The following is a 72,089-nucleotide window of genomic DNA, read 5'->3' on the forward strand; positions in this document are numbered from 1 at the left end:
ATCGGTGGCTGACTAAATACTTTTTTGCCCCACTGTATTTATTTTTATGAACACTAATACAAAACCTCACAATAATGTCTGATTGAATGCTAAAAACATTATGACCTAACGCCTTAAAAAACACTATGGAATTTTTACATTTTTCTACGAAGGATAAAACAGTGAATATTGACAAAGTATGAAAACTGAACAGCAGGGTTCGTTCTCCCGGGATGCAGACGGACCACTCCGGACAAGGCGTGCAGGTAGGAACATGATTTAATCATCAAACAATAACGCATAGTACCAAAAACAGAAAACAAGACAAGCAAAAGGGATGCGTTCCGATCCCACGAGAAGCTAATGAAATAACTTAGAACAGGAATCATGATCTAGGAACACGAGGACCAAACCTAAAATGTTGAGTAGAGCAAACAATGAAGCCAGGCCGACTGACCGGCAAAGGCAGGATCAAATAGTCCCTCTGATTATTGCTCAGGAAACAGGTGAGCGTCCAATCAGAGACAGGTAAAACAAATAAGCACACATGGTAACTAAAAACAAACAAGGGTGCACAAAAACAGGAACTAAGGGAGTCCAAAACTAACAGAATATAACAACACATGATCCAGACCACGGATCATGACAATTATCTGGCGTTTTGTTTCGCTTTATTAAGCAAGAGCAACTTTTCTTGCCTTCTGGTACCTGCTGATCTGTATTTGGGATCTGGATACATCGACGACACTGTAGTCAATAAGCTTCTTCTTTTTCTCTATCTTCGCTAAAACATACTGGTGTCGTGAGTTTACATTATTCACCCAAGGAACTTTAGTTATTAGAGAGTTCCAGTCGTACGTTTTTTCACAGGACACATTTCCGGCGTTGTTGAGAAAATGATGCTTTGTTATTGATTTAAGTCAAGTCTGAACGTCATTAAAAGAGTTAGCTCCATCTTTTGACACTCTTTCCACTCCCGTCCTTGCACGCTACACCGCTACAACAAAGACGACAACAAAGGTGAGCCATGTAAATACTGTAAGACGGCCCATAACACAGTGCATCGGTGTCATGATCCATGGTCTGGATCATGTTTTCGTTATGTTCTGTTAGTTAAACTCCATTAGTTCCTGTTTTTTGTGCACTCTTGTTTGTTTTTGTTGCCATGGTTGCATATGATTTTCACCTGCCGCTGGGGTGTTCCGGACGCTCACCTGGCTATAATCAAGAGACACTATTTAAACCTGCATTTTCAGTCAGTCGGCCCGGCGTCATTGTCTGGTTCATGTCTGATTCCAAGTTTACACTAAATGTTCGCTTCATGCCTTGTATACGCAAGTTTTGGTTTGTTCATGCCACAGCGAGTAACTTTTCCTTGTCATAGTTTATTCACGAGTGAGGGAAGAGTGGATTGTGAGATCGACAGGCGGATCGGTGCGGCGTCTTCAGTAATGCGGACGTTGTACCAATCCGTTGTGGTGAAGAAGGAGCTGAGCCGGAAGGCAAAGCTCTCAATTTACTGGTTGATCTACGTTCCCATCCTCACCTATGGTCATGAGCTTTGGGTCATGACCGAAAGGATAAGATCACGGGTACAAGCGGCCGAAATGAGTTTCCAGGTCTCTCCCTTAGAGATAGGGTGAGAAGCTCTGCCATCCGGGAGGAACTCAAAGTAAAGCCGCTGCTCCTCCACATCGAGAGGAGCCAGATGAGGTGGTTCGGGCATCTGGTCAGGATGCCACCCGAACGCCTCCCGAGGGAGGTGTTTAGGGCACGTCCAACCAGTAGGAGGCCACGGGGAAGACCCAGGACACGTTGGGAAGACTATGTCTCCCGGCTGGCCTGGGAACGCCTCGGGATCCCCCGGGAAGAGCTAGACGAAGTGGCTGGGGAGAGGGAAGTCTGGGTTCCCCTGCTTAGGCTGTTGCCCCCGCGACCCGACCTCGGATAAGCGGAAGATAATGGATGGATCGATGGATAGTTTATGCTAAGTTTTAGTTTAGCTTCAAGTGCATTCAGCGCATTGTGCCTTCGCCTTGTTTTCCATTTTTTGTAGCACTTTGAGTTTTGAGGAAGATTAATGAATATGTTTCTACCTGCACGCCTTGTCCGGAATAGTCTGTTTGCATACCGGGGGAACAAACCTTGCAGTAAACTGCAAAAACCCAGCCAGAAAGTGACTTGAAGATGATCTGTAAAACATCTATGCAATTGTGACGGTTTTCCAACCATCCGTGCGTGGGTTGCTGTGACACTCATAACATGTTTGACTCTCATTTATTGTTTCAATAATCATGTCATTCTCTTGCCTGTCGGTCGCGCCACTTTCCAGTGCGCGGGGTCTTCCTGCTGGTCGTGGCGGCCCACCTTCCGGTGGTCAGTATGTGCGTCTCTTCCGGGGCCTCGTTCGTCTCGCTCGTGGTCGGTCGTCTCAGGTGGTTCCTTCTCCTACTTCTGCCACGAGTGTTCCTCCTTCGCCCTTTTTATGCTGCAGCAGCAGATCATGGGATTGAGCGCAGGTGTGTGGTGTACGCACCTTGCTCTGATTGCTGCTGCGTGAGAGTGCGTCACGCCTCTCCTCTCTGCCGCATGCCCCGCCTCCTGGCCTCCATCCTGGTCAGGACCGCTGCTCCTCTCTGCCCGCTGTCGGCTCGTCGGGTGCGTCTCTCCACACACCTCCACTGCCAGTTCGAAGCTGGGCTTCAGTCCGGCTGAGCTCACTCCCCCCCCACCTTTTTTCTTAGGAGCGGGGAAAAAATTGCTGCGGCCATCTGACTTCTTTGCCTTTGTCTTTATCTTTGTTTTCTTTGTCTTTGTGTTTTTCTTGGACTTCTCGAACTTCAATTCCTCTTCGGGGTTTTCCTTGTACTCTTCGTCCTCTTCTTCTTTGTCATTAGAATCAACTTCTTCATTCTCAATTTCTTGAGTTATTTCTTCTTGCTTGACTTTTTGTTTCCTCTTTGACTTCTCCATCCTTTTCTTGCATTTCTCCGAGTATTTCTTTCTCAATTTCTTAAGCTTTTCCAACCTTTTCTTCATCCTCAATATCTTCACCTTCTTGTTTGTCTTCATCATTTTCCAGAAATTCTTCAATTATTTCTTCTATCTCAATTTCTTCAGTTCCTTCTTCTTGTTTGACTTTTTCTTTGTCCTCTTTGCCTTTTCGGTTCTCTTCTTGAATTTCTCCAAGTAATTCTTCTTCCTTTTCTTGCATTCCTCCAAGTATTTCTTTCTCAATTTCTTGAGATTTTTCAACTTCCTCTTCATCTTCAACTTCTTCTTCATCTTCATCATTCTCTTGAATTTCTTCAAGTATTTCTTCTTTTTTCTCAATTTCTCGAGTTTGAACTCATTATCTAACTTCATCTTTATCTTTACCTTCTTCATCTTCAACTTCTTCCTCCTCTTCAACTTCTTCTTCATCTTCATTTTCCTGAATTTCTTCAAGTATTTCTTCTTCTCTCTCAATTTCTTGAGTTTCAACTTCTTCTTCATCTTCAACTTCTTCTTCATCTTCTTCTTCCTCTTCAACTTCTTCTTCAGCTTAATTTTTCTGAATTACTTCAAGTATTTCTTCAACTTCTTTTCCATCTTCAACTTATTCTTTATCTTGATCATTTGATTCCTCTTCTTCATCATTTTCTTGAATTTCTTCAAGTATTTCTTCAACTTCTTTTCCATCTTCAACTTCTTCTTTGTCTTGATCATTTGACTCCTCTTCTTCATCCTTATGCACTGGTACCATGCTCCTCTCAACCCGCTGTCGGCTCGTCGGGTGCGTCTCTTCACAGCAATATTTTGACCAAAGAACTACCATTACATATTCTGTAGACCACAATGAAGTGTTTATCAATTTAGAAAAAAATAATAATGACATGACTCCTATAATGCGCCCTATAATCCGGTGCGCCTTATATATGAAAACAGATCAAAAATAGCCCTATGGCCCGGACAATACGGTACATGAAACTTTGGCTCCAAAAGTCAATTTAGTATATCCATATTTTGGCTTTTTGAATTTTAATCATAATAAGTTTGAAGAAATATTTCACAAATAGAAGCTAAAAAGAAACATTTATTTAAAATGGATTGATTATTCTTTACAATAAAACAAATAAATGTACTTGAACATTGATTTAAATTGTCAGGAAAGAAGAGAAAGGAATTTAAAAGGTAAAAAGGTATATGTGTTTAAAAATCCTAAAATCATTTTTAAGGTTGTATTTTTTCTCTAAAAATGTCTTTCTGAAAGTTATAAGAAGCGAAGTAAAAAAATTAATGAATTTATTTAAACAAGTGAAGACCCAGTCTTTAAAATATTTTCTTGGATTTTCAAATTCTATTTGAGTTTTGTCTCTCTTAGAATTAAAAATGTCGAGCAAAGCGAGACCAGCTTGCTAGAAAATAAAAAATAAAAAAAAAAATAGAGGCAGCTCACTGGTAAGTGCTCCTCTGGTCCTTACGGGCTACCTGCTGCCCGTGTGCAATAATCACTAAAAGAAGCCAACCTTGACATGTTGCACCTGTAAAAGGTAAATGTGTTACACTTGTATAGCACTTTCCTACCTTCAAGGTACTCAAAACCCTTTGACACTATTTCCACATTCACCCATTCACACACTGATGGAGGGAGCTGCCATGCAAGGCCCTAACCAGGACCCATCAGGAGCAAGGGTGAAGTGTCTTGCTCAAGGACACAACGGACGTGACGAGGTTGGTGAAGGTGGGGATCGAACCGGGAACCTTCAGGTTGCTGGCAGAGAAAGCTGTGTTCAAAGAACTCCGGCTTATTAGTGATTCTCAGAGCTCCAAAAGAAGTCTGCGGGCTATAGAGCGTTTTCTATTGGGGCTCCAGTACTCTGGAATGTCCTCCTGGTAACAGTTCTACCTCAGTAGAAGCATTTAAGTCCCATCTTAAAACTTATTTGTATACTCTAGCCTTTAAATAGACCCCCCCCACACCCCAGTTGATCTGCCGTTTGTTTTCTTTTCTGCTCAGGTTCGGTGGCCACGGATGAAGTGCTTGCCTGTCCATCGGTTGGGGAAATCTCTGCGCGGCTGACCCGTCTCCGCTCGGCATGGTCTACTGCTGGCCCCACTATGGACTGGACTCTCACTATTATGTCAGATCCACCATGGAATGGACTCTCAATATTATGTCAGATCCACCATGGACTGGACTCTCACTATTATGTCGGATCTACCATGGACTGGACTCTCACAATATTATGTCAGATCCACCATGGACTGGATTCTCACAATATTATGTCAGATCCACTATGGACTGGACTCTCACTATTATGTCAGATCCACCATGGACTGGACTCTCAGTATTATGTCAGATCCACCATGGACTGGACTCTCACAATATTATGTCAGATCCACCATGGACTGGACTCTCAGTATTATGTCAGATCCACCATGGACTGGACTCTCTCAATATTATGCTAGATCCACTATGGACTGGACTCTCACTATTATGTCAGATCCACCATGGACTGGACTCTCACATTATTATGTTAGATCCACTATGGACTGGACTCTCACACTATTATGCTAGATCCACTATGGACTGAACTCTCACAATATTATGCTAGATCCACTATGGACTGGACTCTCACATTATTATGTTAGATCCACTATGGACTGGACTCTCCCACTATTATGTTAGATCCACTATGGACTGGACTCTCACACTATTATGCTAGATCCACTATGGACTGGACTCTCACAATATTATGCTAGATCCAACATGGACTGGACTCTCACTATTATGTTAGATCCTCTATAAACAGGACTGTCATTATTATGTCAGATCTACGATGGACTGGACTCTCACACTATTATGTCAGATCCACCATGGACTGGACTCTCACACTATTATGTTAGATCCACCATGGACTGGACTCTCACTATTATGTCAGATCCACTATGGACTGGACTCTCACAATATTATGTCAGATCCACCAGGGACTGGACTCACACAATATTATGCTAAATCCACTATGGACTGAACTCTCACACTATTATGTTAGATCCACTATGAACAGGACTGTCATTATTATGTCGGATCCACCATGGACTGGACTCTCACAATATTATGCTAGATCCACTATGGACTGGACTCTTACTATTATGTCAGATCCACCATGGACTGGACTCTCACACTATTATGCTAGATCCACTATGGACTGGACTCTCACAATATTATGTTAGATCCACAATGGACTGGACTCTCACTATTATGTCAGATCCACCATGGACTGGACTCTCACACTATTATGTTAGATCCACTATGGACTGGACTCTCCCACTATTATGTTAGATCCACTATGGACTGGACTCTCACACTATTATGCTAGATCCACTATGGACTGGACTCTCACATTATAATGTTAGATCCTCTATAAACAGGACTGTCATTATTATGTCAGATCTACGATGGACTGGACTCTCACACTATTATGTCAGATCCACCATGGACTGGACTCTCCCACTATTATGTTAGATCCACTATGGACTGGACTCTCACAATATTATGTCAGATCCACCATGGACTGGACTCTCACAATATTATGCTAGATCCACTATGGACTGGACTCTCACTATTATGTTAGATCCACTATGAACAGGACTGTCATTATTATGTCGGATCCACCATGGACTGGACTCTTACTATTATGTCAGATCCACCATGGACTGGACTCTCACTATTATGCTAGATCCACTATGGAATGGACTCTCACAATATTATGTTAGATCCACTATGGACTGGACTCTTACTATTATGTCAGATCCACCATGGACTGGACTCTCACACTATTATGTTAGATCCACTATGGACTGGACTCTCACACTATTATGTTAGATCCACTATGGACTGGACTCTCACACTATTATGTTAGATCCACTATGGACAGGACTCTCACACTATTATGCTAGATCCACTATGGACTGGACTCTCACACTATTATGTTGGATCCACTATGGACTGGACTCTCACACTATTATGTTAGATCCACTATGGACTGGACTCTCACACTATTATGTTAGATCCACTATGGACTGGACTCTCACACTATTATGTCAGATCCACCATGGACTGGACTCTCATACTATTATGTTAGATCCACTATGGACTGGACTCTCACACTATTATGCTAGATCCACTATGGACTGGACTCTCACACTATTATGCTAGATCCACTATGGACTGGACTCTCACACTATTATGTTAGATCTACTATGGACTGGACTCTCACACTATTATGTTAGATCCACTATGGACTGGACTCTCACACTATTATGTTAGATCCACTATGGACTGGACTCTCACACTATTATGCTAGATCCACTATGGACTGGACTCTCACACTATTATGTTAGATCTACTATGGACTGGACTCTCACACTATTATGTTAGATCCACTATGGACTGGACTCTCACACTATTATGTTAGATCCACTATGGACTGGACTCTCACACTATTATGTTAGATCCACTATGGACTGGACTCTCACACTATTATGCTAGATCCACTATGGACTGGACTCACACAATATTATGTTAGATCCACTATGGACTGGACTCTCACACTATTATGTTAGATCCACTATGGACTGGACTCTCACACTATTATGTTAGATCCACTATGGACTGGACTCTCACACTATTATGCTAGATCCACTATGGACTGGACTCTCACAATATTATGTTAGATCCACAATGGACTGGACTCTCACTATTATGTCAGATCCACCATGGACTGGACTCTCACACTATTATGTTAGATCCACTATGGACTGGACTCTCCCACTATTATGTTAGATCCACTATGGACTGGACTCTCACACTATTATGCTAGATCCACTATGGACTGGACTCTCACATTATAATGTTAGATCCTCTATAAACAGGACTGTCATTATTATGTCAGATCTACGATGGACTGGACTCTCACACTATTATGTCAGATCCACCATGGACTGGACTCTCCCACTATTATGTTAGATCCACTATGGACTGGACTCTCACAATATTATGTCAGATCCACCATGGACTGGACTCTCACAATATTATGCTAGATCCACTATGGACTGGACTCTCACTATTATGTTAGATCCACTATGAACAGGACTGTCATTATTATGTCGGATCCACCATGGACTGGACTCTTACTATTATGTCAGATCCACCATGGACTGGACTCTCACTATTATGCTAGATCCACTATGGAATGGACTCTCACAATATTATGTTAGATCCACTATGGACTGGACTCTTACTATTATGTCAGATCCACCATGGACTGGACTCTCACACTATTATGTTAGATCCACTATGGACTGGACTCTCACACTATTATGTTAGATCCACTATGGACTGGACTCTCACACTATTATGTTAGATCCACTATGGACAGGACTCTCACACTATTATGCTAGATCCACTATGGACTGGACTCTCACACTATTATGTTGGATCCACTATGGACTGGACTCTCACACTATTATGTTAGATCCACTATGGACTGGACTCTCACACTATTATGTTAGATCCACTATGGACTGGACTCTCACACTATTATGTCAGATCCACCATGGACTGGACTCTCATACTATTATGTTAGATCCACTATGGACTGGACTCTCACACTATTATGCTAGATCCACTATGGACTGGACTCTCACACTATTATGCTAGATCCACTATGGACTGGACTCTCACACTATTATGTTAGATCTACTATGGACTGGACTCTCACACTATTATGTTAGATCCACTATGGACTGGACTCTCACACTATTATGTTAGATCCACTATGGACTGGACTCTCACACTATTATGCTAGATCCACTATGGACTGGACTCTCACACTATTATGTTAGATCTACTATGGACTGGACTCTCACACTATTATGTTAGATCCACTATGGACTGGACTCTCACACTATTATGTTAGATCCACTATGGACTGGACTCTCACACTATTATGTTAGATCCACTATGGACTGGACTCTCACACTATTATGCTAGATCCACTATGGACTGGACTCACACAATATTATGTTAGATCCACTATGGACTGGACTCTCACACTATTATGTTAGATCCACTATGGACTGGACTCTCACACTATTATGTTAGATCCACTATGGACTGGACTCTCACACTATTATGCTAGATCCACTATGGACTGGACTCACACAATATTATGTTAGATCCACTATGGACTGGACTCTCACACTATTATGTCAGATCCACTATGGACTGGACTCTCACACTATTATGTTAGATCCACTCGACGTCCATTGCACCGGTCACCCCCACATCTGCGGTCCCCTCCAAGGTTTCTCATTGTCATCCCACTGGGTTGAGTTTTTCCTTGCCCTGATGTGGGATCTGAACCGAGGATGTCTTTGTGGCTTGTGCAGCCCTTTGAGACCCTCATGATTTAGGGCTATATAAATAAACATTGATTGATTGACAGCCACTCTCCCAACCGCGCCACGCTGTCCCTGAGTCCAGGTTTAGGTCTTCAGGAGCAGCACATAAACATATACAAATACTTGGTCAGTTTTGGACACGTTTCAACTTATAGAAAATCTTTGGAAGGCCATGTGTTTTCTATCAGCACAAAAACGGTTTTCGTCTTTAATCTTAAGCAAACATTTGAGCCGCCTCAAAGTCCAAAGTAAAAATCGATACCTCTTTTTGAAATACCGTGTTGCAATGAACACTGGGTACACTTACATAACGTGACCGCTCCTCCTAAAAATGTATCCCCCCGTTCACTTTCTGTTACGCTGTTCTACGTTGGCGCTGTTGCTAAAATGGAGAGAATTTCAGATGAAACAGGTTTTATGTTGTGTGTACAGGGGGAGACGACGGCACAGACAACAGGGCGCAGTATTTAGCTCTGTTTTATTTATATACGTATATAGACTATAAATAAATAACAAATATACATAAACAAGGGAAATGGAGTGTGACGATTCAAAAGTGTGTGTGTGAGACTATGTGTGGTGATTAGCTGGTGAGTGTTACTGGTAGTGTTGAGAGAGAGGCGGAAGAACAAGCGGGACAAGGCAGAGGTCCGTGAGCAGGCAGGAAGTCGGGGCTATAGCTGGGGCGTCAAAGGTCCGTGTCCAGATGGGAGGTCTAGATTCAAGTGGCAGTCAGGGAAGCAGAGGGGACGCGGGGAGACGAGACGCACCCCTAGTAACGCGGGAACGGAGGGAGGCTGTGTACAGGACGGTCACTCGAAACATGTATGACGATCGTCCTTTATGGAGGATGCCTGTGCGTGACTTTGTTTAACGTGGGGAGACTGGTGCACAGACAGTCACCACACGATCCTTGACAGATCCGGGTCAGGGTCCAGTGGCATAGAGTCCAAGACGACTGGGGACCCTTTTCTGCTGCAGCCTTCTTCCGCCATCCCAGCCGTTGTGACGCTCCATAGGGGTTAGCAATCATCCTCCGCTTGTTCCACCGTTGAAGTCTTGGGTTGTTATTTCTTCTGCCATCACAGCCGTTGTGGTAGTTCTTACGTCTGCCTGCTCCGCTGTTGAGGTCTTCAACGTATCCCTGGCTAGGGGGCAGTCAGGTACTAGGCCTTTGCCAAGGCCACCTGGGGTATTAATCCCCTTGTACCCCAAAACCCCATAGAGGAGCCTCCACCGCCGGATGAACTTTAACGTCAGGCCCAGGACAGGTAGCTACGTTCTGGCACGGGATAGCAGGCTTACAGTAGTAAGAATCAGAAGGGCTTTATTATTAATCCCCAGGGGGGGTAAATAAATACTCTTCAGCATTAGAGAAACATCAAAATATGACACTGAAGCGTACACCTGTTAAATTAGCAACAAAAAAAGCCAGAATGCTGATGTTATCAAGCTAAAATGCTAACCCTACTATGTGTCAATTAGCAAAATATATTACTTTAAGTTGTCCACCTAAATGGATGAGGTGGCGACCTGTCCAGGGGGCATCCCGCCTTCTGCCCAATTGCAGCTGAGATAGGCTTCAGCACCCCCGCCACCCTGAAAGGGACAAGCGGTAGAAAAAAATGGATGGATGGCTGAATGGATGTGTACCTAAAAATTGCGTTTAAAATATTATCATGCTAACATTAGCGTGTAACAAAAAAAACAGTGTTAAAAAAGCTAGCATGCTTGTAGCACTATGCAAACATGCTAACAATAACATGCCCTCAGTTACCCATCAATCCATCCATTTTTAGTGAAACATCAAAATACGACACTGAAGTGTACACTTGTTAAATTAGCAAAAAAGCTAGCATGTTAATGATGCATCAAATAAAGTATGAGCGAGGTTTATACCTACAAATTTAGCTAAAATTAGCAAAAAAAGCTAGCATGCTAATGTTATCATGCTAAAATGCTAACCCTACTATGTGTCAATTAGCAAAATATATTACTTTAAGTTGTCCACCTAAATGGATGAGGTGGCGACTTGTCCAGGGGGTATCCCGCCTTCTGCCCAATTGCAGCTGAGATAGGCTTCAGCACCCCCGCCACCCCGAAAGGGACAAGCGGTAGAAAAAAATGGATGGATGGCTGAATGGATGTGTACCTAAAAATTGCGTTTAAAATATTATCATGCTAACATTAGCGTGTAACAAAAAAAAACAGTGTTAAAAAAGCTAGCATGCTTGTAGCACTATGCAAACATGCTAACAATAACCTGCCCTCAGTTACCCATCAATCCATCCATTTTTAGTGAAACACCAAAATATGACACTGAAGTGTACACTTGTTAAATTAGCAAAAAAGCTAGCATGCTAATGATGCATCAAATAAAGTATGAGCTAGGTTTATACCTACAAATTTAGCTAAAATTAGCAAAAAAAGCTAGCATGCTAATGTTATCATGCTAAAATGCTAACCCTACTATGTGTCAATTAGAAAAAATATATTACTTTAAGTTGTCCACCTAAATGGATGAGGTGGCGACTTGTCCAGGGGGTATCCCGCCTTCTGCCCAATTGCAGCTGAGATAGGCTTCAGCACCCCCGCCACCCCGAAAGGGACAAGCGGTAGAAAAAAATGGATGGATGGCTGGATGGATGTGTACCTAAAAATTGCGTTTAAAATATTATCATGCTAACATTAGCGTGTAACAAAAAAACAAGTGTTAAAAAAAGCTAGCATGCTTGTAGCACTATGCAAACATGCTAACAATAACATGCCCTCAGTTACCCATCAATCCATCCATTTTTAGTGAAACATCAAAATACGACACTGAAGTGTACACTTGTTAAATTAGCAAAAAAGCTAGCATGCTAATGATGCATCAAATAAAGTATGAGCGAGGTTTATACCTACAAATTTAGCTAAAATTAGCAAAAAAAGCTAGCATGCTAATGTTATCATGCTAAAATGCTAACCCTACTATGTGTCAATTAGCAAAATATATTACTTTAAGTTGTCCACCTAAATGGATGAGGTGGAGACTTGTCCAGGGGGTATCCCGCCTTCTGCCCAATTGCAGCTGAGATAGGCTTCAGCACCCCCGCCGCCCCGAAAGGGACAAGCGGTTGCAAAAAATGGATGGATGGCTGAATGGATGTGTACCTAAAAATCGCGTTTAAAATATGATCATGCTAACATTAGCGTGTAACAAAAAAACAGTGTTAAAAAAGCTAGCATGCTTGTAGCACTATGCAAACATGCTAACAATAACATGCCCTCAGTTACCCATCAATCCATCCATTTTTAGTGAAACATCAAAATACGACACTGAAGTGTACACTTGTTAAATTAGCAAAAAAGCTAGCATGCTAATGATGCATCAAATAAAGTATGAGCGAGGTTTATACCTACAAATTTAGCTAAAATTAGCAAAAAAAGCTAGCATGCTAATGTTATCATGCTAAAATGCTAAAACTACTATGTGTCAATTACCAAAATATATTCCTTTAAGTTGTCTATTAAAAAAGTGTGTTTAAAATTTTACCATGCTAACGTTAGCATGCATCAAATAAAGTATGACTGAGGTAAACACCTACAAATTGGCAAAAATTGTCAAAAAAGCTATCATGCTAATGTTATCATGCTAAAATGCTAAAACTACTATGTGTCAATTACCAAAATATAGTCCTTTAAGTTGTCTAATAAAAAAGTGTGTTTAAAATTTTACCATGCTAACATTAGCATGCATCAAATAAAGTATGACTGAGGTGTACACCTACAAATTGGCAAAAATTGTCAAAAAAGCTATCATGCTAATGTTATCATGCTAAAATGCTAACTCTACTATGTGTCAATACAGTGTAAAACCAAATATATATTATTTAATATATATTATTGTTTTAGTTCCTTAAGAGATATTCCTGGCTCTGAATTTGTTCATTGGTATTTTTATGTTTTTGTGCATTACTTGTTGCCGTCATCATTAAACAAACAGATTACTCATCAGTTACTCAGTACTTGAGTAGTTTTTTCACAACATACTTTTTACTTTTACTCAAGTAAATATTTGGGTGACTACTCCTTACTTTTACTTGAGTAATACATCTCTAAAGTAACAGTACTCTTACTTGAGTACTCCATCCACCTCTGCTGAAAGGTAAATAAAAAATAAAATACTTCAATTTATGATCATGATATATGTTAGGCCTTGCTGGCCCTGACGGCACATCACTGATAGTTTGTAAAAAAATAACAATAAATACTTAACTATCTGCTTGTCACCTTGACTCATGATTTTAAAGCAAGTTATCAATCAATTTGTATGTACAAAAATCAAATAACCAAATTCATAGGCAATAATTTGATTAGGCGATCATACTTTTATATTCTGACATTCGCTATTACAATCGGCCCTTTTGACTGCAATGTGGCCCTCCATGAAAACAAGTTCAACACCCCCGCCCTTTACCCTCTCTCTGTTTTCCTGCGACATATATTTATTTAATTGTTTGGCACTGTTCCTTTTTGCTTACAAACCCCGTTTCCATATGAATTGGGAAATTGTGTTGGATGTAAATATAAACGGAATACAATGATTTGCAAATCATTTTCAACCCATATTCAGTTGAATATGCTACAAAGACAACATATTTGATGTTCAAACTGATAAACATTTTTTTGTTTGCAAATAATCATTAACTTTAGAATTTGATGCCAGCAACACGTGACAAAGAAGTTGGGAAAGGTGGCAGTAAATACTGATAAAGTTGAGGAATGCTCATCAAGCACTTATTTGGAACATCCCACAGGTGTGCAGGCTAATTGGGAACAGGTGGGTGCCATGATTGGGTATAAAAACAGCTTCCAGAAAAAATGCTCAGTCTTTCACAAGAAAGGATGGGGCGAGGTACACCCCTTTGTCCACAACTGCGTGAGCAAATAGTCAAACAGTTTAAGAACAACGTTTCTCAAAGTGCAATTGCAAGAAATTTAGGGATTTCAACATCTACGGTCCATAATATCATCAAAAGGTTGAGAGAATCTGGAGAAATCACTCCACGTAAGCGGCATGGCCGGAAACCGACATTGAATGACCGTGACCTTCAATCCCTCAGAATGCACTGTATCAAAAATCGACATCAATCTCTAAAGGATATCACCACATGGGCTCAGGGACACTTCAGAAAACCACTGTCATTAAATATAGTTTGTCGCTACATCTGTAAGTGCAAGTTAAAGCTCTACTATGCAAAGCGAAAGCCATTTTATCAACAACATCCAGAAACGCCGCCCGAGATCATCCAAGATGGACTGATGCAAAGTGGAAAAGTGTTCTGTGGTCTGACGAGTCCACATTTTGAATTGTTTTTGGAAATATTCAACATCGTGTCATCTGGACCAAAGGGGAAACGAACCATCCAGACTGTTATCAACGCAAAGTTCAAAAGCCAGCATCTGTGATGGTATGGGGGTGTATTAGTGCCCAAGGCATGGGTAACTTACACATGAAGGCACCATTAATGCTGAAAGGTACATACAGGTTTTGGGAACAACATATGCTGCCATCTAAGCGCCGTCTTTTTCAAGGACGCCCCTGCTTATTTCAGCAAGACAATGCCAAGCCACATTCAGCACGTGTTACAACAGCGTGGCTTTGTAAAAAAAAGAGTGCGGGTACTTTCCTGGCCCGCCTGCAGTCCAGACCTGTCTACCATCGAAAATGTGTGGCGCATTATGAAGCGTAAAATACGACAGCGGAGACCCCGGACTGTTGAACGACTGAAGCTCTACATAAAACAAGAATGGGAAAGAATTCCACTTTTAAAGCTTCAACAATTAGTTTCCTCGGTTCCCAAACGTTTGAGTGTTGTTAAAAGAAAAGGTGATGAAACACAGTGGTGAACATGCCCTTTCCCAACTACTTTGGCACGTGTTGCAGCCATGAATTTCTAAGTTGATTATTATTTGCAAAAAAAAATAAAGTTTATGAGTTTGAACATCAAATATCTTCTTTGTAGTGCATTCAATTGAATATGGGTTGAAAATGATTTGCAAATCATTGTATTCCGTTTATATTTAAATCTAACACAATTTCCCAACTCATACGGAAACGAATGAAAAAGGACTGAGAACAGCTAAAGAAAACTTTCCCTGCAGATTTGAGACTATTGTTTGGTCTTTACTCTGTAAGTGAAATCAAGAATCGGACGAATGGAGAGTTGGGTTCTTAAGTTAAAACTTTGGTAACAAAGAAGTAACACATTAACATTTAACTTAAATCAATCATTTAGTCAATCACAGCTGCTTTATACTGTTCCAAATCAATTTATCCGGGATGTCATAACATTTACGAACAAAAGTCTGATGAGCGACAACACCCAGGGTTCACAATGTGGACAAAATAAAGCAAAGAGAAACTCTTTACCTTGAACTCTGCCCTCTCCTGTTCCTCTGAGTTAATCTGGTCCTGGCAGATAGCAAATTCAGAGTAAGCTTTCTAAGGGTTTCTCTCTGCTAACGTTGTTTATATTCCCTTATTGTAAAAAGTGAAAGAACCAAAGAATATAAAAGCATGTATATTTGTTCATTCTGAACCTACTGCACACTGAAAAAACGAATTAATAAAAAAAAAAACTGGCAGCTCGGGTGCCAAAATTTTACTGTAAAATTGCATTTTTTTATTTACAGTAAAAAAAACAAATGCAAATTTTACAGTAAAATTCTGGCAACTGAGCCATAAAAACAGCAGTATTGTTTTTCCATTTACAGAAATGTACGAACCCCATTTCCATATGAGTTGGGAAATTGTGTTAGATGTAAATATAAACGGAATACAATGACGCTATACAAGTACAACCCATTTACCCATTTATTTGCAAATCATTTTCAACCCATATTCAGTTGAATGCACTACAAAGACAAGATATTTGATGTTCAAACTCATAAACAATTGTTTTTGCAAATAATAATTAACTTAGAATTTCATGGCTGCAACACGTGCCAAAGTAGTTGGGAAAGGGCATGTTCACCACTGTGTTACATCACCTTTTCTTTTAACAACACTCAATAAACGTTTGGGAACTGAGGAAACTAATTGTTGAAGCTTTGAAAGTGGAATTCTTTCCCATTCTTGTTTTATGTAGAGCTTCAGTCGTTCAACAGTCCGGGGTCTCCGCTGTCGTATTTTACGCTCAATAATGCGCCACACCTTTTCGATGGGAGACAGGTCTGGACTGCAGGCGGGCCAGGAGAGTACCCGCACTCTTTTTTTTTACAAAGCCACGCTGTTGTAACATGTGCTGAATGTGGCTTGGCATTGTCTTGCTGAAATAGACGGTGCTTGGATGGCAGCATATGTTGTTCCAAAACCTGTATGTACCTTTCAGCATTAATGGTGCCTTCGCAGATGTGTAAGTTACCCATGCCTTGGGCACTAATGCACCACCATACCATCACAGATGCTGGCTTTTGAACTTTGCGTCGATAACAGTCTGGATGGTTCGCTTCCCCTTTGGTCCGGATGACACAATGTCGAATGTTTCCAAAAACAATTCGAAATGTGGACTCGTCAGACCACAGAACACTTTTTCATTTTGCATCAGGCCATTTTAGATGATCTCGGGCCCAGAGAAGCCGGCGGCGTTTCTGGATGTTGTTGATAAATGGCTTTAGCTTTGCATAGTAGAGCTTTTACTTGCACTTACAGATGTAGCGACAAACTGTATTTAGTGACAGTGGTTTTCTGAAGTGTTCCCGAGCCCATGTGGTGATATCCTTTAGAGATTGATGTCGGTTTTTGATACAGCGAAGGTCACGGCCATTCAATGTTGGTTTCCGGTCATGTCGCTTACGTGGAGTGATTTCTCTAGATTCTCTGAACCTTTTGATGATATTATGGACTGTAGATGTTGAAATCCCTAAATTTCTTGCATTTGCACTTTGAGAAACGTTGTTCTTAAACTGTTTGACTATTTGCTCACGCAGTTGTGGACAAAGGGGTGTACCTCGCCCCATCCTTTCTTGTGAAAGACTGAGCATTTTTTGGGAAGCTGTGTTTAAACCCAATCATGGCACCCAACTGTTCCCAATTAGCCTGCACACCTGTGGGATGTTCCTAATAAGTGTTTGATGAGCATTCCTCAACTTTCTCAGTATTTATTACCACCTTTCCCAACTTCTTTGTCACGTGTTGCTGGTATAAAATTCTAAAGTTATTGATTATTTGCACACAAAAAAAAAGTTTATCAGTTTGAACATCAAATATGTTGTCTTTGTAGAATATTCAACTGAATATGGGTTGAAAATTATTTGCAAATCATTGTATTCCGTTTATATTTACATCTAACACAATTTCCCAACTCATATGGAAACGGGGTTCGTGCACTACATTTGAGGTCAAATCACTGCAACTTACCCAATTTTTTTTTACATTCTACTTTAAAAAAAAAAACGTACTAAAAATGCATTAAAAAATGTGTAATAATAGTATTCACTGTTAGATGCAGCCCTTAGGGGCCAAACATAACTACGATGTGGCCCTCAGTGAAAACCACTTTGACACCTCTGGTCTACCAGATCCATCTATCCATCCATTTTCTACTACTTGTCCCTCATAGAGGAGCTAGAGCCTATCCCGGCAGATGTTCATGCTTTAATATGGATTCTCAAATCAAATATCCATTATTTTGATGCACTTTTTGTTTCAGAAAGTGTATATCGCGACCCCAAAAGGGACAAGCTGTAGAAAATGAATGGATGGATATATCGTTAACAGGACCACAGTGTCATGTAACTAAATCATTAAGATTGTGTCTGAAAGAAACACACACTTTTCTTACCTATTGTTCCCCGTTTTTGTGTATTTGGGACCTGCTTAAGTCCTAAAATTATTGGAAATCAAACCGTGACAAAGATATTTAGAAAACCATATTTCCTTTTTCTATTCTGCCTCCAAACGAACTGTTCAGTTTTTCCCAAGTGCGAGGTCAGCGGATATCTCCATACATGGTAAAGTTTTAACAGAAGAGCTTTGCGCGAGTCCACCATAGTCATTGAGCTTCTTTTCCACACTCCTCGTGTGGGGCAGACTGGCTCGTACATTCACATGTATCCTCCACTGTTGCCATTTCTATTAATAACTATCGTTCGCAATAAAATAATGCAAAGGCTGCCATCAGAAATATGTTTTGTTATATTGTTATATTTTGTCCACATAAGGCGCACTGCCGATGAATGGGTCTATTTTCATATTATATGGCGCATTAAAGGAGTCATAATATAATTATTATTATTTTTTTTTAAATAAAATACTTCCTTGTGGTCTACATAACATGTAATGGTGGTACTTTGGTCAAAATATTGCATAGACTATGTTTTACAGATCATTTTCTAGTCGCTTTCGTTCAGGTTAGGACTCTGTGCAGGCCAGTCAAGTTCATCCACAAAAGACTCTGTCATCCATGTATTTATGGATCTTGCTTTGTGCACTGGTGCACAGTCATGTTGGAAGAGAAAGGGGCCCGCTCCAAAGTCTTCCCACAAGGTTGGGAGCATGGAATTGTCCAAAATGTTTTGGTATCCTGGAGCATTCAAAGTGACTTTCACTGGAACTAAAGGGTCAAGCACAACTCCTGAAAAATAACCCCACACCATAATTCCTCCTCCACCAAATTTCACATTCGGCACCATGCAGTCCGAAATGTACCGTTCTCCTGGCAACCTCCAAACCCAGACTCGTCCATGAGATTGCTAGATGTCGGCAATCTTTTTGCACTATGCCCTTCAGCACCCGCTGACCCCTCTGTCAGTTTATGCGGCCTACCACTTAGTGGCTGAGTTGCTGTTGTTCCCAAAACCTTAAATTTTCTTATAATAGAGCCGACAGCTGACTTTGAAATATTTCGGTGCGAGGAAATTTCACGACTGGATTTGTTGCATGACAGTTCCACGCTGGAAATCACTGAGAGCGGCCAATTCTTTCACAAATCTTTATAGAAACAGTCTCCATGCCCAAATGCTTGATTTTATACGCCTAGGGCCGGGCCAAGTGATTAGGACACCTGATTTTGATCATTTGGATGGGTGGCCACATACTTTTGGCAATATAGTGTATATAGTGTGACTGCCATCTACTGGTCACACTTGTCATTACACCATGTAGCAAATAAAATAGCTTTTGAGGTCGGCAAGCACAACCAAAATGATTCCGTATTTTGTCGAGTTTTGAGAAAATGAAATAATTTTAAGTGCGCCTTATCGCCCGAAAAATACAGTAGTCAAAATATTTCAGTGTGTGATTTTTTTCAGCACATCACAATAAGGACATTTTGTGTATCGTTACATCTTGCACTCGCCTGAGAAGAAACATTTGAAGTTATGACACTGCCATAAAACATCAACTTCACCAATGAATCTGACCTGGGTGTCCACAATTAAAGGTCCGGGAACAGTGACGCACGGTCTTGGTCTTTCCATGCCAGACTTTCCGATGACCTCGGACCTTCATTCGATGTTTGCATCTTCACTTTCCATTAAATTAAACATCGGAAGATCCCGACTCTCTGTCACACCGCCGTGAAGAATGTCTAGTCTTGGTTTCTTCTGTCTTGTGAATTGCATGTTTTACTTTGAAAAGTAACTCCTCTCGTTTCAGATCACTTGTCCTTCCTTTTGTCCTCAGTCTGACGTCATCCCTGATTTTTTTCCACCTGTTTCCCATTACTCTCATGTGCCTTATAAGCCCACGCCTCCCCTTGTTCCGTGCCAGATTGTCTCGAGTATTGGTGCCTCTCTAGCCTCCCGTCCATGCCTTGCCTCGTCTCACGTTTAAATACCTTGATACTGAATTCTTTCGCTGCTATTTTGAGTTTTCTTTTTCTCCTCCTTAGCAAAGTGATTTTGGGTTATTTAAAAACCACGTTTCCATATGAGTTGGGAAATTGTGTTAGATGTAAATATAAACAGAATACAATGATTTGCAAATCATTTTCAACCCATATTCAGTTGAATATTCTACAAAAACAACATATTTGATGTTCAAACTGATAAACATCTTTTTCTTTGCAAATAATCATTAAATTTAGAATTTGATGCCAGCAACACGTGATAAAGTTGATGAATGCTCATCAAACACTTATTTGGAACATCCCACAGGTGTACAGGCTAATTGGGAACAGGTGGGTGCCATGATTGGGTATGAAAACAGTTTGCCAAAAAATGCTCAGTCTTTCACAAGGAAGGATGGGGCGAGGTACACCCCTTTGTCCACAACTGCGTGAGCAAATAGTCAAACAGTTTAAGAACAACGTTTCTCAAAGTGCAATTGCAAGAAATTTAGGGATTTCAACATCTACGGTCCATAATATCATCAAAAGGTTCAGAGAATCTGGAGAAATCACTCCACGTAAGCGGCATGGCCGGAAACCAACAGTGAATGACCGTGACTTTCGATCCCTCAGACGGCACTTTATCAAAAACCGACATCAATCTCTAAAGGATATCACCACATGGTCTCAGGAACACTTCAGAAAACCACTGTCACTAAATACAGTTTGTCGCTACATCTGTAAGTGCAAGTTAAAGCTCTACTATGCAAAGCGAAAGCCATTTATCAACAACATCCAGAAACGCCGCCGGCCTCTCTGGGCCCGAGATCATCTAAGATGGACTGATGCAAAGTGGAAAAGTGTTCTGTGGTCTGACGAGTCCACATTTCAAATTGTTTTTGGAAATATTCAACATCGTGTCATCCGGACCAAAGGGGAAGCGAACCATCCAGACTGTTATCGACACAAAGTTCAAAAGCCAGCATCTGTGATGGTATGGGGGTGCATTAGTGCCCAAGGCATGGGTAACTTACACATCCGTGAAGGCACCATTAATGCTGAAAGGTACATACAGGTTTTGGAACAACATATGCTGCCATCTAAGCGCCGTCTTTTTCCTGGACGCCCCTGCTTATTTCAGCAAGACAATGCCAAGCCACATTCAGCACGTTTTACAACAGCGTGGCTTCGTTAAAATTTAGTGCGGGCACTTTCCTGGCCCACCTGCAGTCCAGACCTGTCCCCCATCGAAAATGTGTGGCGCATTATGAAGCGTAAAATACGACAGCGGAGACCCCGGACTGTTGAACGACCGAAGCTCTACATAAAACAAGAATGGGGAAGAATTCCACTTTCAAAGCTTCAACAATTAGTTTCCTCAGTTCCCAAACGTTTATTGAGTGTTGTTAAAAGAAAAGGTGATGTAACACAGTGGTGAACATGCCCTTTCCCAACTACTTTGGCACGTGTTGCAGCCATGAAATTCTAAGTTAATTATTATTTGCAAAAAAAAATAAAGTTTATGAGTTTGAACATCAAATATCTTGTCTTTGTAGCATATTCAACTGAATATGGGTTGAAAAGGATTTGCAAATCATTGTATTCCGTTTATATTTACATCTAACACAATTTCCCAACTCATATGGAAACGGGTGTTGTAGTCTTACAGCCTAAGTGGTGAGTTATCAGTTTTTTCTTACGAATCTTTCTTTCCTCAAATTTTCGAGTGGCATTTTTTGTTAACCTTTACTAGATTCGAGTAAGTGTAGACTGTTTCATAGCCCTTGCTTCTTCCTCTTGTGGAGTTTTTTGCATTATTATTATAATAAGTTTTATAGCATATACGGCGCCAATTATAATTTGTCATTGGTTTTGTGTTTTTCTCCTTTCGGAGTCATTTTTGGTTGTTCCTTTTTTTTTGGAACCTTTTTCACCGACTAGTTTTGTTATTGTAGATATTGTACTACACTCATTCTGGAGGTGAAAGGAAGCTGTCAAAATAAAAGCCTGCCGAAATATTCCCTACTGAGTCCTATCATTTTGACCAAGCCTGACATTCTCCACTTGTTCTGCCTTCTTTGCAGTCATCTGTTCTTTTGTTTCACTCTTGGATTCTTCTGTCCTCGTCTGAGCAACACATCCATCAGCTGTTTGTGTCGTCCCCTTTTACTTCACCCTTTTTCCCCATGCCAATTTGTTGTCAACACAACTCTTCCTCATCGTTTTGTCAATACTTTCATCTTCCTAAGTGCTTTTAAAGATTTCCTCATCATGATTTGCAGTGGACAACATCTTAATCTTCCACTTCATCATTAGACCTCCTTAAACTTGATTTTTTTAGCTCAAACTGCTAATGAGAGTGCAAAATATTGTCAGCTCTGTCTCTATTAAAAAGCTGTCTTTATTCCTGTTTAATTCCGGTTAGTTGCATGTTCACTGTAGTTGATTCATCAAAACATGGTATTGTCTATATATTAACTGTACCAAAAAAGGGGTTAACTGAGGGTGTCATCACTAACTCTTTGTACAGTAGGAAGAGGATTCATATGGCCCTATTCGTCACAGTTTCCCTGACACATGAAACGTGACAAATTTGGGAAATGTGCTATCTTTTACTTTTTATTCATAGCTGTATGTAGAAGTGTCTGCTTGTATCTGCTGCTTTAATGTCTTTAATGTCCTCTGTGTTCTTTGATGTTTCCCTCTTACACACATGGAAGAGGGATGTGTACTATGGCTATGAGTTGGGTTTTTTTTTTTCCCTTGGCCTCAGTCTGAACCCCCTCTCCAAGGCCCAGGCTAAGACCGATTTTTTTATTTCATTTTAATCTTCTATCCCCCCCCCTTGTTTACCTGTATTTCATCTTTTTTTGTAAGGGGCGCTGGAAGCCGGCAGACCCGTCAGCGATCCTGTTCTGTCTCCCTGTAATGTTTGTCTGATCTTGAATGGGATTGTGCTGAAAATTTTAATTTTCCTGAAGGAACTCTCCTGACGGAATGAATAAAGTACTATCTATCTATCTATCTATCCACTTCTGCGACCAGATGGCAGCATAGTGTTGGATATGTCAAACTCGAACCCGTGTTGCTTCTACAACCGAGAGTCAAGAGTCCTCCTCTGGACATCCCCCTGCTCGCGCTGGGCGCAGCACGCCCACACCGCGACAAGGCTGCAGACAATCACGTATCAGCGCACCTGGGCCTGACGAGAGGGAGCGGCATAGAAGACCGGCGAAGCCAGGAGACCCCTCCCTTGTTCCTTACTCGCTTTCTTGTGCTCTCCCACGATCCCGACTTTTCTTTTGTGTTTTCCACAGTGTTTTTCGTGATCGTGTCTTGCCTCACGACCTCCTCCCGGATCTTTGCTTGCTTTCCTCGATCCTTGACCACTGCTTGAACTCGGACATTGTTGCCTCTCTCAAGCCCCCGACTGCTTGCCTCCCTGCTGACTGCCTCTTTGCCCTCCCCCTTGAATTTGACGAAGGATACTTCCTTCAACACGCACTGACAACACCCTTCGGTAAATTCCGCATTCATTCACTAGTGGTAGCATACACACCCCACAAATTCATCAAAGGTTTTAATAAACCTTCTAAACCGCAGTTCTACGCTGGTGTCGCCTCCTTCCCTTTACCTTGTACACAACAGGATATCTTATAATGTCTTTTGTTGAAATGCCAAATTTGACCACATCACCTGATAGAGTGGCGCTTTCCATAATTTTCGGAAGACTGTGTTGCAAAATGATTAACCCTCCGCCTTCCTTCTTTTCTTTCCAGAATGGCACCGCTGTAGTGGCTGCTGGTGGCAGGAGCCCTGAGCTCTTGTGTCATTTTTTTGTTTTCCTAATGTTTCCCTCTATTGTTTGTTTTTTTAAACCATTTGGTTCGGGACTCTCTGGGACTGTGCGACAAGGGGTGGCACTTTCGTGACTTCTGCGGTGTTTTTTTGTGGACTTCTGGGTCTGCCTCCCGGGAGCCTTTTGGCCATGGAGACCTGCTGCTGAGTGTCTGCCACACCAGAGTCTGTTTGGAGAGACTGGAGGAGATGAGGATGAAGAGACAGGGTCTGCAGAGCTGGCGCTGAGCGCAGGGACGGACAAGCATTTCAGTGTCTTGGCTGACTGAGCAGGTATCGGACACCTAGGTCATTCATGCGGAGTGGACACTGGCCGACAGTTGGCGTGGAAAACCGCAGAGACAAATTTTCTCCCGAAAATCTCCCGAAATTCAGGCGGAGCTGGAGGCCACAACCCCTCCAGCTCCATGCGGACCTGAGTGACGTGTCGACAGCCTGTTTTCATGTCCGCTTTCCCACAACAGCATGTCTGCCCAATGAAGTTATAACTGTAGAATGATCGAGGGCGAGTTCTTCGTTTCTTATGTGGGTTTATTGTTAGGCAGTTTCATTGACGTCTTTCCCAGCGCGGTAACAACACACAACAACAGCAGTCCGTTTTCGTCTACCGTAAAGCAGTTTGTCTGCCGTAAACAGCAATGTTTTGACACTCTTAAACAGGACAATACTGCCATTTACTGTACATGCATACGGTTAGAAAAACAAAGATGGACAATTCAACCCTTAACTCAACAATGAGTAGATGAGTGTTATGTGTGTGTAAATGTGTAAATAAATGAACACTGAAATTCTAAGTATTTCTTTTATTAATTATACATATATATATATACATATATACATAATATATGAAATACTTGTTAAAGTCAAATATTTCTTATTTTTATATATATATAGATATATATGGAATGCTTCATTTGGTGAATCTAGCTGTAAATATACTTCTCCCCTCTTAACCACGCCCTGCCCCCAACCACGCCCCCCACCCCCCACTTCCCGGAATTGGAGGTCTCAAGGTTGGCAAGTATGCACCACAGTGTATATTTTTTGTATTTTTTTTTTTTTTTGTAGCTGTATGTAGAAATGGCTGGTTGCATCAGCTATGCTGTTTTAATGTCTTCAATGTCCTTTTTTTTTTTTTTTTTATGTTTCTCTCTTACATAAATGCTTATGTATGCTATGGTTGTGAGTTTTTTCCCTTTGGCCTCAGTCTGGACCCCCTCTCCAGGGGCCCAGTCTTAAGACTGATTTTTTTTCCCCCTCCTCCCCTCCCAAGCGTTTACCTGTTTCTCACTTTTTTGTAAGGGGCGCAGGAAGTTGGCAGACTCGTCATCAATCCTGTTCTGTCTCCCTGTAATGTTTGTCTGATCTTGAATGGGATTGTGCAGAAAATCTTAATTTCCCTTTGGGGATTAATAAAGTACTTCTGATTCTGATTCTCATTCTCTTAGGCAAAATCCACCCAGGAATGAGGCTATTGGGAATCCCTTTCTTTCTGTAACTGCTGTATTAAAATAGTATCTACTTTTTACAAAAATGACAACATTTGAACTACACAGATTACTTCTTGAAATAATAGTCGATATGTAAAAGAACATCCCACCATAACCTCTTCAAAAAGACAAAATCCTTGTACTATACACAAGCTATTTTCGATCGTGCTATGTTGTACGTCAAGTCTTATTGTACTACAAAAAGTAACCGCCAGGAACTAGTCGACACTTTAAAACAAAAGTCATATTTTAATATTACACATTTAAAAAATAAGATCAAGACCTTAGCTGATGTAGGTTTTCACTTTTTGTGCAATGAAGCCACAGCAGATTGGACACGAGTACACAGCCTGTGCACAGTGCTCACATGTGCTGAGATGACCACACGGGACAAAGACTATAGAGGACTTTCTGTCCATGCAGACGCTGCACTCCAGCTCCTTGCCTGGAAAATAAATAAAACAACAAATTGTATTACTCAATTCGATTAGATATTTGATTAAACTTGAATCTATCCTGTCCTATTCCGATAACACAGATAAAATCATGAACAACAGATTAGTTATCTTTATTTTATGTTTATACTTTTAAACAGTGTTTTTTATATTAAGTTATGCTGTGAATAAATTACTTACATTGGTGTGGCATTAAATAAACCCTACTTCTGTAACAGTGGCCACTCTGTGACCACAAATCCTCATTTCAGAAGTGAAGTCAAGCAGCACTGGCTAATGAGCTAACAAGCCCATTGTCCAGTGCAGCACTTAAGGAACCAGGCAATAAAGTTTACATCAATCACATACTGTCGCATAGCAACACTTCTTCCCTTTTGGGGTTGCGGGGGGTGCTGGAGCCTATCTCAGCTGCATTCAGGCGGCGTACACCCTGGACAAGTCGCCACCTCATCGCAGGGCCAACACAGATAGACAGACAACATTCACACTCACATTCACACACTAGGGCCAATTTAGTGTTGCCAATCAACCTATCCCCAGGTGCATGTCTTTGGAAGTGGGAGGAAGCCCACACAGTCACGGAGAGAACATGCAAACTCCACACAGAAAGATCCCGAGCTCGGGATTGAACTCAAATCGTATAAGAAAAACAATACTGTAACTTAAACATTCATGGTCCCTTTTTATTGTTTCTCATAGGGTTTGATTTTGTAGGCTGTTAATATAAACTGAACCCATCAAGGCTCAAAGTGACTTGTTCTCGAAAATATATCACTTGCTTTATCACTATCATGCTTCAAAACCTGCTTTGAATATCACTTTAACCGTTATTCTTGAATTCCACATATATATGTAAATGTGGATATGTATGTATATATATGCAAGTGTGTGTGTTTATGTGTGTATGTATGTATATATAAATGTGTATATGTGTGTGTATATGTATATATAAATATGTATATGTGTGTGTGTATATATGGGAAAAAATCGATTCGAATACAAATCGAATCGTTTACGTTGTGCGATTCAGAATCGATTCTCATTTTAAAAAATCTTTTTTTTTTTTATCAATCCAACAAACCACTACACAGCAATACCACAACAATGCAATCCAATTCCAAGACCAAACCTACCCAGCAACACTCAGAACTGCAATAAACAGACACAAAACAAACCAAAAGTAGTGAAACAAAAATAATATCATCAACAACAGTATCAATGTTAGTTATAATTTCAGCATAGCAGTGATTAAAAATCCCTCATTGACATTATCAATAGACATTTATAAAAATAATAAAAAGGAATAATAGTGTCACAGTGGCTTACACTTGCATCGCATCTCATAAGCTTGACAACACACTGTGTCCAATATTTTCACAAAGATAAAATAAGTCGTATTTTTGGTTCGTTTAATAGTTAAAACAAATTTACATTATTGCAACCAGTTGATAAAACATTGTCCTTTACAATTATAAAAGCTTTTTTTTTTTTTAAATCTACTGCTCTGCTGGCATGTCAGCAGACTGGGGTAGATCCTGCTGAAATCTTATGTATTGAATGAATACAGAATCGTTTTGAATCGGAAAAATGTCGTTTTTGAATCGAGAATCGAATCGAATCGAAAAAATCGATATATTATCGAATCGTGACCCCAAGAATCGATATTGAATCGAATCGTAGGACACCCAAAGATTTACAGCCCTAATGTATATATATATATATATATATATATATATATATGAATGAATAAATTAAAACCATTAGCACAAAGTGTTGCATTCATTTTTGTTTTGTTGGTTAAAATGTATTTCTCATTATTTATGTAGTTTATTCAATTTTATTTAAGTACTAAATGGCTCAAGTTGGGGCTTCACGGTGGAAGAGGGGTTAGTGCGTCTGCCTCACAATACGAAGGTCCTGCAGTCCTGGGTTCAATCCCAGGCTCGGGATCTTTCTGTGTGGAGTTTGCATGTTCTCCCCATGAATGCGTGGGTTCCCTCCGGGTACTCCGGCTTCCTCCCACCTCCAAAGACATGCACCTGGGGATAGGTTGATTGGCAACACTAAATTGGCCCTAGTGTGTGAATGTGAGTGTGAATGTTGTCTGTCTATCTGTGTTGGCCCTGCGATGAGGTGGCGACTTGTCCAGGGTGTACCCCGCCTTCCGCCCGATTGTAGCTGAGATAGGCGCGACCCCAAAAGGGAATAAGCGGTAGGAAATGGATGGATGGATGGCTCAAGTTGGTTAAAAATGTTTATAGTTCAAACAGGGATTCAAATGTTTTTAATTTCAGGCAAATTGACACACATGAAATATTTGTTAAGGACTAAAAAACAATGTTAACAAAGTTAGTCTGTGTAATTTAATCTATATTATGTTTTATTATTATTTTCTTTATTTTAATATGGATGCAATGTTATGCAGAGGTGTACTTATAACAATTTTATGGACAAGTTATACCAACTATAGTTGGGGTGGAGGGCGCCAAATATTTTCTTCCTCCTGGGTTAGATGGACGGGGTGTAAGAAATAATTGATAAGCACCGGTCTAAATTTACTTGGCTGAAGTTTAGAGCCTTTGTGATCACGTGGCTCCAAACAACATGCAGGGTGTTAATGCCAGGAGCCTGCCCTGTCTGACACAAATAAACCACACCATACCAAAATTGATATTGAAAAAGGTTCAACCTAAGAGGTATTGGTGGTACTGGCCCTCTGTATTTTCATGGTATCGGATCAACACAAAACTCAGTATTTCACTTGTATCAGGGCGGTCCCAACCTGCTTTGTGCGTCCGTCAAAAGTAATACAACTCTGTTGACATAGCGTACATGTGGTGTAGGATAAATATTGTGATATTTTGCAAGTTACTCTGACACACCTGACTTGATATTAAATAGGTTTTAAATTGACAAAGCATACTTGAAAGACAGTTTACCATTTTTGTCTGCAGGTAATCCCTTCGCCGGTCTTGATATCTGAAAGCACATATGTTCATAGTTCAGAACAGACCAAAAATATATAACATATTGGAAAATATAACTTAAAAAGGCTGGAAAATGTAAAGATTTTGAATAACTCTGCATTATGCTTGCTTCTTTTCACTGAGCCTGGTGTAAGAAAATGCAATGTAAGTCCATTTTTTATAAAAAAAAATTAAGTATGACTACTGATAAATCACTTTGTAGTACATAAAGTAAGAGTGTCACAATACAAAAATCTCGCTGTTCAGTATGTACTTTATTTCTAAATTCCTGCGAGGGCTGCATACTAAATGTGGGGGACTGCTATAACTCTACTTTTTTAAAGGCTAAAAATATCATGTTATAGAAACAAAGTCAAATCTTTGTACTGGTTGCTGGTATCAACATTTTCGCTTTTTTGTCCCGCTCGAGACTCGAACCTGGGTGGCTGGCATGAGAGGAGAGCGTGCTAGCTACCAAGCTTAAAGCCCGAGCTCAGGCCCGGTAGCTAGCACGCTTGTCTGTCATGCCGGCGACCAAAGTTCGAGTCCCGGCCGTAACAAAAAGCAGCGACTGAACCATGCGGGTTACACAAGCTTCGCTGCTATTTTAGCTGCTAGCATGCCTTTTTGATTGATTGAAACTTTTATTAGATTCCACAGTACAGTACATATTCCGAACAATTGACCAATGAATGGTAACACCAGAATAAGTTTTTCAACTTGTTTAAGTCCGGGTCCACATTAATCAATTCATGGTAATGCTCCTGCTTGTTCTTGGTGTGTAACACGTATAGCCTTGATTGATTGGTTGAAACTTTTATTAGTAGATTGCACAGTTCAGTACATATTCCGTACAATTGACCACTAAATGGTAACACCCGAATAAGTTTTTCAACTTGTTTAAATCGGGGTCCACCATTCATGGTAGCACCGTCCTAATACTTAATAACAATACTGAAGATAATAAGAAATGCACTATAAAAGTGGGTGACATTGTTATCACCAGGAAGGATGAGATCACCTACCTAGGTTCCATTCTAGAGGCTAATCTTTCCTGTGATAAAATGGCAACCAAGGTGATCAAAAAGGTCAACCAAAGAACGAGATTCCTCTACAGAATCTCCTCTCTGGTCAACAAAAGCACCTTGAGGATTCTAGCGGGAACTCTCATTCAACCCTTCTTTGATTACGCTTGCACCTCCTGGTACCCCAGCACCTCCAAAATCCTCAAATCTAGACTCCAAACATCCCAGAATAAGCTAATCCGGTTACTTTTAGACCTCCACCCCAGATCACACCTCAATCCAACCCACTTCTCCAAAGTGGACAGGCTCAGGGTGGAGGACAGAGTAAAACAACTTGCACTGAGCCTAGTCTATAAAATCCGCTACACCTCCTTGATACCGAAGTACATGTCAAATCACTTCCTTAACGTAAATGACCGCCATAACCACAACACCAGGGGGAGCTCCACAAACCACGTTAAACCCAGATTTCGATCTAACAAAGGTCTTAACTCATTCTCTTTCTATGCCACATCAATGTGGAATGCACTCCCAACAGGTATAAAAGTAAGTGCATCTCTATATTCCTTCAAAACCGCTCTAAAACAAAACCTCCAGGCAACTTCAACACTTTACTAATACCCTCCTCCATTCACATCCCATCTCCCCGGATTATAAACAACTCAAATGTACTTCTAATGTATATACTTGTTCTTATGCTATCTGAACTCACTATGTTCTCTGCTGGCTGTACATATCCTACTGTAAGACCTACACTGTTTCAATGTCCACATTTCTCTGTTGATGCAATTGTTGATGACTGAAGTTCTGATATCAACCAAAGCTCCTCATCCCACCCCCCGGATTGTAAATAATGTAAATAATTCAATGTACATACTATGATGATTAACTTGTGTGATGACTGTATTATGTTGATAGTATATATTTGTACCATGAATTGATTAACGTGGACCCCGACTTAAACAAGTTGAAAAACTTATTGGGGTGTTACCATTTAGTGGTCAATTGTACGGTATATGTACTGTACTGTGCAATCTACTAATACAAGTATCAATCAATCAATCAATGCATTTTTTTTTGCTGTAATGGAGGTGATTTATAACTTACGGGACTGTCTCTACAATGTATATGGAGATATACAATTAGCTACAAGCCGGTGGAATAAAAATACAATGTCAGCTAAAATGGATCGGCGTTTGTGATTTTCCATTAAAAGGCAATAATCAGCAACCGCTATCACATACTTTTTCATAAAAATCGGCCGATAATTATTGGTGACCGATCCGTCAACGCATTCCTACATAAGAAACTAAGAAATTAATTTTTTTGCAGCAATGGAGGTGATTATCAACTTCAGGGAGTGACTTCACACTGTATTTGAGGATAAAGAATTAGCTGCGAGCTTGTCAGCCAGGAGACTAAATAATTAATAGAAATGATTGGTGTTTGTGATCGGCATGAAAAGGCATTAATCTGCAATGGCGATCACATACTTTTTCAAGAAAATCGGTGGCTGATCGATCAGCACATCCTTGTTAAGAGTCTTTGGAGATTTCTTAAACTGGTGTGAAGGAAAACTAGTAGGTAATTACTTATAATTTCCTGGATCCTCAATATAAAGACTCCAAAATAAAGACACTTAACTTAATTAATGCGATGGCAACTTGGCATGGAATACAGGTTAAGGGTCTGCATTTTTAACTCATGTTTACGATTTAAAGCACCGTAATCGTTCAATGATGCTCAGCTTGGAATGTTCTCCTCACATCTCTCAACTTTTCTATCAGTCCATTTACCTCCTGTCTGAGCGCATTCAGTTCATTCTTCTGCAACAAAAACAAGACATTACATACATGTGATCATGCAGCTGTGCAATGACGTAATGTGATGAATAAAAATAGCCTCACAGTAGTAAAAGTACAACAAACCTGAGCTGTAAATGCTCTCAAGACTGGGTGAAACATTTCCTTCACCTTGTCCTGCAGCAGATCATGCATGTCAGCGAAACAATTGTACATTTGTTATACATGTGGAGCATGTATTGCATTTTGTAAATACAGTAAAGTTTGGGTAGCATATTATCATTTGTTTTAGTACATGAAATTGTGGTTGTTTTATTTTTATCTTACGTGTAAACATTTAGGTGTTGTGATTATTTTGTTGTGCTTTTTATAACCCAATTTTTGGAGTGTGTTCCTTGCGGCGTTCCAGATTTCAAATGAAACATTGGCCCACCCTCTCCAAAAGTATCATAACTCATCTTTTGAAAATGTACACGGTTTAAATACAAACCCCGTTTCCATATGAGTTGGGGAATTGTGTTAGATGTAAATATAAACGGAATAAAATGATTTGCAAATCATTTTCAACCCATATTCAGTTGAATATGCTACAAAGACAACATATTTGATGTTCAAACTAATAAAAACATTTTTTTTTTTTGCAAATCATTAACTATAGAATTTGATGCCAGAAACACGTGACAAAGAAGTTGGGAAAGGTGGCAATAAATACTGACAAAGTTGAGGAATGCTCATCAAACACTTATTTGGAACATCCCATAGGTGTGCAGGCTAATTGGTAACAGGTGGGTGCCATGATTGGGTATAAAAACAGCTTCCCAAAAAATGCTCAGTCTTTCACAAGAAAGGATGGGGCGAAGGTGTAATACACCCCTTTGTCCACAACTGCATGAGCAAATAGTCAAAGAGTTTAAGAACAACGTTTCTCAAAGTGCAATTGCAAGAAATTTAGGGATTTCAACATCAATGGTCCATAATATTATCAAAAGGTTCAGAGAATTTGGAGAAAACACTCCACGTAAGCAGCATGGCCGGAAACCAACATTGAATGACCGTGACCTTCGATCCTTCAGACGGCACTGTATAAAAAAACGACATCAATCTCTAAAGGATATCACCACATGGCCTCAGGAACACTTCAGAAAACCACTGTCACTAAATACAGTTCGTCGCTACATCTGTAAGTGCAAGTTAAAGCTCTACTATGCAAAGCGAAAGCCATTTATCAACAACATCCAGAAACACCGCCGGCTTCTCTGGGACTGAGATCATCTAAGATGGACTGATGCAAAGTGGAAAAGTGTTCTCTGGTCTGAGGAGTCCATATTTCATATTGCTATTGGAAATATTCAACATTGAGTCATCCGGACCAAAGGGGAAATGAACCATCCACTGTTATCGACGCAAAATTCAAAAGCCAGTATCAGTGATGGTATGGGGGTGCATTACTGCCCAAGACATGGGTAACTTACACATCTGTGAAGGCACCATTAATGCTGAAAGGTACATACAGGTTCTGGAACAACATATGCTGCCATCTTAGCACCGTCTTTTTCATGGACGTCCCTGCTTATTTCAGTAAGACAATGCCAAGCCACATTCAGCATGTGTTACAACAGCGTGGCTTCGTAAAAAAAGAGGGCGGGTACTTTCCTGGCCCGCCTGCAGTCCAGACCTGTCTTCCCCATCGAAAAGGTGAGGCGCATTATTAAGCGTAAAATACGACAGTGGAGACCCCGGACTGTTGAACGACTGAAGCTCTACATAAAACAAGAATGGGAAAGAATTCCACTTTCAAAGCTTTAACAATTAGTTTCCTCAGTTCCTAAATGTTTATTGAGTGTTGTTAAAAGAAAAGGTGATGTAACCCAGTGGTGAACATGCCTTTTCCCAACTACTTTGGCACGTGTTGCAGCCATGAAATTCTAAGTCAATTATTATTTGCAAAAAAAAAAATTAAGTTTATGAGTTTGACCATCAAATATCTTGTTTTTGTAGTGCATTCAACTGAATATGGGTTGAAAAGGATTTGCAAATCATTGTATTCCGTTTATATTTACATCTAACACTACTTCTCAACTCATATGGAAACGGGGTTAGTATATATCTAGGAAACGGGGTTAGTATATATCTAGGAAACAGGGTCTGTATATATCTAGAAGTCGACGCCGCTGTTTTTTCCCAGACACTCAAAAATAAAATAAACTTCATAAACATTATATAGATTCACCCGGTCACATCATTTGGTACGCCCGCACATTCGCCGATTGATTCAGACGTGCATAAAAAAAAATGCTTTTGGCAGCATTTGTATAACTGCATGTTGGTGTTTACATGCACATACCAAGATTGGATGAAAATACTACTTATCCTTCCTTGTGGTCTACATAACATTTCATACTTTCCCGGCCGTTTTCAAGCCGCTTTTTGACCGTTGCTTCACGATGCACCTTTTTCAGGGCGGCCTCATTTACGTCCCTCCACTTCGTATTCACCCCATCAACCATGTTGTTTTTAGTGCTTCCACATGGAGTCTGACGGACTTAAGTTAGAACAAATGCTACTTTGTATTAGAAAAGGCACAACAGGCGGATAAACCAAAAGAACTTGACTACAACTTCGGACTACAACTGGATAAAAAAATGGTAGACTCGTGCAAAGCTCTTCCATATATGGAGATATTCGCCAACGTAACTAAGACAAAACACGTCACTTAAGTCTCAAATTCAAAACGGCTTGTTTGGAGCAAGTTTAGAAGAAGGCAATATTGTTTTCTACATATCTCCGCCATGCCTCCATCGTCTGATTTGAAATTTTCGAAGTTCATTGGGATCCGAAATGCACACAAACTGATACCAACAGATAAGTGAAGTGAAGTGAATTATATTTATATAGCGCTTTTCTCAAGTGACTCAAAGCGCTTTACATAGTGACACCCAATATCTAAGTTACATTTAAACCAGTGTGGGTGGCACTGGGAGCAGGTGGGTAAAGTGTCTTGCCCAAGGACACAACGGCAGTAACTAGGAGGGCACAAGCGGGAATCGAACCTGCAACCCTCAAGTTGCTAGCACGGCCACTCTACCAACCGAGCTATGCCGCCCCAAAAGTTTGTTTTGTATAATAGGACCCCCTTAATGTTTAAATAAGTACATCTACCTTAGAATAATACATAATGTTGGATATAGATAACATACAAACACTTTATTAAATTATTGCTATCATTATTAAATCACAATTATTGAAATTCAAGGATTTGGTGCTATTGCAAACAGCTAAAATGATGTACAAAGCAAACTATAACCTGCTACCCAAGAATGTACAAAACTTCTTCTCAACAAAAGAGAAGGAATATAACCTTAAAAAAAAATGTAATTTAAAGCATTTGTATGCTCGTACAACACTTAAAACATTTAGTATATCAGTATGAGGAATTAAATTATGGAATGGATTAACCAAATAAATCAAACAAAGCACCAATATGATTCAGTTTAAGAGACGGTTCAAACTACAAGTGTTCACAAAGTACACAGAACAAGAATTATGATACCTTGAACTCTTTTTTTTCTTTTTATTGAGACAAAAATGATTTAAGTATTTAATATTTGTATGCTTTTACTATGGTATATTATTTATTTGTTCACTCCTTATTCACTGAACAAGGAGAACAAGGAAATTGGATAAAATTGCTATGTATGAAAAGGGGTTGGATTAAATCAACTCTGCTTCTTCCTACTCCTTTTTGGATGTGTTGTATTGAAACAACTGGAATTGTGTGATGCATTACATTGTATCGTACGCATGTTTCAAATACACTGACACTGAACTGAACTAAACTTCACCTCACATAACCAGACGGCGTAACCTTGCAAACAATTACTCTCATCGACTATGAACACATTTGACCTCCTGCTTACAGCGTTCCACGCGCCTGGCATTGCAGAGGATTCTGAGATATGTAGTTTATTTTTAGACCCGGCCAATGCTAAAGCGCTGGAAAAAACGACACACCAAGATTTTGTTTGATACCATCAGGCGTCCCGATATTATTGTGAAGACTTTAAAACCGAAATACAGCGGTATCTGCAATACAGTTACATCCCTACTAATAATGGGTTATTTTTACATAGCCCTTTTCCTCATAGTCAAAGCCAGGGGTGTCGAACTCAAATACAGAGTGGGCCAACATTTAAAACTGAACAAAGCCGCGGGCCAAGGTTGAACAAATTAACCTTTTAATAGGGACCCAAGCAAGTTTTGCATTGAACAAGCAAGGCTTATATACAGTAACTTTATGGTGACATGCAAAATCCAGTTTCAAACAATAATAATAATAATTAAAAAATATCAATTGCATATCAAATACAATTTAAATAAAAATGTAATACCTATTTTCTATTTGCAGCCTTCTGAGGTAAATATCAAAATATATTGTAGCGTCCCGAAAGAGTTAGTGCTCCTAGTGATTTTGGGTATTTGTTCTGTTGTGTTTATGTTATGTTACAGTGCAGATGTTCTTCCGAAATGTGTTTGTCATTCTTGTTTGGTGTGAGTTCACAGTGTGGCGCATATTTGTAACAGTGTTAAAATTGTTTATACGGCCACCCTCAGTGTGACCTGTACGGCTGTTGACCAAGTATGCATTGCATTCACTTATGTGTGTATATATATATATATATATATATTATGCGAGTGGGCCTGCACGCTGTTTGTATGGAGGAAATGCGGACGTGACGACAGGTTGAAGAGAATGCTTAAGGCATTGCCTTTAAGGCACGCCCTCAATATTGTTGTCCGGGTGAAAATCAGGAGAATGCTTGCCCCGGGAGAATTTCGGGAGGGGCACTGAACTTCGGGAGGATTGGCAAGTGTGAGAAATTGCGGTGTTACAGCGGCACCGCTGCTGTGTAATAAGGGCGGGCCAGCTGTAATGTTAATTTGATATTGCCTCAAGGGCCATATTAAATTACATGGCGGGCCAAATTTGGCCCGCGGGCCAGAGTTTGACACCCATGGTCAAAGCGCTTCAGAGAAAGAACTGAAAACACATCATTCATTCACTTCACATTTGCAAATTGATGGCGAAAGCTGGGTTCGTACAAGAAACCCTCAATTATCTGTTATGCCGCCTCAAAAATTGTAAACAGAACATCATCGTCATTTATTTAGCAATGATAACAACTTCCTTTTTTTGGTCTGGTTCCTACCATTATCGTCCGTACCTGTGCCATTATGGAACTGTGTTTCAGTACCCACCCCCATGCGTGAGTATATGTGGCAACGAGGTTGTTCTCAGCAGCAAAGTGTACATTTACAACAACATTATTCAAAAACATACTAACTTTCATATTCCTCTTGTCTTCCTCATGTGCTTTCTTAGCCTGTTCATGCTCAATTGTCTTCATATCCAGGTCCCAAGAAAGGTTTTTGTTGATCTCCATTGTTCTGCCCAGCGCTCGAAGGAGATGGTCCTGCTGAGTAATTAGCTTACTCTAGAAACATATAGAACAGCATGAGGAACACCACCTTGGATAATGACACAGAAGTGATAGAGCCAGTGAAAATACAGTGGTACCTCGGTTTTAGTTAGTAATCCTTTCCAAAACTGATACCAAAAAAGATTAGGTGAAGATCGAGTGCAGATCAAAGCAATTGTTCATATAAGAAATGATGCAATTCCGATTTGTTCCATTCTAGACACTCAAAAATATGCACATAAAAATATGAACCAATAAATTGATGTGAAGTACAATTAAATGAGGAATACATCACTTTTGACTTAATTGAACACCCTCATTGGCGAGCAGAGAGGTTAGGGGAGTGAACAGAGAAGCTACTCCAATCCGTTTCAAACAGGGGTATAAGATCGTGGCGGCCCGCCACAGGAAAATAAGACGTCACACCTTAAAAATGTGCTTTTTAACAACGTAAAAAAACAATTTAATGTAAGCTACAGAAGAAGTCACACAAAGACTGACACTGTTTTTATCTTTTATTGCCAACCATATGCTAATAATCGGCCCAATTCCAACACACATTCTCTCCTGTCTGTCTCCGTGCTTCATCCCCAGACATTGATTGATTGATTTATTGTTTGATTGATTGAAACTTTTATTAGTAGATTGCAAAGTACAGTACATATTCCATACAATTGACCACTAAATGGAAACACCCGAATAAGATTTTCAATTTGTTTAAATCGGGATCCACGTTAATAAATTCATGGTAGACACACAACACTTCCTCATTCTCCGCCAATCTCCTTTCTGGCACAGTGTGTTCACGATCATGGGAACAATTAACACCAATAACACATTAACATTGTTGCAGTATGGATGTATATATAACCTATTTGCGCACTATTTACTAGTGAAGCACCGAAAATTCGGCCACTGGAAAAAGACCCACACAACACTGCCTAAACCGTATGTTGCGACAACGTAAGCAATAAACACGCTATTGTCTGCAGCAGAGGCAGCATGTCTGCGATGTGGATGTACATATTCCACAGACAGTAATCTACAAAATGTAAATGTGCAAATAGTAAGAGGTCATTGTTGACTGACATCAGGCTCACTGCAGCTCTCCCTTGTCAAGGAGCGACAGACGTGGAGTCTCTAAACATGAGTAGTCTACAATAACCAGAAAAAGGTGCTAGATTTGTTGCTAGTCATTTTTAATAAAGAAAAAAATCTCCAAACTACATTGTAGAATAAGCAGCAATAATTAAAAAATTGAGCGAAAATGATAAACAATTAAATGTATGTTAATACCAATTAACAGAGATTTTTTAAATGCATGTGTATTTTTTTGGCCTATTTAAAAAAATATGTGCATAATAGCAAATTATTTGACTGTCATGTTGACCACAGCCCTAGAGACCCAGCCCCCTCCCCCACCGCCACAGATATGTCGGCAATCTGGCGGAAACCCTGAAAAAGTCAACTTTCAAGAGTGGATGGTTAGTGCTGTAAACTTGCTGACAGCTGTCAGTCATCCGTAAACTTAAAAGGACTATACTTTGCACCTGTTATTACTGTACCAAAGCATCGTTCAACCCATCCTTCTGTACTGGTCCATGTGTTTTTTACTACGCTTTCTGTAACCAACCGGACCAAACTCACACGCGTTACAACCGTTGCAGCTAAAATCATCGGCTTACCCACACCCAACATTTCAGATCTAAACCACAGGTTTATCATTCCACTGGCAAACACAATAGTCCAGGATGTGACTCACCCACTACACCCATACATCATCCCACTACCATCAGGGCGCAGGTATAGAACTACGTCGGGAAAAGCATTATGCCTGCAGCTATAGCCGCCCTAAACAGCAGGCCCGGCCGACCTGTCTGACAAGCCTGTAGATGTGTTGGTCATGTATGGTGTCTTTTTGTTCGTGATGTGTAATGTCTATTGCTTAAATGTACGGCCGTGAAAATTAATTTCCCTCAACGGTGACCAATAAATCTAAATAAAGTCAATCATATCATCAGCAGCAGGCACAACCATTACACACACTAGCCTATCTTACTTCCTACTTCCTGTGCTGTGTATCCCTTAACCGTTCCCCGAGCAACATGTGTTCACTAGTAACGTTTACGTCCATCCATCCATCTTCCTCAGCTTATCAGAGGTCGGGTCACGGGGGCAGCAGCCTAAGCAGGGAAGCCCAGACTCTCCTCTCCCCAGCCACTTCGTCCAGCTCTTCCCGGGGGATCCCGAGGCATTCCCAGGCCAACCGGGAGAAATAATCTTCCCAATGTGTCTTGGGTATTCCCGGTGGCCTCCTACCGGTTAACCGGTTGGACGTAACCTCCCTACGGAGGCGTTTGGGTGGCATCCTGACCAGATGCCCGAACCACCTCATCTGGCTCCTCTCGATGTGGAGGAGCAGCGGCTTTACTTTGAGCTCTTCCCGGATGGCAGAGCTTCTCACCCTATCTCTAAGGGAGAGCCCCGCCACCCGGCGGAGGAAACTCATTTCGGCCACTTGTACCCGTGATTTTGTCCTTTTGGTCATGACCCAAAGCTCATGGCCATAGGTGAGGATGGGAACGTAGATCGACCGGTAAATTGAGAGCTTTGCCTTCCGGCTCACCTCCTTCTTCACCACAACGGATCGATACAGCGTCCGCATTACTGAAGACGCCGCACCGATCCGCCTGTCGATCTCACGATCCACTCTTCCCTCACTCGTGAACAAGACTCCTACGTACTTGAACTCCTCTACTTGGGGCAGGGTCTCCTCCCCAACCCGGAGATGGCACTACACCCTTTTCCGGGCGAGAACCATGGACTCGGACTTGGAGGTGCTGATTCTCATTCCGGTCGCTTCACACTCGGCTGCGAACCGATCCAGTGAGAGCTGATAGAAACGTTTCCATAACTATCCTATTGCAAGAGAAGTTCTATCTTGAATTCAGAGTTTTTCACAAGGAGTTGTTCACTGTTAGTGTGTGTTCTATGAACCAATAAACTGCAAACACAAAGTTGATTTTAAAAGATTTACATGCACACTAACACTCTGTATGGTGTCCCAACTCTAAAATAACTATTGCCCATTTTTCACAGACCAACCAACATTTGGAATTCTTTGTTTGGCCGCTCACTTCCAGGATGATACGCTGGCAAACTATGACTGTGTTTGGCCTGTGTAAAAAAAACTGACACATTTTGGTGAAAATATTAATTTAAAAAAAAAAAAAGAATCACACAAAATGTTGGGCGGACAAAAACTAAAGCACCACTGTACAAGTATTCACGTTAGATTGTTCATTCACACACATGCAAGGAAAAAACTTCAGCTCTGCGATCTTTACAAGTCACAAACTATTTTGTGTTATCGTTCTTACGAACTGGAACAGAAAGCTACGGAGCCCCTAAAGGGACATGGGGAATTTTTTTTTTTTTTAGATTTTTTGTCTCGTGCGTAAGAGATATGCATCACGTGCGCACGAGAAAGCATTGGATGCGTGCGGATGGTTTGAGGTGTGTGTGAAAATGCCAGTCCAGGAGTTAATTCGACTGTATTTCCAACTGGGACTTTACCCCATGTGTGTTGTGGTAAATGTGAATGCCTGCCAAAAATGTATTTCCTTCTGAATCTGCATTTTTGGGTTTGGTGTGTCCATGGCGGATTACTAGGTGTAAGACAAACACGTTATCGCCGTGGTTACTGTATCGCTACATGTTTGAAATTATTTAAGACTTAATCGTGCCCGGAAAATGACGGTTTGCCTCTTCTGTGGCATTATTTAGATTGAAAGGTCTATTGTAAGTCCGGTGTTGATGTGATAAAACCTACACACATTTGTAACTGTTATTTCTTTTTGCACATAATAAATATGTACAATGTGTTTTGGATGTATTCATTTATGTAAAATTGTCATTAAATGTAATATTGCCTGACAAAAAGTGATTTGACGTAATATTTTCATTTTTACACATCGCATATTTACACACGCGTATTTTACTAGAATACCCTTTTGAGCATTACATATATATATATATATATATATATATATATATATATATATAATGTATGTATATATGTATATATATATATATATACATATATATATACATACATATATGTATGTATATATATATATCAAGTACCTACTGTACTGTTTACTTGTTGAAATACCCTTTACAAAGCTAAAATATACCAAAACAACCACTCTGCTGCTGCCAAAAATTGCGAACGAGATAGTTTCTCGTGCACACGAGATATATATCTAAAAAAGAAATTAACTAGGATGGCTGAAGCAGCCATCCTAGTCACTGCCGTTGTGTCCTTGGGCAAGACACTTTACCCACCTGCTCCCAGTGCCACCCACACTGGTTTAAATGTAACTTAGATATTGGGTTTCACTATGTAAAGCACTTTGAGTCACTTGAGAAAAGCGCTATATAAAATATAATTCACTAAATATAATTCAAAAAAAATCTAAAACAAATAAAAACATTTTCCCCATATCCCTTTAGGGCAGGGATTTCAAACTCAATATACCTGAGGGCCACTGGACGCACAGTCTGGGTGAGACTGGGCCGCAAGAAATGATTTCTTAAAAACATTTTGCATACTCCTCAGCATGTCTAGTTGTATGATGACGTTTCAAATTGTATTCCTTGTGCACCGCAACTTTTCCTGTGGAAATAAGACACGTCGGGGTGCCCTTATGCTTAACAAAGAAATATTGCATCTCCCACTTTTCCTGGAAGTGTCTAACTAACCCTTCTCTTCACTGCAGGCTTTGAAAAAGACATGTTTGGGGTTGTGGAATATAATTGTATTTGTTATTTCCGCAATGTGTGTCGTTCCGCTTTTCCTCCCTACAGCAACACGGCGGTCGGCGGATAATAGCCGGGAAAGTACCAGGATAGCGAGTGCAAAAAAGTGACGGCTCCCGGAGTGTTATCCGGCATCATATAGAAATATACATAGTGTTCATCGTGTGAGGCAATGCAAATTAAACAATTAAAAAAAATCAAATAACGGTTTGAATTGGTCCAGGTTATCGGGGACTGTTATTACTGACGGACAGATGTCGCGCTGTGACCGCAGTCTGGCACGTGAGAAAAACCCTCGTCTCCATGGCAACTTCTCTGTCACTTTCACTCATTTGCCGCTTTTCCACTAACGCAGGGGTAGGCAACCCAGAACGTTGAAAGAGCCATTTTGGACCCAAATAACAAAACGCTGTCAAGCGCCATTTATATAAAACTTGGGGGCTGCACTAACATTAAACTTTCATATTAAGGTGGGGGGCCGCAAAATAATGTCTCGTGGGCCGCAATTGGCCTGCGTGTCTGAGACCCCTGCTTTAGGGGCTCCGTAGAAAGCTGAGCTGTAGGCAGTACTTTAAGTAGACAAATAGCAAAGTAACATAAAAGTCCAAAGTTATTGACACATGGAAGACACTTACCTTCTGTGTGATCAGGCCCTTGCAAAACTCCAATGTTTCAGCAAAATCTACACGCACCTACAAAAAAAAATCTGAGAATTAACATCAAAGTTGATACATGACATAATAAAGGTCCACAATAAACAGTGTGCACCAGTGTTTCCCAGTATTTTATTGAGCCTAGGCATATATTTTACATGAGAAAAACTTCACAGCACTCGGCATGGGTACTTTTTCCACATTTGAGTCAAGATGGTACCAATTCCCAGTACCTGGGAATCGATCCATGTATTCAACCGTACCATTTTTTGTGTTCATGTGTCAAGTGTTAGTTTGTTTCATAATAAAATGTTTTTTTCCCTTTACCATTTCACCGTGACCTGATAACTGTATTGTAGAAGAGAATAGAATAAAATAGAAAGTACTTTATTGATCCCTGGGGAAATTTAGCACCACAGTTCGCTCACAATAAACAATAATAACAACAATAATATATATCATATATTATATATATAGGATACGAATAATATAAATATATTCTACATATATTCTCTCTCATATATAATTATATATATATATATATATATACACATATATATATATATATATGTATATATATATATATATATATATATATATATATATATTCTTGTCTTGTTATATCTAGATTACTTACATCTGAGTCTCATTTGCAAGTATTTCGTAGTAGACTTTGCAAGCAGTTACAATTCCAAGGTATTAGTTAGGAAGTAGTGAATAGGTTATGGTGTGTTGCCAAATCAGGGCGTAGTCTTGGCCTTGTTCTACATATCAGGAGACACTCTTATTGGCACTATATTTAACATCATATTTTGAACCATAATCTGTACATATATTCAGCAGCGGGCAGCACGGTGGCAGAGGGGTTACTGTGTCTGCCTCACAATACGAAAGTCCTGAGTAGTCCTGGGTTCAATCCCGGGCTCGGGATCTTTCTGTGTGGAGTTTGCATGTCCTGCCCGTGACTGCGTGGGTTCCCTCCGGGTACTCCGGCTTCCTCCCACTTCCAAAGACATGCACCTGGGGATAGGTTGATTGGCAACACTAAATTGGCCCTAGTGTGTGAATGTGAGTGTGAATGTTGTCTGTCTATCTGTGTTGGCCCTGCGATGAGGTGGGGTCTTGTCCAGGGTGTACACCGCCTTCCGCCCGATTGTAGCTGAGATAGGCACCAGCACCCCCCGCAACTTCAAAGGGAATAAGCAGTAGGAAATGGATGGATGGATATTCAGCAGCTGCTGGAATCCAGCACTGCTAGAAGACAGGATGGCTAAATCATAATTGTAACAACTGAGTCTGCGGTGAGTGCTTGTTTCCCCGCCAAGTGTCTACAACCGGACGTAATGTCACGGTGCTACAAAAATATCCACATATGGCTTTAATTTTCTTTTTTACAAGAACAGGTATGTATGAATTGCATCCATCCATTTTGTACTGCTTGTCCCTTTTGGGGTTGCTGGAGCCTATCTCAGCTGCATTCGGGCGGAAGGCGGGGTAAACCCTGGATAAGTCGCCACCTCATCGCAGGGCCGGCACAGATAGACAGACAACATTCTCACAGAAGGGTCAATTCAGTGTTGCCAATCAACCTATCCCCAGGTGCATATTTTTGGAGGTGGGAGAAAGCCGGAGTACCCGGAGGGAACCCACACAGTCACAGGGAGAACATGCAAACTCCACACAGAAAAATAGGTATATAAAATAGTTATATGCACAGCAGACTCTGCCATCTGGTGGAAGGTTACATAATTGGTCTGCCTGTCACCATGCATCACTGGCATTGATAGATGAACAAAAATTCCTTTTTGGAGCAAAATAAAAACAGATCAGTTAAAAGGAAATGTTCGCAACTTGCTCACAGTTGCATTCTTTCAAAGCAAAAAAATATAGCGTAGAACTGTGGCTAACTTATGTTATCGTTAGTGGTTTAACAGATCATATTGGTTTTAAAACTGTCAACATTTTTCACAATTACTAAGTTTGTGTAATAAAATTATTAAATCATTGTTTTTTGTGGCGGTTACTCAACCTATATTGTCAACATGTACGCGCAGGAAGCGCGTGCAAACAAACAAAAGCAATGAATAATTTCCAGTCTTGTTGTTGACTGCAAATCGGTATCATTAGCTAACAACACCCAACGCTAATTAGACTTAGACTTTCTTTTCTTTTCTTTTCTTTTAGATTTGACCTTTACAGCACAGATAAGTACCACATTTTGTTGCATTAGCTTGTTTTAGTAAAAAGAGCAACAATGTGCAGATATAAATAAATAGATTACTGTACAGATAAATATATTGGACTTTTTCATATGCATCCACATTTATGGTTGTATGTTATATTCTCTTTATATTCCAGTAAATTAATCCATTTTTAAGGGGGGATTGAGGGAATTATTTTGATGCGTTCAAAGGTCTTATGGCCTGAGGGAAGAAGCTGTTACAGAACCTGGAGGTTCTGCTACGGAGGCTGCAGAACTTCTTTCTAGATGCACGTGCATGTGTTAAAGTTATAGGGTAATGTACCACTGATAGTCACACACACCAGGTGTGGTGAAATTACCCTCTGGATTTGACCCATCCCCTTGTTCAACCCCCTGGGAGGTGAGAGGAGCAGTGAGCAGCAGCAGTGGCCGTGCTTGGGAGTTATTTGTAATTTAACCCCCAATTCCAACCCTTAATGCTGAGTGCCAAGCATGGAGGTAATGAGTCCCATTTTTAAAGTCTTTGGTATGACTCTGTATCACTCTAACCACAAGGCCAGCTACATATGTACTAGGGCTGTGAATCTTTGCGTGTCCCACGATTCGATTCAATATCGATTCTTGGGGTCACGATTCGATAATATATCGATTTTTTTTTATTCGATTCGATTCTCGATTCAAAAACGATATTTTTCCGATTCAAAACGATTCTGTATTTATTCAATAGATGGGATTTCAGCAGGATCTACCCCAGTCTGCTGACATGCTAGCAGAGTAGTAGATTTAAAAAAAAAAAAAGATTTTATAATTGTAAAGGACAATGTTTTATCAACTGATTGCAATAAGGTAAATTTGTTTTGACTATTAAACGAACCAAAAATATGACTTATTTTATCTTTGTGAAAATATTGGACACAGTGTGTTGTCAAGCTTATGAGATGCGATGCAAGTGTAAGCCACTGTGACACTTTTTTTTTATTTTTATAAATATCTAATGATAGTGTCAATGAGGGATTTGTTATCACTGCTATGCTGAAATTATAACTAATATTGATACTGTTGTTGATACTATTAATTTTTGTTTCACTACTTTTGGTTTGTTCTGTGTCGTGTTTGTGTCTTATTGCAGTTCTGAGTGTTTCTGGGTCAGGTTTGGTTTTGGAATTGGATTGCATTGTTATGGTATTGCTGTGTAGTGGTTTGTTGGATTGAATAAAAAAAAAAAAGAAAATCAACAAAAAAATTGATTTCTTAAAAATGAGAATCGATTCTGAATCGCACAACGTAAACGATTCGTTTTGTATTCGAATCGATTTTTTCCCACACCCTTAATATGTACGTAGCTACGTCATTAGGTCGTCGTAGCCATAAGAGGGCGGGGTATAACATTGGAAGGTTAGCGCCCTCTAGACATCTGTGTAAATGTTGCACAGAGCCCTTTAAAAGAAATGGGTTATTTTACTACGAGTGATCGTCAGGTGCTCCGCAGCCTAGTGGTTAAAAACTGCTGCGGTACACAATCGGTTCAACACACACCTGTTTTTCCGAGTCACGTTGTTTTTCAAGCTGCGTTTTCAGTTCAGCTTTACCCTTCCGAGTGGGGAGTAGGTCAAAGCGACGGGTGGAAAGCCTGGCTGTTGGAGCTTGTGCAAACAATTTTGGGCCCCGTGTAACTCTGCGTCTGTGCAACTTTGGGACAGAAATAGAAGCAGTTGTTAGTATGAACATTGACGAAAAACAGCTGAAATACCAACAACTTTGAGATCTACTTACCCTTAGAACCCGAGACATTACATTGACAGCGCCCAACGGATTGGGGACGTTTTTAATTCGCTCCATTTGTTCACAATGTAGGTCATCTATTCGTTTGAGCACCTGCCTCTCCGTTACTGTGTTCCTGACGCTCTGTAAACTTTTGAATACACATGTCCAAATGTTAAAGGTTATAGTGAATTTTAGGCCTTGTTCACACTGCAGGTCAATTCTGGTTTTTTTTTTACCTGTGTGTGACCTGTATCGGATTTGTTTATGTCAATGTCAACTAGGACTGGGCGATATATCGATATACTCAATATATCGCGGGTTGACAACAGAAGAATAAGTGATTATTACATTTTAACAGAAGTGTAGATAGAACATGTTAAAAGAGAAATAAGCAGATATTAACAGTAAATGAACAAATAGATTAAGAATTCATTTTCTACCAATTGTCCTTAATAATTTTGACGAAATATTAAAATGGAAAAATACACGATATGTTACTGCATACGCCAGCAGCTAAATTAGGAGCCTTTGTTTTCTTACTCACTAAAAAAAGACAAGTTGTCTTGTATGTTCACTATTTTATTTAAGGACAAACTTGCAATAAGAAACATATTTTTAATGCACCCTAAGTTTTTTTTTTTTTTTTTAAATAAAGCCAATAATGCAATTTTTTGTGGTCCCCTTTATTTAGAAAAGTACTGAAAAGTATCAAAATAATCGAGGACTAACAAGTTATTTCAAATACCCTTTTTCTTTTAAACTGTTGAGATAACTTAACACCTATTGTACAGCAATTTGTATGTTGTCAAATTTCAAGGTGGCACACATTCCAACGACTTTAATTTTTAAGTTAAAAGCAGTAAACCGCATGATTTTAGTTTAAAGTAAAACTTTATTCTCTCTAAAAGTGACATGTTAGGGCAAGCTATTAAAGGTGTCCACACAGAACCTGGTTTTAATTTAAACATTTTAGCAGAAGCATTAAATTCCCATCTTAAAATTCATTTGTTTACTCTAGCCTTTAAATAGACCCCCATTTAGACCAGTTGATCTGCCGTCTCATTTCTGCTCTGCCCCCCTCTCCTGCATGGAAAGGGGGGGGGGGGGGGGGGGCGGGGGGGCACAGATTAGGTGACCACAGATGTCGCGCGAGCTGTTCAAACTTGGGACCGGGGTGGACCACTCATCTGTGCATCAGTTGAGGACGTCTCTGCGGACTGGACTCTCACACTATTAACTATATCCAATCAATGTCCATTGCACCGGTTGCCCAAGGGGGTCCACACATATGCGGTCCCCTCCAAGGTTTCTCATTTTAGCCTATTGGGTTGAGTTTTTTCTCGCCCTGATGTGGGATCTGAGCTGAGGATGTCGCTGTGGATTGTGCAGCCCTTTGAGACCCTCGTGTTTTATTGCCATAGATATCTTATAAGTAGACGCCGCATCGACCGCTACTGTCTACTGGCGCATACGAGACGTGGGGCCGCCATCTTGGAGTGGTGATCCGCCCCACTCAGTGCAATTCATTTGGCAGGAGCAATGAATTTAATTAATCTTACCTCACTGAATACCACTGATTTTCACACGATTTTTTATCAAACGTGTAGCTAGGATAAAGGACGCATGTGTTGGCGTGTTTCATTATTCATAATTTGCTTAACAGTAATAGAATATTCGTATATGCTATTGGTGACCAGACATCCAAGATCGAAACTGGGAATATAATCCCAGAGAAGGGGGAAAAAAACAGTCAGCTCTTTTTAAATTCAAGAAACAATATGATTAGGTTATAAATAAATGCGTATATCGTACATAAACAATGTATGAATACATTAGATATCTATATATCTTAGGAACATATAGACTGCATCTCTGTTGCTGCAGCAGCAGAGAGTTTAATCTGTCTTGACACTTTGTATTGATATTTTATATTACATTCTTCCCTTAAATGATAATTTTTAACGGTGATTGTTTATATGTATTTTTTATGTATGTCGCTTTGGATATAAGCGTCTGCCAAATACTTAAATCTTATTCAAGTATGACATTTTTCAATTTAATTAATTTAATTGACAAGCAATTCTATTATGGTCATACTCTTGTTTGCTAGCGGCTACGATTTCAGTACTATTGAAGATCTTTGCTCCTTCTCTTAACGTGGACCCCGACTTAAACAAGTTGAAAAACTTTTTCGGGTGTTACCATTTAGTGGTCAATTGTACGGAATATGTACTGTACTGTGCAATTGACTAATAAAAGTTTTAATCCATATATCAAACTCAACTCTGTTTTTTTTTAGTTCTTTGATGTTTCCCTATTACACACATGCAAGAGGGATGTGTGTTATGGGTATGAGTTGTCCCCCCCGCCCCACCCGCACTGTTTATCTGTATCTCACCTCTTTTATAAGGGCCGTCGGATGTTGGCAGACGGTGTCAGCAATCCTGTTCTGTCTCCCTGTAACGTTTCTCTGATCTTTAATGGGATTGTGATACAAATTTTAATTTGCCCTCGGGGATTCCGAATGCAGCTGAGATAGGCACCAGCGCCCCCCGCGACCCCAAAGGGAATAAGCGGTAGGAAATGGATGGATGGATGAAGATCTTTGCTCCTTCTCTTAACGTGGACCCCGACTTAAACAAATTGAAAAACTTATTCGGGCGTTACCATTTAGTGGTCAATTGTACGGAATTTGTACTGTACTGTGCAATTGACTAATAAAAGTTTCGATCCATCAATCAAACTCAACTCTGTCCTTTGTGTTCCTTGATGTTTCCCTCTTACACACATGCAAGAGGGATGTGTGCTATGGTTATGAGTTGCTTTTTCCCTTAGCGTCAGTCTGGACACCCTCTCTAGGGGCCCAGGCTTGGACCGATTATTTTTCTAGAATTGTCCTTAGTGTGTGAATGTGAGTGTGAATGTTGTCTGTCTATCTGTGATGGCCCTGCGACGAGGTGGCGACTTGTCCAGGGTGTACTCCGCCTTCCGCCTGATTGTAGCTGAGGGCTATGAGTTGCTTTTTCCCTTAGCGTCAGTCTGGACACCCTCTCCAGGGGCCCAGGCTTAGAGCGATTATTTTTCTCAAGCCGAACTAAATTGGCCCTAGTGTGTGAATGTGAGTGTGAATGTTGTCTATCTGTGATGGCCCTGCGATGAGGTGGCGACTTGTCCAGGGTGTACTCCGCCTTCCGCCTGATTGTAGCTGAGATAGGCGCCAGCGCCCCCCGCGATCCCAAAAGGGAATGAGCGGTAGAAAATGGATGGATGGATTCCGAATGCAGCTGAGATAGGCTCCAGCGACCCCCGGGACCCCAAACGGGACAAGCGGTAGAAAATGGATGAATGGATGAATGAATTAATAAAGTATTTCTGATTCTGATTTTGATATTCTTTTCACAAAATACAACCAATAGTATGTTAATGTTAAATCATACTTGTGAAAAGTAATCCCTCGATTCTTATTCCTCAGTGGCCTAGTGGTTAAAGTGTCCGCCCTTAGATCGGTAGGTTGTGAGTTCAAACCCCGGTCGAGTCTAACAAGACTATAAAAATGGGACTCATTCCCTCCCTGCTTGGCACTCAGCATCGAGGATTGGAATTGGGGATTAAATCACCAAAAATTAATCCCGGGCACGGCACCCCTGCTGCTCACTGCTCCCTTCACCTCCCTGGGTGTGATCAAGGGTGATGGGTCACGTGCAGAGAATAATTTTGCCCCACCAAGAGTGTGTGTGACAATCATTGGTACTTTACTTTAACTTTAACTATTTTCAACAGTCTGCTGAACAGTATGTTGAAGATGTGGTGGCGAGCGCTTTCTTGTATGCCGTGGCTTGCTGTGGGACGCACACAGACTGGACAAGTTGGTAGAGAAGGCCAGTAAAAGGCCAGTAACGTGGGGGGAGTGGAGCTGGACTCTCTGGCGGTGGTGTCAGAGAGGAGAAGTCTAGCAAAACTCCTAGCCATTATGGACAACACCTCCCACTCACTACACTCGGATCATGCGGAGAGAATGAGCACGTTCAGTGGAAGGCTAAGACTCCCTAAATGTAACACGGAACGACACAGGAGGTCCTTCATACCGACAGCCATCAAAATGTATAATGCATATGTTCCTTCTTGACTGCACTTAAATGTAGAATATATGTAGAATATATTTATATTATTCCTATATTATATATATAATATATGTTATATATTATTCATTATCATTATTGTTTATTGTGAGCGAACTGTGTTGCTGACTTTCCCCCAGGGATCAATAAAGTACTTTCTATTCCAGGGGTGCCCATTACGTCGATCGCGATCGACTGGTCGATCTCGGAGGGTGTGTCAGTCGATCTCAAGCCAGGCATTAAAAAATAGACATAAAAATGAGCAATCATCAATCATACCAAGACTTCACTTTCGTCAGTTGTTTGACATTCTCGGCACCCGAGGATCTTGTGAGATGACGCTGGCTGCTGCGAGCTCATATTTAAGAAAAAAAATCACTAACAGGGCGGACGCAGAGAAACACATTTTATTTCTAGAGACTCCGTACCTACTGTCAAAACTCTAAAGACTGACTGCACAGTTCCTGTCTTCACCATAAAAGACCTGTTTCATCCTGCCTGTGCTAACAAAATAAGAGTCTCAGAAAGCTAGCGTGCACAAGCCAGCAAGCTACGGAGTTTGATGCCAATGTATTTCTCCCCCGCCCTCAGCGACCGCTTTCTCACTTGCTTGCCCACCCGCACAGTCACTGACGTCACTCACCTGCTGCCAGACATTAAAGGGCCACACACATATGCTACTCTCATAACAAAGTGTTTAAAAACGAGTATGCAAGTTGGACAAATGAGATGCCAAATCCAACCACTTTCATGTGGTATTGGACAGAAAGGAGGACTTTTTTTTCCCTCCATTTAAAAATGCGGATGTTATCATCACCACTGTCTAGTTCCAATCAATGCAAGTCATCAGAATCAAATACACCAACTTATATTCTTGTCTTCATGAAAGAAAGGAATCTATGTGTGTTAAACATGCTTGTATTATCATTAAACACCATTAACTTGTTAACAAAAATGTCTCTTTCATAAATAAATAAATATAAATTGTAAATAGGAATGAGGTAGGTCTCCTCGACTTCGTCAATTGAAAAGTAGCTCGCCTGCAGAAAAAGTGTGAGCGCCCCTGCTCTATTCTATTCTATTCATCACCACTTCAAGATGGCCGCCGAATTTCTCGCGTCACAGCAGTCAATGCTTCGTCTACTTATAAGATGCCTTTGATTGATTGATTGATTAAAACTTTTATTAGTAGATTGCACAGTCAAGTACATATTCCATACAATTGACCACTAAATGGTAACACCCGAACAAGTTTTTCAACTTGTTTAAGTCGGGGTCCACGTTAATTAATTCATGGTAAATGAATGTCTATGTCTATGTTTAGGGATATAAAAATAAACTTTGATTGATTGATTGATAGCTGACGAAGTCATGTGGCGCAAACTTAAAGACGATTATTTAAATATCTAAAATAACATGATCAATGTTTATTATTTTTAAGTAAAATACATTAATTAAAAAAAAAGAAAGCTTATTTGATTACACCATTGGCCCATTGTAAATTGTACTAACCGTTTCCAACTGCTATTCTTAAAACGCTTTTTACACACAACGTCATCCTGTTATAATTCACACACGCTAAAATAAACTTACGAATCAGTGGTCGGTTGAATGGGGAGAAAAACGTTATTAGTCCATCCTTCCGCCATTATTCGTGGTGTCATCGAACGACTCCCGACTCCTTGCTGCCGTCCTGCGTGTGTTCTGTCACTGATGGATGGTCCTTTGACAAACCAGCGCTTTGAAATGGAATGCGCATGCGCCAGCTCTTTGAACCCGGCGGTTTTTTCCCCTTCAAAATGCGCATGCGCCGGCTCTTTGAACCCAGCGATTTATTTATTTACTTTTTTTATTTGTTTTATTTTATAATATGCGACATTTAAAATCAAGAAATAATGATAATCAAAACAAGTACAGAAAAAGCACAAAAACACTACAAAACAGCACCAGGGGGTGGTAAACTCAATAAAGTAACTAAAATAGAATGCTATTTGTGTCTATATATATATATATATATATATATATATGGGCAAAAAAGTATTTAGTCAGCCACCGATTGTGCAAGTTCTCCCACTTAAAATGATGACAGAGGTCTGTAATTTTCATCATAGGTACACTTCAACGGTGGGAGACAGAATGCGGAAAAAAAATCCAGGAATTCCCATTGTAGGAATTTTAAAGGATTTATTTGTAAATTATGGTGGAAAATAAGTATTTGGTCAACCATTCAAAGGTTTTGGCTTAAAATCTCACGATACATGGCCCCATTCATTATTTCCTTAACACGGATCAATCGTCCTGTCCCCTTAGCAGAAAAACAGCCCCATAGCATGATGTTTCCACCCCCATGCTTCACAGTAGGTGTGGTGTTCTTGGGATACAACTCAGTATTCTTTTTCCTCCAAACACGACGAGTTGAGTTTATACCAAAATGGATACATGGATGATACCTGTCCACAGCCTCAAACAGTCAGACTCCAAACTCCACTATGGCCAAGACCAAAGAGCTGTTGAAGGACACCAGGAAAAGAATTGTAGACCTGCACCAGACTGGGAAGAGTGAATCTACAATAGGCAAGCAGCTTGGTGTGAAAAAATCAACTGTGGTAGCAATTATCAGAAAATGGAAGACATTCAAGACCACTGATAATCTCCCTCGATCTGGAGCTCCACGCAAGATCTCATCCCGCGGGGTCAAAATGATCAGAATGATGAGAAAGGTGAGCAAAAATCCCAGAACCACATCGGGGGACCTGGTGAATGACCTGCAGAGAGCTGGGACCAACGTAACAAAGGTTACCATCAGTAACACACTACACCGACAAGGAATCAAATCCTGCTGTGCCAGACGTGTCCCCCTGCTTAAGCCAGTGCATGTCCAGGCTCGTCTGAAGTTTGCCAGAGAGCACATGGATGATACAGCAGAGGACTGGGAGAATGCCATGTGGTCAGGTGAAACCAAAATAGAACTTTTTGGTATAAACTCAACTCGTCGTGTTTGGAGGAAGAAGAATACTGAGTTGCATCCCAAGAACACCATACCTACTCTGATGAAAATTACAGACCTCTGTCATCATTTTAAGTGGGAGAACTTGCACAATCGGTGACTGACTAAATACTTTTTTTGCCCCACTGAATATATATATTAGGGGTGGTGGAAAAAATCGATTCGAATATAAATCGCGATTCTCACGTTGTGCGATTTAGAATCTCATTTTTTTTGAAAATCGATTTTTTTTTTTTTTATCAATCCAACAAAACAATACACAGCAATATCATAACAATGCAATCCAATTCCAAAACCAAACCTGACCCAGAAACACTCAGAACTGCGATAAACAAGGGCAATAGCGGAGGCGGATCAGCAGCGCAGAGATGTCCCCAGCCGATACATAGGCAAGCAGTACATGGCCACCGGATCGGACCGGACCCCCTCCACAGGGGAGAGTGGGACATAGAAGAAAAAGAAAAGAAACAGCAGATCAACTGGTCTAAAAAGGGAGTCTATTTAAAGGCTAGAGTATACAAATGAGTTTTAAGGTGAGACTTAAATGCTTCTACTGAGGTGGCATCTCGAACTGTTACCGGGAGGGCATTCCAGAGTACTGGAGCCCGAACGGAAAACGCTCTATAGCCCGCAGACTTTTTTTGGGCTTTGGGAATCACTAACAAGCCGGAGTCCTTTGAACGCAGATTTCTTGCCGGGACATATGGTACAATACAATCGGCAAGATAGGATGGAGCTAGACCGTGTAGTATTTTATACGTAAGTAGTAAAACCTTAAAGTCACATCTTAAGTGGCCATGTACTGCTTGCCTATGTATCGGCTGGGGACATCTCTGCGCTGCTGATCCGCCTCCGCTTGGGATGGTTTCCTGCTGGCTCGCTGTGAACGGGACTCTCGCTGCTGTGTTGGATCCGCTTTGGACTGGATTCTCGCGACTGTGTTGGATCCATTGTGGATTGAACTTTCACAGTATCATGTTAGACCCGCTCGACATCCATTGCTTTCCTCCTCTCTAAGGTTCTCATAGTCATCATTGTCACCGACGTCCCACTGGGTCATTATTGTCACCGACGTCCCACTGGGTGTGAGTTTTCCTTGCCCTTATGTGGGCCTACCGAGGATGTCGTGGTGGTTTGTGCAGCCCTTTGAGACACTAGTGATTTAGGGCTATATAAGTAAACATTGATTGATTGATTGATTGAATTGAAAGGAGACACAAACAAAACACAGAACAAACAAAAATGAATATTATCAACAACAGTATCAATATTAGTTATAATTTCAGCATAGCAGTGATTACAAATCCCTCACTGACATTATCATTAGACATTTATAAAAATAAAAAAAAAGAACAAAAGTGTCACAGTGGCTTACACTTGCGTCTCATCTCATAAGCTTGACAACACACTGTGTCCAATGTTTTCACAAAGATAAAATAAGTCATGTTTTTGGTTCGTTTAATAGTTAAAACAAATTTACATTATTGCAATCAGTTGATGAAACATTGTCCTTTACAATTATAAAAGCTTTTAAAAAAAGATCTACTACTCTGCTAGCATGTCAGCAGACTGGGGTAGATCCTGCTGAAATCCTATGTATTGAATGAATACAGAATCGTTTTGACTCGGAAACATCTCGTTTTTGAATCGAGAATCGCGTTGAATCGAAAAAATTGATATATTATCGAATCTCGACCCCAAGAATCGATATTGAATCGAATCGTGGGACACCCAGAGATTCGCAGCCCTAACATATATATATATATATATATATATATATATATATATATATATATATATATATGTAACAAAATGTAAAGTCATAGGCTCACACAAGTTCCGTAAATAATCCAAATTTGGAACACAGACTCATAGTTTTCACAGCTTTTTTGTTGTTAGAGTTAGAGAGTGTTTTCAGGTACAGTTTTAATTCTTTTTTAAAGGCACAAAAAACAGGTCGGATATGGGGGAAACTTACATTAATGCATATCAAACTTATAGTATAGCCAATAGTATGAGGTTGCAGAGGTAAAATTCCTTTTTTAATTTTTTTTTTCATACAGTGTAAATCTAAATAGCACATCTGAAACACACGATTGTGTGTGCTGTTGGTCCACTAACATTTTCATTTAATTACTATTTTTTATGTAATTGTTTTTGTATTGTTTTACTTTCTTTTTTAATCCAAGAAAATTTGTTTTATTTATTTATCTTATTTTATTTAATTTTTTATATAAAAAAAAAGGACCTTATCTTCACCAGACCAGATTGTTAATGAAATTAGATTTATTTAAAGGGTTTTTAAAACCAGGTCCAGTCCAGATAATGTCTGAATCGGGCTCAGCAACACACACCTTCATCCATGTACACTGAATAATTAGGGAAACAACAGATTGCATATAATTTATAAACAAAATTACATTTCCAAAATAAGCATTTGTGTATAGTCCAGATTATGTCCAGGTCGGACTCAGTAACACACACCTTCATTTTTGTACACTCAAAATAGGAAACACAACAACAGATATGTTGTTGTTGTTGCATATCTATAAACATAATTACATTTTCAAAATAAACCTTTGAGGACTTCCTATCTTTTTTTTCGGCATCATTATCGTTTTCAACTGTATATCTTGCTAAAGTTAAAAAATACACATTTTTAAAACAAAGCATACATTTGTCATGATTATTGTCCGACATATGCCCTGTCAAGTCCAAAACAGGTTGTAAATAGTCTCTGGATGCATGTTACATAAGGTGCAGGTAACATCAATGTCCTTCTTGCATCTAACATCACAGTCTTTAAAGGGAAATAACCCTTGCCGATTGTATTGTACCATATGTCCCGGCAAGAAATCTCCCTTCAAAGGACTCCGGCTTATTAGTGATTCCCAAATTATATAAATCTAATTCAGCTATATCGGTTAATGATTTAAATGATGTTTTTACCTCATTAAACTTACCTCAACTGAATCCAAATAATCAGAATTCTTTAGACAACACTATTTCAACTGAAGAACTGCAAAAAGCACTGAAATCTTTCTCCTTGAATAAAAGTCCTGGTCCAGATGGATTTGGTGCGGAGTTTTATCAAGCTTTCAGTGAAATACTATCCCCTATAATACTTAGAATGTTAAATGATTCTTTTGTGAACAACAAACTTCCAAGTTCTTTGTATGAAGCCCATATATGTATAATACCAAAAAAGGGAAAAAATCCACTTGATCCAGCCAATTATAGACCTATCTCCCTGCTCAATTTAGACCATAAGATTCTAACTAAGGTACTCGCAACAAGGTTAAGCAACCACATAACAGAAATTATTCATCCAGATCAGGTCGGTTTCATCCCGGACAGACCTTCTTTTGGCAATGTACGGAGATTACTGAACGTATTGTACTCTGACTGCACAGGAAACAAAAAGGCTGCCGTCCTGACTCTGGATGCTCATAAAGCTTTTGATTCAATTGAGTGGGCTTATCTTTTTCATGTTCTCAAATTATTTGGATTGGGAGAAAATTTTATAAAATGGGTTAAAATAATTTATTCTGCACCAAAATCATATGTCATAACTAATAATGTAAGATCGGATAGTTTTGAATTACATCACGGTGTGAGACAGGGTGACTGCCTTTCGCCCTTACTCTTCAATTTGGCCCTCGAACCACTGGCTATTGGTTTAAGAATGAACTCTAATATTAAAGGATTTTCAGTGGGCTCATCAGAGAGTCTCATCTCCCTTTATGCAGATGATGTACTTGTTACACTCACTGAGCCAGAAGTTGCACTACCACTTCTTTTAGAATATGTAGACTCTTTTGGTAGAATATCTGGTTATAAAATAAACTGGTCCAAAAGTGGGCTTATGTTCCTAGGAGATAACGTTGAGATCAGTCAAAATCCAGTTAAAGTCGCAGAAAATTACATATCCTATCTTGGCTTAAAAATATCTAAAAATTATGAATAATTACTAAAGTTGAACTTTACTAAAGCCTTTGAGAAACTGAAAGTGTGTATTGAGTATTGGAAGACCCTACCTCTCTCTATGTTAGGCAAGGTGAATGCTATTAAAATGATCACTCTGCCCAAATTTATTTATCTTTTTCAAAATTTACCAGTTGTAATTCCTGTAGATTTTTTCAAAAAACTTGAATCTTTAGTTCTAGATTTTGTGTGGGGATGTAAAAAACGCAGAATATCCAAAAAGCACTTATTTAGATCTACAGAGGAAGGGGGACTGGGTCTTCCAATGTTCAAAAATTATTATTGGGCATCAAATCTGAACGCATTGACCTATTGGAAGATGGGGTCCCCTAATAATGAATCTCTTAATTCTGCTCCCTTATGGCTGAAATTGGAACTGCAGTCATTAGTGAAACCTTATACATCATTGCTATCGTTACTTTTTACTAAACCAGTCTCTTCAATTAAATCAATAAGTCATAGTGTTGTAGTACGAAATTCTATCAAAATTCTTTCTCAAATTAAAAAACAATTGAATATTTCCAATGTAACTATGTATTCACCAATATATCACAATCATGCATTTATTCCATCGATAACAGATAAAACATTTTTTGACTGGTACTCAAATGGAATTAAATGCATAAAAGACATTTATGTCGAGGACAGTCTTGTGTCATTTGAGCAATTGCGAATCAAATTCAATTTGTCCCAATTCAGTTGGTTTTGCTATTTGCAGGTAAAAACATTTATTAAAGAAAACATTTCAAAGTCTCAGCTGGTAAATGAAAAACATCCTCTTTTAGAACTATTAAATTTACCACCCACAAGTAAAAAGTTTATCGCTAAATTGCTGCTTCATTATGTCCATGACATCAGCAGACAGTGTTAAAAGAGCATGGGAACAGGAACTAAGAACAACAATACCCAATCAGCAATGGGAACAGACACTCTCTCAAATTCACAAGTGCTCAATTAACAGCAGACATAGGCTCATACAGTTTAAAGTGATTCATCGTTTTTACTATTCTAAAGTTTTATTACACAAATTTTATCCGGATACATCTCCACTTTGTGATAAATGTAAATCTGCTGAAGGATCATTGTCTCACTCGTTTTGGGGATGTCCAATTATTCAATCATTTTGGTCCAGCATTTTCTTTTTTTACTCGGGGGTATATCAGAGAAAAATTGTCCCTGATAGGGATATGATCTTATTTGGGTGGTCTTCAGAAACACAAAAGCTTCCAAAACATATTAGAACTGTGTTGCTGCTTGGGACGGTTTTGGCCAAAAGACTCATTCTCAGAGACTGGAATACTCTATCTGCACCCAACTTCAGGAACTGGTTAAATGAACTTGTGAATGTAATGACTCTTGAAAAAATAAGATTTATAAACTCTACAAATATGAATAAATGGGAATTAACCTGGAAACCTTTACTGACATATATTGAAGCATAACTTATAGACATTTAAAGGAAAACTAAACTGCCATTTTTTTGTAGTTGTATTCCTTTTTTATTTTTAATTTTTATTGTTATTATCTTTTGTACTGATTCAACACTACATTTGTTTTTCTTGTGTCACTTCTGATATGGTTTTGTCATGGTTTACTTGCTTTTTTGTTCTGTTTTTTTTTTTTTTGTGATTATTGTTTTGTATTGATCAAGCCCTGTAACTTTTCCTTTTTTTCCCCTTTAAGTGTGTACGGTGGACAGGCCCTCGGGAGGTGATCTTGTGAACACTTCCTGAGGATCCTTGATGCCGAGGTATGTTCATCTATTTTGCTGTGATCTCGATAGCCTGCTGATCGTGAGCCGCAGCGGGATGGATGGATATATATATATATATGTATGGATATATATATGTGTGTGTGTATGTATATATATATACAATATATGGGTATATTTTCTAATAATGTCTGTACTGTAAACCTTGAGTTGTTAAAGTTCATGTGCACCTCTCTCCTCAAGTGTGTATGTGTGTGTGTATGAGTGGATGTGACTGTTTGTCATTTTAACTGTAAAATCTAATAAAATATATTTGCACATAAAAGCTTTTAAAAAAAGATCTACTACTCTGCTAGCATGTCAGCAGACTGGGGTAGATCCTGCTGAAATCCTATGTATTGAATGAATACAGAATCGTTTTGACTCGGAAAAATCTCGTTTTTGAATCGAGAATCGCGTTGAATCGAAAAAATTGATATATTATCGAATCTCGACCCCAAGAATCGATATTGAATCGAATCGTGGGACACCCAGAGATTCGCAGCCCTAATATATATATATATATATATATATATATATATATATATGTAACAAAATGTAAAGTCATAGGCTCACACAAGTTCCGTAAATAATCCAAATTTGGAACACAGACTCATAGTTTTCACAGCTTTTTGGTTGTTAGAGTTAGAGAGTGTTTTCAGGTACAGTTTTAATTCTTTTTTAAAGGCACAAAAAACAGGTCGGATATGGGGGAAACTTACATTAATGCATATCAAACTTATAGTATAGCCAATAGTATGAGGTTCCATCCATTCATCCATTTTCTACCGCTTATTCCCTTTTGGGGTCGCGGGGGGCGCTGGCGCCTATCTCAGCTACAATCGGGCAGAAGGCGGGGTACACCCTGGACAAGTCGCCACCTCATCGCAGGGCCAACACAGATTGACAGACGACATTCGAACTCACATTCACACACTAGGGCCAATTTAGTGTTGCCAATCAACCTATCCCCAGGTGCATGTCTTTGGAAGTGGGAGGAAGCCGGAGTACCCGGAGGGAACCCATGCATTAACGGGGAGAACATGCAAACTCCACACAGAAAGATCCCGAGCCTGGATTTGAACCCAGGACTACAGGACCTTCGTATTGTGAGGCAGACGCACTAACCCCTCTGCCACCGTGAAGTATGAGGTTGCAGAGGTAAAATTCCTTTTGTAATTTTTTTTTTCATACAGTGTAAATCTAAATAGCACATCTGAAACACATGATTGTGTGTGCTGTTGGTCCACTAACATTTTCATTAATTACTATTTTTTATGTAATTGTTTTTGTATTGTTTTACTTTCTTTTTTAATCCAAGAAAATTTGTTTTATTTATTTATCTTATTTTATTTCATTTTTTATATAAAAAAAAAAGGACCTTATCTTCACCAGACCAGATTGTTAATGAAATTAGATTTATTTAAAGGGTTTTTAAAACCAGGTCCAGTCCAGATAATGTCCGAATCGGGCTCAGCAACACACACCTTCATCCATGTACACTGAATAATTAGGGAAACAACAGATTGCATATAATTTATAAACAAAATTACATTTTCAAAATAAGCATTTGTGTATAGTCCAGATTATGTCCAGGTCGGACTCAGTAACACACACCTTCATTTTTGTACACTCAAAATAGGAAACACAACAACAGATAGGATATGTTGTTGTTGTTGCATATCTATAAACATAATTACATTTTCAAAATAAACCTTTGAGGACTTCCTATCTTTTTTTTCGGCATCATTATCGTTTTCAACTGTATATCTTGCTAAAGTTAAAAAAATACACATTTTTAAAACAAAGCATACATTTGTCATGATTATTGTCCGACATATGCCCTGTCAAGTCCAAAACCGGTTGTAAATAGTCTCTGGATGCATGTTACATAAGGTGCAGGTAACATCAATGTCCTTCTTGCATCTAACATCACAGTCTTTAAAGGGAAATAACCCTTGCTGATTGTATTGTACCATATGTCCCGGCAAGAAATCTGTGTTCAAAGGACTCCGGCTTATTAGTGATTCCCAAAGCCCAAAAAAAGTCTGCGGGCTATAGAGCGTTTTCATTTCGGGCTCCAGTACTCTGGAATGCCCTCCCGGTAAAAGTTCGAGATGCCACCTCAGTAGAAGCATTTAAGTTTCACCTTATAACTCATTTGTATACTCTAGCCTTTAAATAGACTCCCTTTTTAGACCAGTTGATCTGCCGTTTCTTTTCTTTTTCTCCTATGTCCCACTCTCCCTTGTAGAGGGGGTCCGGTCCGATCCGGTGGCCATGTACTGCTTGCCTGTGTATCGGCTGGGGACATCTCTGCGCTGCTGATCAGCCTCCGCTTGGGATGGTTTCCTGCTGGCTCCGCTGTGAACGGGACTCTCGCTGCTGTGTTGGATCCGCTCTGGACTGGACTCTTGCGACTGTGTTGGATCCATTATGGATTGAACTTTCACAGTATCATGTTAGACCTGCTCGACATCCATTGCTTTCCTCCTCTCCAAGGTTCTCATAGTCATCATTGTCACCGACGTCCCACTGGGTGTGAGTTTTCCTTGCCCTTATGTGGGCCTACCGAGGATGTCGTAGTGGTTTGTGCAGCCTTTTGAGACACTAGTGATTTAGGGCTATATAAGTAAACATTGATTGATTGATTGATTGATTTTGAAAGAAATCTCTTTGACTTTGTTCGTAAGTAAATACCTGTTAGGAAGAGACCATGTTTTGACCCAGCAGATGTCAGTTATTCCAGAGCACAATTACATAGGAGACGGACAAACAATCATTTTGGAATAAGCTGCGGATTTTTCTTTTTTTTTTTATTAAAACAAAGTTTCCCCACAAGAGTGTCAAGTGGATTATTCACAATTGTTACAGCAGAAAGAGGAGATGAGTAAGGCCCTGTACAAAATAACAACACCTGATGGAATGGCATCAAAGACGACAGCAAATGGTTTGGGAGTCACAGGGATCTTAAAATGGTTGAGAAATTATTGGAAATGAAAAAGTTCACCTTCCTTATTGAAAAGCTGACTCACTAAAAAAGATGTCCGCTAACTTTTCGCAACTCAACGCTGAGAAAAAGGAAATGTTGATCATCAGTCCTGCGACACCCATTTAATAATACCACCTTTAAGGGGAACATTATCACCAGACCTATGCAAGCGTCAATATATACCTTGATGTTACAGAAATAAGACCATGTATTTCTTTAACCGATTTCCGAACTCTAAATGGGTGAATTTTGGCAAATTAAACGCCTTTCTGTTTATCGGTCTTATAGCGATGACGTCAGAACGTGACGTCATCGAGGTAACACACCCGCCATATTTATTTTCACATTACAAAGAGCTCTCAGCTCTGTTATTTTCCGTTTTTTCGACTATTTTTTGGAACCTTGGAGACATCATGCCTCGTCGGTGTGTTGTCGGACGGTGTAACAACACTAACAGGGAGGGATTCAAGTTGCACCACTGGCAAGAAATCTTCCGCCAGACCCCATTGAATGTACCGAAGTGTCTCCACATTTTACCGGCGATGCTAAGACAGACATGGCACAGATATGTATGGATAACCTGCAGATGCATTTGCAACAATTAAGTCAACGAAATCACAAAGGTGAGTTTTGTTGATGTTGTTGACTTATGTGCTAATCAGACATATTTGGTCACGGCATGACTGCCAGCTAATCGATGCTAACATGCGACGCTAATCGATTCTAACATGCTATTTACGCTAGCTGTATGTGCATTTGAAACTAGATACCCACATTTAATGCGAAACAAACACTTACCAATCGACAGATTTAAGTGTGCTCCAGTGTCACAAGATGCGAAAGTCCTGATCGTTTGGTCCGCACATTTTACCGGCAATGCTAACAGCAGCTTGGAATTTGGGGATATGCTCTCCCTGAGAGAGCATGAGGAGGTTGAGGTGGGCGGGGTTGGGGCGGGGTGAGGTGGGGGGTATGGGCTAGCGGCGGGTGTATGTTGTAGCGTCCCGGAAGAGTTAGTGCTGCAAGGGGTTCTGGGTATTTCTTCATGTTTATGTTGTGTCACGGTACGGATGTTCTCCCGAAATGCGTTTGTCATTCTTGTTTGGTGTGGGTTCACAGTGTGGCGCATATTTGTAACATTGTTAAAGTTGTTTATACGACCACCCTCAGTGTGACCTGTATGGCTGTTGACCAAGTATGCCTTGCATTCACTTGTGAGTGTGAAAAGCCGTAGATATTATGTGATTGGGCTGGCACGCAAAGGCAGTGCCTTTAAAGCACGCCCCCAATATTGTTGTCCGGGTGGAAATCGGGAGAAATTCGGGAGAATGGGAGATTTTCGGGGGGGGGGCACTGAAATTCGGGAGTCTCCCGGGAAAATCGGGAGGGTTGGCAAGTATAACTGGGAGACGCAACTGCTCTGTACTTCTCCCTACGTCCTTGTGCCACTCCGTACAGCAGCGTTTTAAAAAGTCATACAGTTTACTTTTTGAAACCGATACCGATAATTTCCGATATTACATTTTAAAGCATTTATTGGCCGATAATGTTTTTTAGACATCTGACACATCCATATTTGGAGAATACATCTATCACTGTTAAAAGATACATTTTCACTGGAAAATGTTTAGTTTTTTTTATCTGGGCACAGCTGTTTGAACAAGTTGTGACTTTCCAATATTAAATACATTAAATGTACAGTCATGCCAAAGTGCAACAGATGGAGAAAACATGTTAATTTATTTTGCAGTAAAAGCAGCAGCAGCAGCAAAAAAAAAAAAGTTTCCTACTGGCACAATGTCTTCAGGAATTTTTCTTACAAGGCAAAGAGTCTGAATGGAATTGAGTCGTGTATTATTGCCGCTACTGTCCAAGTTAATCCTTGTGGGACGATCTTGTACCTATAGTCAAAAGCATAGATTCTAGACCACAGATTTGCTTCTGACAAAACATTTTCTGACATATACCGTATTTTCCGGACCATAGGGCGCACCAAATTATAAGGCGCACTGCCGTTGAATGGTCTCTTTTTGATCTTTTTTCATATATAAGGCGCACCGGATTATAGGGCGCATTAAAAGTGTCATATTATTTATTGTTCTAAATTGAAAACACTTCCTTGTGATCTCCATGACATGTAATGGTGGTTCTTTGGTCAAAAAGTTGCATGGATTATGTTTTACAGATCATCTACAAGCTGCTTTCTGACAGTCACTTCCAAATGCTCCGTTTTGTGGGCGGTCTTATTTACGTCTTTTCTCCGTCATCTTTGTTGTAGCGGTGTAGCGTGCAAGGACGGGTGTCAAAAAAGTGTCAATAACAGAGCAGCCTCTCCTCATCCGTGGCTCACTAATGCAACACCAACGCCGGAAATGTGTCTCGTGAAAAATTGTCTAATAACTAAAGTTCCTTGGCTGAATAATGTAAACTCACTATGGCGAGTTTACTGACAGATATAACTAAGAACTTTACACTACTTTTTTATTAGAAATGGCAACAAGATGATAGAGAAAAAGAAGAAGCTTATCGACTACAGCGTCAGCAATTTTTCAGGATTTGTCGAGATCCCAAATACAGATCAGCAGATACCAGAAGGTAAGACAAGTTTCTTTTGCATTACATTGCAAAACAAAATGCCGGATAATATCTTACCTTATACACACACCATAATAATACTTGTATGTTTAATGTGCCCACAATCCTTCATTGCTTACCAAAGTCGTACTAAAACATTTTGATAGACTTTTGACCGTCTTGTGTAATGTTCTATATTTTCCATCCATCATCTTCCGCTTATCCGAGGTCGGGTCGCGGGGGCAACAGCCTAAGCAGGGAAACCCAGACTTCCCTCTCCCCAGCCACTTCGTCTAGCTCTTCCCGGGGGATCCCGAGGCGTTCCCAGGCCAACCGGGAGACATAGTCTTCCCAACGTGTCCTGGGTCTTCCCCGTGGCCTCCTACCGGTTGGACGTGCCCTAAACACCTCCCTAGGGAGGCGTTCGGGTGGCATCCTGACCAGATGCCCGAACCACCTCATCTGGCTCCTCTCGATGTGAAGGAGCAGCGGCTTTACTTTGAGTCCCTCCCGGATGGCAGAGCTTCTCACCCTATCTCTAAGGGAGAGCCCCGCCACACGGCGGAGGAAACTCATTTCGGCCGCTTGTACCCGTGATCTTATCCTTTCGGTCATGACCCAAAGCTCATGACCATAGGTGAGGATGGGAACGTAGATCGACCGGTAAATTGAGAGCTTTGCCTTCCGGCTCAGCTCCTTCTTCACCACAACGGATCGGTACAACGTCCGCATTACTGAAGACGCCGCACCGATCCGCCTGTCGATCTCACGATCCACTCTTCCCCCACTCGTGAACAAGACTCCTAGGTATTTGAACTCCTCCACTTGGTTCTATATTTTCAATGGAACACCGGATCGGACCGGACCCCCTCCACAGGGGAGAGTGGGACATAGAAGAAAAAGTAAAGAAACAGCAGATCAACTGGTCTAAAAAGGGAGTCTATTTAAAGGCTAGAGTATACAAATGAGTTTTAAGGTGAGACTTAAATGCTTCTACTGAGGTAGCATCTCGAACTGTTACCGGGAGGGCATTCCAGAGTACTGGAGCCCAAACGGACAACGCTCTATAGCCCGCAGACTTATTTTGGGCTCTAGGAATCACTAATAAGCCGGAGTCTTTTGAACGCAGATTTCTTGCCGGGACATATGGTGCAATACAATTGGCAAGATAGGATGGAGTTAGACCGTGTAGTATTTTATACGTAAGTAGTAAAACCTTAAAGTCACATCTTAAGTGCACAGGAAGCCAGTGCAGGTGAGCCAGTACAGGCGTAATGTGATCAAACTTTCTTGTTCTTGTCAAAAGTCTAGCAGCCGCATTTTGTACCAACTGTAATCTTTTAATGCTAGACATGGGGAGACCCGAAAATAATACGTTACAGTAATCGAGACGAGACGTAACAAACGCATAGATAATGATCTCGGCGTCTTTAGTGGACAAAATGGAGCGAATTTTAGCGATATTACGGAGATGAAAGAAGGCCGTTTTAGTAACGCTTTTAATGCGTTACTCAAAGGAGAGAGTTGGGTCGAAGATAATACCCAGATTTTTTACCGAGTCACCTTGTTTTATTATTTGGTTGTCAAATGTTAAAGTTGTATTATTAAATAGAGGTCTGTGTCTAGCAGGACCGATAATCAGCATTTCCGTTTTTTTGGCGTTAAATTGCGAAAAATTAGCGGACATCCGTTGTTTAATTTCATTAAGACACGCTGGCAGTTTTTGATGTACAAGTTTCCTCACGACATTTACAAATATCAGAATTGCAACACATACATTTTGTAGTTTCCAAAATTGGAATTGTTGCACGCGACCAGTCCTCCTCTCAGGGAATAAAACACACGGGTCAATCCCAAATTTTTTTGGATGACATATATGTTGAGTAAGAAGGACCACCAAGACAGAACAGTACTTGGCCAAGTTTTACTAAAGCTTTAGGAGACCAGCCCTTACATTGCGATAATAGCAGCATCAAGAAGCTGTCTGAACTCAAACAAAAAGAGTTAGCTTATATAATACGAAAACAGCCCCTCCCGCCCAGAAAGAAATACAGCTTTTGTTCTAACAGCTAAGAATTTTTCTACAAAAAGGGAGTACATTATACTCCCAGTAGACATTCCAGGCCTTCCAGTTTACAAGCGAACATAAGGAAAAAACATCGGAAAATATTAGCTGCTTTAAACATGGCTATGGATAAAGAAATATTACTTAAAAATATATGCATTCTCCACAGAATGTAAACAAAGTGTCATTAACTTGGCAAGATAAAGCAATGAAAATATTATTTGTATGGCTTACACTTCAACTGACTTCGATATTATTAAGTTTGCCTCTTTGAGGTGGCTTAAATACGTTTAGCTGCTGACTCCATCCACAGCAATGAAAAGCCTATGTCGTGTGCTGGTAGCCTGTCTGCTTCTATCTATTGTGAGTGGGTTGCCCGCCATTTTCCATGTAGTCCCTCATACAACCCCACTTCACAGATCCCGAACTATCCCTTTAACTCGATATAAGTTTTAAAATATATGACTAGTGCAGCAACTGTAACCTACACACAGACGCCAAATTATGACATTGTTAAAGGGGAACATTATCACCAAACCTATGCAAACGTCAATATATACCTTGATGTTGCAGAAAAAAGACCATCTATATTTTTAACCGATTTCCGAACTCTAAATGGGTGAATTTTGGCGAATTAAACGCCTTTCTGTTTATCGGTCTTTTAGCGGTGACGTCACCGAGGTAACACACCCGCCATATTCATTTTCACATTACAAGCACCGGGTCTCAGCTCTGTGTTTTTCCGTTTTTTCGACTATTTTTTGGAACCTTGGAGACATCATGCCTCGTCGGTGTGTTGTCGGAGGGTGTAACAACACTAACAGGGTGGGATTCAAGTTGCACCACTGGCAAGAAACCTGCCGCCAGACCCCCATTGAATGTACCAAAGTGTCTTCACATTTGACCGGCGATGCTAAGACAGACATGGCACAGAGATGTATGGATAACCTGCAGATGCATTTGCAACGATTAAGTCAACGAAATCACAAAGGTGAGTTTTGTTGATGTTGTTGACTTATGTGCTAATCAGACATATTTGGTCACGGCATGACTGCCAGCTAATCGATGGTAACATGCTATGTACGCTAGCTGTATGTACATTTGAAACTAGATACCCACATTTAATGCGAAACAAACACTTACCAATCGACGGATTTAAGTGTGCTCCAGTGTCACAAGATGCGAAAGTCCTGATCGTTTGGTCCGCACATTTTACCGGCGATGCTAATAAGGCGGCCATGCTATGGGCCACTTCATTAGGTACACCCACGCTATGGCCGAATAGCGTCAATAGCTATTCGCTCAACAGCTTAAATTTCTTCTTCAATTTCGTTTTCGCTATCCGCCTCCATACTCCGACCATCTGTTTCAATACATGCGTAATCTGTTGAATCGCTTAAGCCGCTGAAATCCGAGTCTGAATCCGAGCTAATGTCGCTATATCTTGCTGTGGTAACCGCTATGTTGTTTGTATTGGCAGCCCTGTATGACGTCACAGGGAAATGGATAGTGGTTTCGAAGATAGCGAAAATAAGGCACTTTAAAGCTTTATTTAGGGATATTCCGGGACCGGTAACATTTTTAAAAAAACTTCAAAAAAATTCAACAAGCCACTGGGAACTGATTTTTATTGTTTTTAACCCTTTTGAAAAATTGTGATAATGTTCCCCTTTAAGATTGATATTAATAATATCAATGCCTTGTGGGTTAGTCTGGGAAAACAAAAGGCTAGTGGAGCACACCCTGAGAGAAAAGTACGTTTCCTGGTAGGCGCACCATTGGCGGTCCTCCGGCAGCTGTGAAGAGGTGCCGGTCGTCCTGGGCTTCCCTTGCCACTGGATACAGCTCCCTACAGCGAAGAAGTGATGTAGGAGTCTGCGCGTCTCCCTCGTCGAAAAAGACCTCAACTGCGGGGTGGGTTGCATAGATGCTCCACAACGGTCTCAAAGGCGGGGGAAGGCTGCAGCAAAGATGGGTCCCCAATTGTCTTGGTCTCCATGCCATTGGACCCTGGCCTTCTCTTTGCCAAGGACAGTGTGGTGGCTGTCTACGCACCAGTCTCCCCATTTTAAAAGATTTCATGTACCGTATTTTTCCGAGTATAAGTCGGAGTATAAGTCGCACCTAACGAAAATGCATAATACAGAAGGAAAAAGACATATATAAGTCGCACTGGAGTATAAGTCGCATTGTTTGGGTAAATGTATTTGATAAAACCCAACACCAAGAATAGACATTTGAAAGACAATTTAAAATAAATAAAGAATAGTGAACAACAGGCTGAAGAAGTGTAAGTTATATAAATGATAAATGGGTTGTACTTGTATAGCGCTTTTCTACCTTCAAGGTACTCAAAGCGCTTTGACACTACTTCCACATTTACCCATTCACACACACATTCACACACTGATGGATGGAGCTGCCATCAGGAGCAAGGGTGAAGTGTCTTGCTCAGGACACAACGGACGTGACGAGGTTGGTCCTAGGTTGGGATTGAACCAGGGACCCTCGGGTTGCGCACGGCCACAATAATGTTCCCCAAGCCCAAAAAAAGTCTGCGGGCTATAGAGCGTTTTCCGTTCGGGCTCCAGTACTCTGGAATGCCCTCCCGGTAACAGTTCGAGATGCCACCTCAGTAGAAGCATTTAAGTCTCACCTTAAAACTCATTTGTATACTCTAGCCTTTAAATATACTCCCTTTTTAGACCAGTTGATCTGCTGTTTCTTTTCTTTTTCTTCTATGTCCCACTCTCCCCTGTGGAGGGGGTCCGGTCCGATCCGGTGGCCATGTACTGCTTGCCTCTGTATCGGCTGGGGACATCTCTGCGCTGCTGATCCGCCTCCGCTTGGGATGGTTTCCTGCTGGCTCCGCTGTGAACGGGACTCTCGCTGCTGTGTTGGATCCGCTTTGGACTGGACTCTCGCGACTGTGTTGGATCCATTGTGGATTGAACTTTCACAGTATCATGTTAGACCCGCTCGACATCCATTGCTTTCCTCCTCTCTAAGGTTCTCATAGTCATTATTGTCACCGACGTCCCACTCCGATGTCCCACTGGGTGTGAGTTTTCCTTGCCCTTATGTGGGCCGACCGAGGATGTCGTGGTGGTTTGTGCAGCCCTTTGAGACACTAGTGATTTAGGGCTATATAAGTAAACATTGATTGATTGATGATTGATTATCACAATTTCAAAAGGGTTAAAAACAACAAAAACCAGTTCCCAGTGGCATGTTGCATCCCCTGATTTTTTTTCTCCAAATTTTACCGGTCTCCGAACATCCCTAAAAAAAGCCCCAAAGCGCCTGATTCTCGCTATCTGCGAAGCCAATATCCACTTCCCCGTGACGTCACACAGCGCTGCCAATGTAAACAAACAATGGCGAATAGCACAGCAAGATATAGCGACATTAGCTCGGATTCAGACTCGGATTTCAGCGGCTTAAGCGATTCAACAGATTACGCATGTATTGAAACAGATGGTTGGAGTATGAAAGTATTGAAGAAGAAATTGAAGCTATTGAGCGAATAGCTATTGACGCTATTCATAGCCATAAAATGTGGCCGAATAGCTGCGTTAGCATCGCCGGTAAAATGTGCGGACCAAACGATCAGGACTTTCACATCTTGTGTGGGTGGAAGGAAACGTAATATAGTTGCAAATGCATCTGCAGGTTATCCATACATCTCTGTGCCATGTCTGCTTTAGCACCGCCGGTAAATAGCATGTTAGCATCGATTAGCTGGCAGTCAACATCAACAAAACTCACCTTTGTGATTTCTGTGACTTTATCGTTACAAATGCATCTGCAGGTTATCCATACATCTCTGTGCCATGTCTGCTTTAGCACCGCCGGTAAATAGCATGACGATTAGCGTAGCATGTTAGCATCGATTAACTGGCAGTCACGCCGCGACCAAATATGTCTGATCAGCACACAAGTCAACATCAACAAAACTCACCCTTGTGACCTCGTTGACTCCATTGCTGCAAATACATCTGCAGGCCATCCACACATCTCCGCGGCACGTCTGTCATCGCCGGCAAAATGTGGAGACACCGGCACACTCAATGGGGGTCTGGCGGCAGACACTTTGGCATCTTCGGGCCAGCGGTGCAACTTGAATCCCTCCCTGCCAGCGCCGCCACACCCCCCGACAACACACCGACGAGGCATGACGTCTCCAAGGCCCCAAAAAACAGTCGAAAAAACGGAAAACAACAGAGCCGAGACACAATGTTTACAATGGGTTGAAAATGAAAATGGCGGCTGGACTACCCCGGCGACGCCACATCCCGACGTCATCCCCTCCAGAGCGACAAACTGAAAGGCGCCCAATTCACCAAAATTCACCCATCCAGAGTTCGGAAATCGGTCAAAAAAACAAAACAAAACACATAAATATGACACATAAATAACCAACTGAGAAGTTGTCTGGTATGTTAACATAAAATATTATGGTAAGAGTCATTCTAATAACTAACATATAGAACATGCTATACGTTTACCTAACAATCTGTCACTCCTAATTGCTAAATCCGATGAAATCTTATACGTCTAGTCTCTTACGTGAATGAGCTAAATAATATTATTTGATATTTTACGGTAATGTGTTAATATTTTCACACATAGGTCGCTCCTGAGTATAAGTCGCACCCCCGGCCAAACTATGAAAAAAACTGCGACTTATAGTCCGAAAAATACGGTACATGCGTTCTGCTGAAGGCAATCCCACCAACAGGAGGACAATCATACATACTGGTTTCCAGTGATCGCCGACGAGATTAATAATATGAGTAATAAAGAGTAGTTTCAGTACTATTCTGTTGTGACTATAAGGGATCT

The 72,089-nt window shown here is 40.4% G+C and overlaps 1 protein-coding gene across 1 annotated transcript; it reads right to left on the bottom strand.

The window, feature by feature from the left end:
• Positions 1-25,367: 25,367 nt before the first annotated feature.
• LOC133540347 (baculoviral IAP repeat-containing protein 8-like) lies at positions 25,368-52,596 on the bottom strand. Its single transcript, XM_061882870.1, has 9 exons — positions 52,466-52,596; positions 46,764-46,902; positions 46,527-46,679; positions 42,770-42,826; positions 37,179-37,328; positions 31,963-32,013; positions 31,831-31,860; positions 28,983-29,022; positions 25,368-26,033 (listed from the first exon to the last, which is right to left on the bottom strand). Exons 1-9 carry the CDS (start codon positions 52,534-52,536, stop codon positions 25,873-25,875), a joined length of 852 nt encoding a protein of 283 aa, XP_061738854.1. The 5' UTR covers positions 52,537-52,596; the 3' UTR covers positions 25,368-25,872.
• Positions 52,597-72,089: the final 19,493 nt, after the last annotated feature.

This window comes from Nerophis ophidion, linkage group LG22 (genome assembly GCF_033978795.1).
Source record: "Nerophis ophidion isolate RoL-2023_Sa linkage group LG22, RoL_Noph_v1.0, whole genome shotgun sequence".
Taxonomy (NCBI): Eukaryota; Metazoa; Chordata; class Actinopteri; order Syngnathiformes; family Syngnathidae; genus Nerophis; species Nerophis ophidion.

What these genes read in the sequence shown, in the direction of transcription:
- LOC133540347 (XM_061882870.1), bottom strand. Translation starts at nt 52,536, where the DNA reads ATGACACCACGAATAATGGCGGAAGGATGGACTAATAACGTTTTTCTC. An exon ending in AGGGCCTGATCACACAGAAG is followed by an intron (nt 37,329 to 42,769) that starts GTAAGTGTCTTC and finishes ATATGTTTCTAG; the next exon opens with AGTAAGCTAATTACTCAGCA. An exon ending in AAGACAAGAGGAATATGAAA is followed by an intron (nt 32,014 to 37,178) that starts GTTAGTATGTTT and finishes GATCTGCTGCAG; the next exon opens with GACAAGGTGAAGGAAATGTT.